At 46.4% G+C, this 71,488-nt stretch overlaps 2 protein-coding genes across 3 annotated transcripts in view; both read right to left on the bottom strand.

The window, feature by feature from the left end:
• The window catches only part of Pde4dip (phosphodiesterase 4D interacting protein), a 64,868-nt gene extending 61,339 nt beyond the window's left edge, over positions 1-3,529 (bottom strand). For both annotated transcript variants that reach the window (XM_070007534.1, XM_070007533.1), the window contains exon 1: positions 2,304-3,529. In XM_070007534.1, coding sequence (XP_069863635.1) covers positions 2,304-3,428 — 1,125 coding nt within the window. In that variant the 5' untranslated portion in view covers positions 3,429-3,529. The remainder of the gene's footprint in view (positions 1-2,303) is intronic.
• A 9,287-nt stretch (positions 3,530-12,816) lies between these two features.
• On the bottom strand, positions 12,817-67,576 carry LOC138817153 (myomegalin-like). The gene is made up of 7 exons (XM_070007535.1): positions 67,312-67,576; positions 41,231-41,286; positions 39,630-39,781; positions 31,039-31,149; positions 15,663-15,739; positions 13,671-13,794; positions 12,817-12,996 (listed from the first exon to the last, which is right to left on the bottom strand). The coding sequence occupies exons 1-7, from the start codon at positions 67,524-67,526 to the stop codon at positions 12,817-12,819; spliced, it is 915 nt and encodes a 304-aa protein (XP_069863636.1). The 5' UTR covers positions 67,527-67,576.
• Positions 67,577-71,488: the final 3,912 nt, after the last annotated feature.

Below are 71,488 nucleotides of genomic sequence, written 5' to 3'. Positions count from 1 at the left end.
TGGAGAAAAAATACTCCTCATTTTAGCCAGATTTTCTATGACTTTATCTTTCTACAATATTGTTCATATTTAAGAGAGGGAAACAACTTATTTCCCATCCTTGATGCCTAGTCTACTTTTAGATCAGAACATGAGACTACGTTTAATTTGTAGCATCTCTATCCGGTCACAGAAATATTGTTAAACCCATATTTAGCAGTGAAGTTCCACAAAAATAAAAAAAATAAAGGGCTGGGAAGGTGGCTCAGTGGTAGAGTGCTTGCCTGGCATGTATGGGGCCATGGGTTCGATTCCTCAGCACCACATAAGCAGAAAAAGCCAGAAATGGCAGTGTGGCTCAAGTGGTAGAGCGCTAGCCTTGAGCTGAAGAGCTAAGGGACAGCATCCAGGTACAGAGTTCAGGCCCCGTGACCGACCAAAAAAAAGAAAAGAAAAAATAAAGCAACAGAAAATGTACACAAGTGTTAGGCAGACAACACCTACATTTCATACAGGTGAAAACATTGGGCTTTTTACTTCTCCCTAACATATTCATACACTTGGTTCCTGGTAATTTTATGCAAGTTTAAAACTTCCATTTTCTGGTCAAGTTCTTACTGTGATACAATTTAACATGTAACAATAAACAATTTCATTTATTATCAAGCTCTAAATTTCTGGAACTATGTTGACCACTAACCAGCTTTCCAAGAATGCTTCTACACTGTCTACTTTTGCATTGGTCCCACTAAAGAATCTGTGGAGTTGAACACATTTTAGTGTTTCACAAAATTAACTAAAACTATTACTCTGTCCCTATAGAAACAAAATAGAATCTGTCAAGTCCCTGTATACAGCTGAATTCCAAAAGGTAGTATGAACTCAATTGGGTAGATAGGAATAGCTCAAATTAAGACCAGCTGCCATTGTTTAGTCATTAAAGTCAAAAGAGGACCCAATTCTTTCTGAACTTCACTTTTCTTCTAGTAGAAGTTAGTAGAAAAGCTGCAACATTTTGAGTGAAAATATGTGAATTCCCAAGTGTCATCTCTGAAAAAGTCATTGTTAATCTTCAAATGATCCCTTAATTATAACAGAGATCACCTAAATGTTATATCGTTTTTCTGGTGAATTAATAGGTTTTCCCCAAACTTTTACTATATACTATCATCATTTTTGAGGCATTTGGGGACAAAAGTCTTAATTCTCCAGAGAGAAACTGGAGCAACTGCCTCCAGTAGGAAACTGGTGGCTCATATCTGTATTCCAAGCTACTCAGGAGGCTGAGATCTGAAGATCAGGGTTCAAAGACAGACCAGGCAGGAAAGTCTGTGAGACTTTGTGTCCTGGGGCAAACTCAGGAATACTATCCCTGAGCTCTTTTGCTCAAGGCTAGCATTCTATACAGCTCTACTTCCAGCTTTTTGGTGGTTAATTGGAGACAAGTCTCAAAGACTTTCCTACCAGGACTGGTTTCAGCTATAATCCTCAGAGCTCAGCCTCCTGAATAGCTCAGATTACAGGTGTGAGCCACTGATGCCAGGTCCATGAGATTATCTCCAATTAACCACCAAAAAGATGGAAGTGGAGTGGTGGTTCAAGTGGTAGAGTACCATCCTTGAGGGAAAAAAGACAAGCAAGAGGCTCTGAGTTTAAGTCCCAATATCAACACACATGCAGCATGCACATGCATGAACACACACACAGAAAAATAAACTGACTCAGTTATAGAAAGCCAAAAGGAGAAAACTACAAATCTAAAAAGAAACTCAAGGGGAGGGGAGGATGGAAAGGACATCAGGAAAAAAATAAATAAAGGGTTCTGTTGCCAGAGTGAAATTAAATGTCTTCTATCTATAGGAGAAAAATGAATGGATTATCTTCACCTTTTTGTCCTAAAATGTAGCAACTTTGATAATTCATGGGAAGGCCGACGGGTAATGTCACGAAGAGGAAAAGCAGATTTTCTTTTCTTTTTTTAGGAAAAGCAGATTCTAGGTGTAAATCACAGTTGCTAAATGGGACAAGCAAAAGGTGATGGAACCAGGTAACTCGGAGTTGGAAGAGATGGGGGTAGAATGATGGGAGTAGTGACACTTGACCCCGATGCATTGTGCTCACAAGCTGAAATGTGGAGTTGGAACCCTTTTGTACAATTACTACAGGACATTTTTAAAAATTAACCAAAGAGCAAGAGGTGCAGCCAACGTTGAGTTCAACGATGTCGTTTTCTCGGGTTAATACTATTAACTTTCACCTAAAGAGAAATCCTGTGAAACCCGAGGCCAGCTAGCTAATCAGGCCCACGCAGCCGGGTTGTATACCTGGACCCGAAGTGGCAAATACTCCTCACAGAGATCATCCCACAGCTCCTGCAGGTCTGCAATCTCCAAGGGATAATTTACAGGTGTCCTGTAAAGGGGTTTCAAAGACCTGTTCAGGAAACCGGAACTGACTCCATCTGTCCCGCCGTGGCCGGGCTTGGTTCCAGGTGGGCTGGATTTCACGGGAATGGGAAGCTTGCTCCCGCGGGGGCTCTGAATGGGTTTGTAATCAAGCCCTTTAATCATACTGAGAGCCAGCTCCAGTCTGGGGTGACACAGATGCTGCTCCTCGCAGCAGCAGTCACACTTGGCCAGCTCCCGGACACTCTTCTCGGCCTCGTCGTCCTTGTGGCGGGGAGGGCTGGCCTGGACGCTTGCATCCAGAGATTCCACGGAGGAAGCCGGCGTCCCTTCCTCCATGCTCTCCCCGTCCGGGGGTCCTTTCGCGCTGGCGGCATCGGGGGGTCCGACCTCGGACAGGGCCGGGTCTTCCGTGCCGATGCTGGTGGACCACCGGCTCGAGGGGCCGCAGGAGATACTCCTGGCCACTTTTCGCGGCACCTTGCAAATGGCTTCGTAGTCAGCATCTGCCACTCGCAGAGCCGCACAGCCCCGGCATCTCCTGGGTCGGGCTCCGGGGCCTTCGGAAGGAGCGTGGCAGCTGTGCGGCTCCTGGAGCTGATGATCTTCATTTTCCACCCAGCACTCGAACCCGGAGTAGGCGAAGTCTTCCTGGAGCAGGGCCGAGTACCTCACGTCGGGCAAGCCGGAAATGTCCACCGTCCCGCCGCCCGCCGCCCGGGGCTCGGCGCCGGCGTCGTCGTTGTTCTTCCGATACAGACTGGCGATGCAGAACTTGAGGCGGTCCTTCTCCAGCAGCAGCTTCTGCAGGCGCTCGATGGAGAGCGCTTCGATGCGCGCGATGACCGTGTCGAACCGGTAGATCCGATCGAGCATGAAGGCGCACTTACTGCAAGCGAACTCGGCTCTGCCGTCGCGACAGACATCTTTGCCCAGGACGTGCGACAGCAGGACCTGGAGGTTGAGCTTGGACGCCGTGTGGAAGATCCAGCGCCGCTGGTTCCCGCACAGCTCCCGGCCGCAGATCCGGCACAGCTCCTTCATCGTCGCGGCCGGGCGGGGAGCGGGGAGCGCCCCCCGGGGTGGGACGACGCGGACCCGGCGGCGGCGGCTCGCTCAGGGACTCGCGCCCCGCCGGCCGTCGCAGCGGCGCTCCACAGCGGGCATGGCCCGGCGTCCCCGGGGACCGCGCGCCGGCCCCGGGTACCACAGCGCGCGGCCCCGCCCCTCGGGCAGGGGGCGGGCACGGAAGCGCCTCAGGGGGATGCTGAGTGACAGGCGCGCGCGGGGCGCGCGGGCCTACCCATGTCTCGCACAGCTGTCGCTCCGGCCAGCCTCCGCCGCCGCCGCCACCGCGTCCTCAAGGACCTCGCGAACCGAAGCAGGCCAGCTTCCCGGGACACTGGCGGCCGCCCGGGGCTGACGCAAAGCCGGCGGATTGTGAGCATCAGATTTCAAGATGGCGCCGGCGGCCTTTTCGCAAGGTTCCTCTGGGAGTTGTAGTCCAGCCCGCAAGCGCCTGAACCCCTCCCTCCCCCCAGCGCATGCGCGCTGGAGGGGGCAACCCCAGGAGCCGAGTACAGAAATCAACGCACAGCCGCGACGAAGCGTGGAAACGGTCCACCATGGGTACCGAGAGGACAGCGGGATGGCTGCTTCGTGCTGCCAGGACACCTTTTATCTGCTACGATCTCACCGGAGAGGCGCCCCGGTTCGCCTCTGCGGGATGTCTGGGGCTCCTCCCCTTCGGTCCACCCGCGGTGCCACGTCGTCGGGATGGAGCAGCTTGGCAGCGCCCCGGGGTGCCGCGGTGCGCGCGCCGCCTCCCCGCGCGGCCCCTCCTCCTCCCCACCCCGGGCCGGGGCCCAGGGCAGCGAGCTACGGGCCGGCGGGCGGGGAAGGGCCGGTTTAAGGGAGGGGTGGGAATCAGAATTCCAGCCCAGCCCCTTCCACGGATGTGTGACTGGAAAGGAGAAGATCAGGTAATCTCCGTTGAATGTTGGGGCAGGGCTGGGGGGAGAGGCGGGGCCGGGAAGTTACCATTTTAGGGGGTAAAAGAAAAAAATCAGGCAACGACACAAAGTAGTCACCTAGGAAAATGTCCACCAGATAACTCCCGGGATGCACCGGGTTCATCACTATTTAGAAGATAACGAAAGAAAAATGGGCTTTGTCCAACCACCGAGGAGGCGATTCCCTTCACGGTATTCTGTGGGGCTCGGCTAGACTACACACCCACTTAGGGAAAGAGGAGGGTAGACAGACGAGCGAAAGAGATAGGGACCCAGCTTCCTGGACCTGGGTGCTGCTCAATTCTGAATTAGGGCTGGGAACTCTGTCTTCAGAACCCCCACACAGTTGCACCTCCCCTCCATCCCCAACTTAGAATGCACCTAAAAAAGAGAGAAGCCAGAGCTGGATCTGGAATTCCACAATTCTGGTAACAGCTCTTTTTATTCAAGGATTTTCTCCATGCCTAGAGGGCAAGCAGATAACAGACAGGAGGAGTTATAACCTCAGCCACCACTCAAAGGCCACCTTTTATAATGCTAAAATCCACCAACTTTACCTTTGGAGGTAGGCCTGGAAGAGTCAGTTTCTAACCCTTAATCTGCAGCACAAAGCCCTGGTTCCTAAATTTAATGACCCACAAATGTCAAACTTTTCACTGAGGATTAAATAAGATGATCTGCTGGAAAATGTTAACGTTTAGCTTACTATTAACATTCTTATTTTAATATTATCAGAATAAGAGTATATTAAAATAATTTTTAAAACATAGTTGTACTGTGCTAATCACCAAAGCAAAATCTTGTAGCTTCACATAAAAGCTAGACTTGAGAGCCATGACAGACTTTGTCTCTATAATCTCATCTAAATATACATGTTCTGACCCTACACGCAAGACTGTAACATAGACTTCCAAATGGAAATACAGCTGCATTTTAGCAGCTAGGATGTGAGCTTACTATAGTCTTGTGAAATTAACCCATAATCTTTGGATTGATTCTGCAGTGATCTGTAGAAAGGCAAGGAGTTTTTTAACACACCTTGAAAGACAAACTGCTTATACCCAGACACACCTCTACATATCCACTTACTTGTCCCAAAGAGCAGCAAGGACTCAAAAATCCATGAAAACATTAATTTATGTGCTTTATTGAAATCTTTAGGAGCCAACCTTAAGACTTTGCATGTGACTGATGTCCTCTAAATTTGGGTGGGTTTTTTTTTTCCATTATTGTTTTTGTTTGAATTCAAAGTCTTGGTTTATCCACTCAACACTAGCATTCTACCACGTGAGCCATACCACCACTTCTGATTGGTGCTTAATTGGAGATGAGTCTCCTGGAGGGCTGGGGAGGTGGCTCAGTGGTAGAGCACTTGCCTTGCATGCATGAGGCCCTGGGTTCGATTCCTCAGCACCACATAAGCAAAAAGAAAAAAGCCGGAAGTGGCACTGTGGCTCAAGTGGTAGAGCGCTAGCCTTGAGCTAAAAGAGCTGAGGGACAGCGCCCAGGTCCAGAGTTCAGGCCCCATGACCGGACCAAAAAAAAAGTCTCCTCGATTTTTTTTTTTTTTTCTGTCTGGGCTGGCTTTAAACCTCCATCCTCAGATCTCAGCCTCCTGAATAGCTAGTACCCAGCTTCCCTCCAAACTTAATGACACAAAATAGATGATTTGCCTTAGAAGCTCAAGGCCCTACATTCAAATAATAAGAAAACAGTGGTGCCACTGAAGTATATATTTGCTGGGCTGGGAAGGTGGCTCAGTGGTAGAATGCTTTCCTTGCAAGCATTAGGCCCTAGGTTTGATTCCTCAGCACCACATAAGCAGAAAAAGCCAGAAATGAGGCGGTGGCTCAAGTAAGTAGTAGAGTGCTAGTCTTAAGCTGAAGAACTGAGGGACAGTGCCCAGGCCCAGAGTTCAGCCCCCACAACTGACCAAAAATAAAATTAAATAAAAATATGTTTGCTATAGGTAAACACTAAGAGAACTATACATATCTGGCTTCCCACAGGAATAATATTCCTTATTTAACAATCAAAGAAAATACTTAAAAATTGTATATCAGAGCTAGCAGTAAGCTATTGTACTAGACTTAATCCTAACATGATCATCTGCTATTAGAAAATAATATAATCACAAAAAGATGACCTGTATGTGGACAACAACCTTGAAACTCAAAAAACCTTATAAGAAAACATGTTACAACAGAGTTAGCACTTCCTGATCTCTATTAATACCTTTATCAGGTTTTTGTAGTTAGTTAACACTGACTGCTTATTGGCAAACAAAATTGAGGGAGAACAGCTAAATGATATTTTTCTCTTTATTCCATGTACTATGTATCATTTGAATTTTGGGCAATGAATTCAGGTAACACTTTTGATTTTCTTCTAAATTTAGAAAAGATTTCATAGTTAAAACTAAGAATTATTCCAGTTGAACACACTAATCATCTGGGTCTAAGACTAAGGAAAGTGAAACAGAAAGTGAGGATTTCCATAATATATGATAACTGTATGTATATGTACATATACATATAAATAAAATGTGGACAATTTATTAACAAAGTTTCAAGCCAGTCACTGGTAGCTTATACCTGTAATCCTAGCTACTCAGGAGGCTGAGATATGAGGATTGTGGTTCAAAGCCAGCCCCGGTAAGAAAGTCCATGAGACTTTTTATCTTCAACTAACCAGCAGAAAACTGGAAGTGGGGTTGCAGCTCAAAGTGGTAGAGTGCTAGCATTGAGTGAAAGAGCTCAGGGACAGCGCCCAGGCCCTGAGCTCAGGCCCCACAATTGACAAAAAAAAAGTTTCAAATCAAATATACAAATTATGATTAGTGGTTTTATCTGGAGAGTGGGATTATGGGTAATTATTTGTTTTGTTTCCTCATTTGTATTCTGTAGTTTTTCACAACAAATACATGTTGCATTTGTGGTAAGAAAAAAATGTGTTGCTAAAAAAGTGTAGGATAAACATATTTTGGAATGTTCATACAAGGTAATATCAACCAGCAATTGGAAAGAATGAACACTGATACAAGAAACATACATGAAGCTCAAAAACATTGTAAGTCAAATGGGTCATATGCAAGTGAGTACATCCTGTATGATTCCATTTATTTGAAGTCTAAAAATAGGAAAAGCATCTACAGGAACAGAAGTCATGGAATGGTTTCTGGGTGATGCAGATTTTATACATCTTGCTCTGGATGTTAATTACATGGGGTTGTGCAATTGTCAGATCTCATTGAGCTAAAGATTTACATCTATATAGATTCTATGCCTGTTTATATATTTCAGTAAAAAGGTGCAATTAACTTAAGAGAATTTGCCATAGTACCTGAACTTGAACTCAGCCTCATGCTCTTGGTTGGCTTGCTTGTTGTGCTGGTACCCTCTCATTTGAAGCATGCCTCCAGTCCCGTATTGTACTAGTGAATTGGAGACAGTCTCTAATTTTTCTGCCTGGGCTTTCTGTGATCCTCAGCCTTCTGAGTAGCTAAAATGACAGGTATTAGCCACTGGCTTCTGGTTTGGAAGACACTATTTTAAATGCTTAAGGACTCACTCATGATTACACTACTTGTGACTGAAAGAATGTTGTTAGCAGGGTGCTGGTGGCTCACTCCTGTCATCCTAGCTACTCAGGAGGCTGAGATCTAAGGATCACGGTTCAAAGCCAGCCCGGGCAGGAAAGTCCACGAGATTCTTATCTCCAATAAACCACCAGAAACTGGAAGTGGCACTGTGGCTCAAGTGGTAGAGCACTTGCCTAGAGCTGAAATGCTGAGGGACAGTGCCCAGGCCCAGAGTTCAAGCCCCATGACCGACAAAAACAAAAAACATTGTTTCTTTCTTTTTTTGGGGGGGGGGTATGGTAGTGGGGCAAGGGTGCTGTCCCTCAGTTCTTCAGCTCAAGGCTAGTGCTCTTACCACTTGAGCCACAGTGCCACTTCCAGCTTTATTTCCTTTTTGCTTATGTGGTGCTGAGGAATCAAACCCAGGGCCTCATGCATGCAAGGCAAGTGCTCTACCACTGAGCCACCTTCCCAGCCCACAAAAAACATTGTTAAGGTGAGACTAAGGGCTTTTGTGTGATGATTTATATAGTAAATGTGTTGTAAATATATATAATACAGCAAATGGGTAGTAAAATGTATTGAAGGCACATAACAAAGGCAAATGTGAGAACAAGCTTCACAGGATGAAAAGCTATTCTGAATTAAATAATAACGTTAAATTTATGTAGTAGCAGTTTATCCTCAAAATGAATTGATAAACCTATTCACAACATGTATTAGCAATACATTCCAGGTGAAGTCACTTGTGCCTGGCCAGTAATTTCTTAATATACACTATGAATGTTAAATTTAATCAGTGGTTTTCTATTCTAACTTTAGCATGCATCAGCATCAGCTACAAGGATAAGTTAAAATGCAGAGTGCTGGGACCTGCCACCTAGAGATGTGATTCAGTAAATAGATTTGGGGTGTGCCTCAAGAATTTGCATTCCTAACAAATTCTCAGATCTTGCTGACACTGTTGTCTGAGAACCACACTTTGAAAGCCACTGAACTAGAACTGTCCAAAGCTATATTCAGAAAAACAAACAAACTAACTAACTCACTCATAGCCAGGTAGCAGTGGCTCACTCCTATAATCCTAGCTATGCTAGGGGCAAAAATCTGGGGATCAAGGTTCAAAGCCAGCTCAGGCAAAAATGTCTGTGAAACCTTTATCTCCAATTAACCACCAAATGCTGAAAGTTAAAGGTGGGACCCAAGTGGTAGAAAGCTAGCTTTCAGGGAAAAAAAAAAACCTCAGCAAGAGCATGAACCCCACAAGCCCTAGGTTCAAGCCTCACGACTGGCGCGCGCGCACACACACACACACACACACACACACACACACACACACACACACACACACACACACACACACACACACACCTGAAGGAAAGAAGAGAAGAAGAAAGAAAGGGGGGAGGATGGGGGAATTAAAAGTTGCTCTAAACTCAAATCTCCTTATATGAAGTTTTAGCTGCCTGGTTACCAGTGCCCACAAGGCTTTCAGCCTCTGCTATGACCATTTACAACACATTCTTGCCTTTTCCCTCCAAGTCAGACCTCTCCCTGGTGATGCTGGAATGTTCGCTATTTTAGGAAATGAGACTCATTGCTCTCCATGCTGTTTACATTAGGTTCCAGACCAAGCATAAATGTGTAAGTGAGCAGGTCCTCCATACTGAAGGCAAGCCCTTCCCTGATTTTGTTCTGGGTCATTTTAAAGCAAATGCATAACTATTCAAGAGGTTGAGATCTAAGGATGGAGGTTCAAAGCCAGCTCAGGCAGAAAAGTCTGTGCGACTCTTATCACCAATTAACCACCAAAATGCAGGAAGTAGAGCTGTGGCTCAAGTGGGAGAGCTCTGGCTTTGAGCAAAAAGAGCTGAGCCAGTACCCAGGCTCTTAGTTCAAGCCCCAGTAACTGCACAAAATAAAACTGAGGTAAATAAAGCTTCTATCATTCCGTAGAAAGGAGTAAACCAATAGCTCAGCCAGCCACCAGCTGTTTCCTGCCAGGTGTGGCTACCTTCAGTGAAGAAGAGAAAAACACTGTAAACCAGTAACATTCCTGACTCCCTAGGGAAAGAGGAGAAGAAACTAGGGTGACAGCTACATCAAAAGGCTCCTGGTCTGGGACTGGTGGCTCATGCCTATAATCCTAGCTTCTCAGGAGGCTGAGATCTGAGGAGCTCAGTTCAAAGCCAGCCAGGGCAGGAAAGTCCATGAGAATATTATCTCTAATTAAAAACTGGAAGTGGAGCTGTGGCTCAAGTGGTAGAGTGCTAGCTTTGAGCAGAAAAGGCTCAGGGAAAGTGCTCCAGCCCTAAGTTCAAGCCCCATGACCAAGCAAAAACCAAAACCAAACAAACAAAAAAATGGCTCCTGAGCACTCTGAGTACAGCTTCCTGTTGAGAGGGCATCACAAAATGGGAGCAAATCTGGAGTGACATCGTTCTGTGGCTTGTCTTTGACTTTTTTTGCTTTAGGTTTTTGTTTTATGAGTGTGAGTACTGGAGTTTGGACTGGGTACTATCCTTTGTTTTACTTAAATTTTGCACTCTACCCGTCGAGCCATAGTTCCACTTTTGGCTTTTTGCTGGTTAATTGGAGAAAAGCAATGTATGGCCTTTACTGTCCTGGCTGACTTTGAACCACAATACTCAGATCTCAGCCTCCTGAGTAGCTAGGATTACAAGTAGGAGCCACCAGCACCTCGTCTCAGGTAAAGGGACTGCTTTTTTATTATTTTTTAATTAAGCAGCCTTTGCATAGCCAGAAGCCAAGGAAATGAAGGCCAGCACTAATTACAACTACCTCTTGGGTAACTTCCAAGATTAATAATACTGAAAGCAATTAATGTGATTGTTTTCACTGTAGCGAACCTTCTTTGTTTGGTAACAAAGCCATATTCTATGTTCTACATAGTTAAAAGTCATTTGAGGTCAGCAAAATTCTTAGGTGGTTCCCATAATCCCTATCCTTGGCATTCACACTTCTGTGTAATACCATTCCTTTGAAAGAATTTCAGAGCAAAGGCCTTGATTTGCTTCTGACCAAGAGGATATGTCACATCACAGTTGTGCTACTAAGTATGACAAAAACGAGATTTTTTTTTTTTTTTGTCAGTCATGGGCCTTGAACTCAGGGCCTTGGCCCTGTCCCTGAGCTCTTTTGCTCAAGGCGAGTGCTCTACCACTTTGAGCCAGAGCACTACTTCGGGGTTTCTGGTGGTTAATAGGAGATAAAAGTCTCACAGACTTTCTTTTCCCAAGCTGTCTTCAAATCACAATCCTCCAATCTCAGCCTCCTGAGTAGTTAGGAATACAGGTGGGAGCCAACAGTGCCTGGTGTGGCTTTTTTTTTTTAAAGACATAATTAACTTTGTTCATCATTGGACTTTAGTCAAAAGGAACATACATAGGTTCACCTATGTAGGTAAACCCTTGAAAGAAGGTCTGGAAGTAAGAGAAGCGACCATCTCATCTCCACTTCTGGCTGAGGAGAAATAAACCCTGAATTTTCCACAACCACCTAGAAATAAATTCGGCCAACAACTCAAGGGCTCTTAGGAGCCTCCTTTCCTAGGAGAGTGGAAACGTAAGTCAGCAAGGGAGAACCCATCTGAGCTATGCCTGAACTCCTGACTCACAGAAACTGAGATGATAAATCTGTGTTGTTTTCAGTCACCACATCTGTAGTTACGGGTTATGCAAGTCATAGGTAATCAGAAGTGGGTCTGGTGACAACACAGAGCAGCCTGGACATAGCCAAGCCTTACCTGTACTTCCATGCCGGCGGGCTGCTCCAGCACGCCTTCTAGCGGCTGTTTCCCTTGAGACAGTTGTTCTACCAGCCTCTCCTGGGCAGCCAGACTCTGGCTCAGTTCTTCAATTCTCCTGGAGTAGAGCAAAGGAAGGACAAATTGGTTACCTGACTCCACACCATCTGTTCTTCAATGGGCTCTTGATGATCAAGAAGTGAATACCAATGGGGCTGGGAAGGTGGCTCAGTGGTAGAGCGCTTGCCTTGCATGCATGAGGCCCTGGGTTCGATTCCTCAGCACCACATAAGCAGAAAATGCTGGAAGTGGTGCTATGGCTCAAGTGATAGAGCACTAGCCTTGAACTGAAGAGCTGAGGGACAGTGCCCAGGCCCAGAGTCCAGGCCCCATGACTGACCAAAAAAAAAAAAAAGTAGATACCATTGAAGATTCCATCCGAGCTGGGCACCAGTGGCTTACACCTGTCATCCTAGCTACTCAGGAGGTTCAAAGCCAGCCTGGGCAGGAAAGTCCCTGAGTCCCATCTCCAAGTAACCACCAAAAAGCTGGAAGTGGAGCTGTGGCTCAAGTGGTAAAGTGCTAGCCTTGAATGAAAAAAGCAATACCTAGTCCCAAGTTCAAGTCCCAGGACCGGCATAAAAAATTAATATATAAATAAAAGACTCGGTCCTAAAGAGAAATTCTTGCTTGTGGGGGCCACGTAGTGAAGACACCACGATCACTCCTCCAAAGTGAGCATTGTGGCTGCTGTATGTCCACAACCTAGAGAACTAACAAAAGCCCCCCCCCCCCAACAAAAAGCATGTCCAGGCCAGGAGCTGGTCGGTGGCTTATGCCTGTCATCCTAGTTACTCAGGAGGCTTAGATCTGAGGATCATGGTTCAAAGCCAACCTGGACAGGAAAGTCTATGAGACTGTCATCTCCAATGAACCACCAGAAAACTGGAAGTGGCTCAAGTGGTAGAGTGCTTGCCTTGAGCTGAAGAGCTGAGGGACAGCACCCAGGCCCAGAGTTCAAGACCCACAACCACCACCACCAATAAAACAAAACAAAAAAGTGTGCCCAGACACCTACTTGTCCCTGAGGGCCAGGGCTTCCTGGAATCCTTGGGGCTCCCTCTGCTCTCCCCACGGCTCCTCCCTGTCCTTGGTGACATCCTTCAGCTTCTCTGAGAGCTCTAGGTTACATTCCTTCTCTGCTTCCACCAGAGCGGCCATCCGTGCAGCTTCATCCTTTGCTAGTCTGGATTCCTGGATGGTGGGGGGAGGCGGGAGGGGGGGTGGGCAGAGAGGACAGAGGGATGAGGGAAAACTGAGTGTCTGCAGTGATCTAAGTTCAGGCCTCAGGAACACATGGTAGGTTTGGTAGAATGGAAAGTAGAGAGGGAAACTGGGGGCCAGTGGCTCACGCCTGTCACCCCAGCTACTCAGAGGCTTGGATCTGACACCAGCCCAGGGAAGGAAGGTCCATGAGACTCATCTTTAATTAACCACCAAACAGCCAGAAATGGAGCTGTGGTTTATGTGGTAGAGCACCAGCCCTGAGCAAAAAAAAAAAAAGTGACAGTGCCCAGGCCCTGAGTTTTAGCTCCAGTACTGGCACAAAGGAAAAAAAAGTAGCTAGAGGTCTGCGAAAGTGGCTCAGTGGTAGAGTGCTTGCCTTGCATGCATGAGGCCCTGGGTTCAATTCCTCAGCCCCACATAAGCAGAAAAAGCTGGAAGTGGCGCTGTGGCTCAAGTGGTAGAGTGCTAGCCTTGAGCTCAAGAGCTGAGGGCCAGTGCCTAGACCCAGAGTTCAGGCCCCACTACCAACCAAAAAAAAAAAAAAAAATTAGCTAGAGAAAGCTTGGGAGGGGCAAACAGAGCACAGGTCAGCATGGAAGAGGCAAAGGGGGGCCTCGGTTGTGAACCCCAGCAGGCCGCACCTCCTGCAGAAGCTGGATCTTATTCTCCAAGAGCTCATAGACATGCTCCGTCTCCTGCTGTCGCTCTTCAAATTGGCGTCGGAGCTCAGCTTCATTCTGGGTATTGAGATTCTCCACATCAGCCCTGAAACCACAGAGCATTCATCAGCCACACCCACAATTGCACAGGCCAACTGAGGTTGGTCCACTGATGAGAGAAAATGAAGTATTGAACTCAGGGCCTTGTGCTCTCCCATAGCTAGTTTACTCAAGGCTTGAGCTCTGCCACTTGAGTCATACCTCTACTTCCAGCTCTCTGCTGGTTAATTAGAAAATTTAAAAATCTCATTGGGGATAGAGGCATGGCTTAGGTGGTAGAGCACCAGTCAATGAGTGAAAGCATCAAATACTGAGTTCCAGTCCCAGTCGCAGACAAAACACTCACACACACACACACACACACACACACACACACACACACACACACACACACACACACACACACACACACACACACACACACTCAAATCTATTGAACTTTCCTGCCCAGATTGGCTTTGAATTGTGATCCTGTTATCTTAGCCTCCTGAGCAGCTAGGATTACAGATGTGAACCATCAGTGCCCAGTTTTCTGTCTGCTTTTCTCTGGTCCCATGCAGAGAACAGACATTTATTCTGTAGGGCCTGGGTTGAGCTTTGCTTCTCTAATATCTCTAAAAATGAAGTCCAGGTCTGAATTGAAGCCTGGAAAGTATTGCCAGTTTATTTAGAGTGGACAACGGCTGCCCTTAGATATCTAAGAATTAGACATTTGAGTGATCTTAATTCCAGTTGGGTTTTATTTCTGTTTAAAGCCATTTGTTGAGAGCCACAAACCATCTTCTTGCTCTCAATGTACAGAACAATATTGAACCTTTACAGGTTTATACAGTTCCATTGGTTCAGAAGGCTTAGTCCATGGAGACAAACTGGGCTCTGGGTAAGAAGACAGATCCCTTGGTTGCTGGTGGACACTCAACCCAGGTGCTGGCCTTGTCATACTCTCCCATCATTCTACAGTCTTTGAGGGAGAGTACCACTCTTGCTTGTACCAGGGACAAAAGTCAATGGAATCATCAGGTTTTACTTGGACTCTTTCTCCTGATAAACCCAACAGATGGTCAGCTGACAATAATCTCTGAAAAATGGACACTAAGCTTGGCACTGGTAGCTCACAACTATAATCCTAGCTACTGAGGAAGCTGAGCTTTGAGTGTTGAAGTGTAAAGCCAGCCTGGCCAGAAAAGTCCATGAGCTCTTGAATTAACCAGCAAAGAGCCAGAAATGGAGGTGTAGCTCAAATGGAAGAGCACCAGCTATGAGCAAAACAGCCAAGGCAGACTAAGAGTCCCAGAGTTCAAATCCCAGTATGGGCACACATGCAGAAGAAAACAAATGGGGGCCATAAATATTCTGAGCAACTCAGCCAGGTTGCCTGATTTAAGAAGCTATAGCTCCTGGACATTGATAGCTCCCACATGTAATCCTAGCTACTCAAAAGGCTGAGATCTGAGGATCAAGGTTCAAAGCCAGCCCAAGCAGAAAAGTCTGTGAGATTCTTATCTCCAATTAGCCATTAAAAACAACAACAACAACTCAGAAGTAGAGTTGTGGCTCCAGTAGTAGAACTGTAGCCTTGAGCAAAAAAGTTCAGAGACAGTGCCAGGCCCTGAGTTCAAAGTCCAGGACACACACACACACACACACACACACACACACACACACATACACACACACACACACACACACACACACACAACATTTCAGTTACCCCTGAGTTCAAAGTCCAGGACACACACACACACACACACACACAACATTTCAGTTACCAAATGGGACACCATATTCACATGAAGGGACAAGGTTAATGACTGGTTCCAAAGCTCTGACTCAGCTGACTGAGCTTTTCCTCTGGAAAAGTAACAGCGTTGCTATGGTAAGCCTCTATTCAGCAAAGAATTCAAACCAACGCACCATGTTTTATCCAGATGCTGTTTCTTGTCCTGCAGTTCTCGTTTCAGGCTCTCCACTTCAACCTTCAGCTCGATGTTCTGCAAAGTACACAAGCATTGATCATTGACTGCCAAAGGTTCTCTATCCTGACACTAGATTACTACTTGAGTCTGACTTTAGTCCAGGGTCTCAAATCTCCTCTCAGCTCTTTTTATAATGTTTGACATAATGGAAATCCAGATGGACCCGCATCTGAGTGAAGGATAGAGGAACTGCACAGCTTCAAGAATTGCCCCGTGCCCCTTCCTCATTCTCCAGCTGGTGGCCATTCCCTGGGACAATGGGCTTGAGCCAGGCCTTCCTGCTCATAAAACATTAAAGAATGTATATTAAGACAATTTTCTTGCCAGGCACTGGTGGCTCATTCCTGTAATCCTAGCTACTTGGGAAGATGAGATCAGAGATCAAGGTTCAAAGCCAGCTTGGGCAGAAAAGTCCATGAGACTCTTATCTCCAATTAACCTGTAAAATACTAAAAGTGGAGCTGTGACTCAGGGGGTAGAGCACCTTCCATACATGAACAAGCTAAAAAACAGTCAGTGCCCAGGCCCTGAGTTCAAGCCCCAATACTGGTATGAAGGAAGGAAAGAAGGAAGGAAGGAAGGAAGGAAGGAAGGAAGGAAGGAAGGAAGGAAGGAAGGAAGGAAGGAAGAAGGAAGGAAGGAAGGAAGGAAGGAAGGAAAGAAGGGAGGGAGGGAGGAGAGGAGGGAGGGAAGGAAGGATAGTCTCACTGATCAATTCTGTAAGCCAAAAAAAGTTTTTTTTTTTTTTTAAATTTAGCAGAAAGAATCAAAACTCCTTAGAAAGAGACTCTCCTATAGTTCCTAATTATTTTTTTCCCCCAAAGTGAAAAGTAACTCTTAGTGACTGAGTTTGATTTGAATAGTTTTCTTTTTTAGACTTGTATCCCTTCTGGTGTATGACCCATTTTTGTAGAAAGACTGGATTTCCTTTCCAGTGACTTCTGGGACACCATTGGGGGTCAGGTCACAGCTGTATGCAGCGTAGTGGAGTAAAGTATTTCCATAAGGAATTGGCTCTTCCTGATCAAGCAACTAAAGGAAAGTTCTTGTAGGAGCCCTAGAAATACATGCTAGTAGTATTAAAGCAGTTCCTCCATAGTGGAGGTTTTTTTCCATACACTAAGTCTTAGAGCAAAAACATAACCCTCATGAGTGTAGATATCACATTCTCTCATTAACTGTAGGGTCTGAACTAGCCACCCCCAAGCAGTATGCTTCACATCAGTCAGTCAGTGAACCTAAAATCAGAGCCTTTCCTTCTTGCCCTTAACAATTCCAACCTTACTCATCTCTTACAATCAAGTGAGAAACCTGCTGGTCAGAAGGTGTCAAGTGGGGGGCTGGGAAGGTGGCTCAGTGGTAGAGCGCTTGCCTTGCATGCATGAGGCCCTGAGTTCGATTCCTCAGCACCACATAAGCAAAAAGAAAAAAAGCTGGAAGTGGCGCTGTGGCTCAAGTGGTAGAGTGCTAGCCTTGAGCTGAAGAGCTGAGGGACAGCGCGCAGGCCCAGAGTTCAGGCTCCACAACCAGACCCAAAAAAAAAAAAAAAAAAAGAAGAAGGCGTCAAGTGGAAAATACTACATCTTAGACTTCAAGACAGAACAGATGTCAGGCTTGATCCACAATTGTAGTCCTTGGCTTGTCACAGATACGTGTGATTGCATGCAAGCTCACACACACATACATACACACACGTGCTTGCATGTGCACAATACTGGGGCTTGAACTCGGCCTCACATTCTTGCTTGGCTTCTTCACTCACAGCTGGCACTGTGCCACTTGAGCTATACTTGCACTTCTGGGGTGTTTTGTTTTTTGTTTTCTGGATTTTTTTTTCTTCCTTTGCTGGTTATTTGAATATCGAAGTCTCATGGACTTCTCTGCCTTGGCTGGGTTTGAACTGAGATTCCCCCTATCTCAGCCTCCTGAGTAGGTAGGATTACAAGTGTCAGCTACCAGCACTCAGCAACTGCCTTTTAAAAAATTAAGTAGTTTTTATTGTTATTATAAAGGTGACATATAGAGGGATTACCATTTGTAAATGAGGTACATTTCTTTTTGGACAATTTCACCCCTTCCCTCACTCTCGCTCAGCTTTTCCCTGCCATCACCATCCACAGGTTGTAGAGTTCATTTTCAACATTGTGTCTAGTGAGTGCCACTGCTACATTTGTTCAGCTAGCCACTGTCTTTTACTCATACTTCTCAGACTCAAATGAGACACAGAGGTAGATCCCACCTGGCACAAGGGTACTTCATTGCTAGCAAAAGGACATAGAGCAGTGTTCCCAGCCTCAGTCATAGTAGACCAGGCAAGGTAAGGGCTCTCTCCTTCCAGAACCTACATCAGTACCAGTTCCCTAAAGACTGCAAGAAAGCCAAATGGAAAGCTCTGAGCTCAGACAATGCAAATATCCATATCCAAATGGCAGAATAATGTTCAGGAGACTGTTTCAAACCCAACCTACGTCAGTCCTCAGTAGGTGCCGAATGCAGTGGCAGTCCCTTCCCAGTCCCTTCCCTACCGCAACAGACAAGCACAGACACCCACACCCCAGTGAGCATGGAGGCAGAACATCTAAGAACATTAGATGTTTGGGCAAATAAAATCAGAGCTGTCTCTCTATATGTGTATATGGATTGTGTGCATGAGACAGACACACACACAGACCAAGAGATAAGAAGACTGAGAGCCAAAGCCAGACGAACACAGAAATCACTGTGTGTGTGTGTGACAGAGAGAGACAGAGACAGAGACAGAGACAGAGACAGACAGACAGACAGACACAGATAGAGACAGAGACAGACAAAGGCAGAGAGACCAGCAGAACAGCAGACTGAGAAAGAGCCAAAGCCAGAGTGTTTTTTGGGCAGAAGTCAGAGCAGTTGACTTGTGAGATAGTATCATTTATTTATTCGTTTGTTGGTAGATTTAGTCATTCTTTTTTTCCCCACCAAATGATTAATGAGCACCTACTTTGTGTGCACAAGGTACTCTAATAGGTATTAGAAAAGACAGCCCCATGGTCCTGAGAGGATTTATAGCTTATGTGTCATCAATGAAGCAGTTAGAGCAGTGTGTAACAGCCACGGGAGAAGGGTCAGCTGGCTGGCTGGCACTGTGCACAGGTGGCAGACAGAAATAGCAGCTGGGACAGAGATCAGTGTTGGATAGTCATGCTCCAAAGAAACACTCCAGGCTTCACGCTCTTGTTTTTCCCATCAATGTTTGCTACTCTACCACTTGAGCCACACCTCTATTTGTGTTTTGTTTGTTTATTTGTTTGTTTTTTACTTTAATGCTGATTGTTAGATTGTCTCTAGTGTAGTCCAGGCTGGTCTGAAATCGCATTCCTCAGATCTCGGCCTCCTGGGTAGCTAGGATTACAGAGGCAAACACCTGTGCTTGCCTTGGACTTTGACAGTGTGGTGAGTGCTACATGAAGAGACCCCTTGTGGCAGGCAGGAGGAAAAGGTGGGAAAGTGCTGTTTCATCTGCCCAATGTTTGCCGTGAATCTAAAACGGCTCTAAAAGCAAGGGATTTTGAAATGGTGTGCTGCCACCAGAGGGCCGGTGATCTCACAGGTCTCAGTATCTGCCACTTTTCTTACACTCACTGCCAGTTCAGTTCTTCTCTATGGGTCATGAGCTGTTCTTTCTCACTGGGCACTGTTAAACCCTAACTGCTCTAAGACTGAGATCTGAGGATCTCAGTTAAAACCAAAAAAACAAAAACAAAAACAAAAAAACCTGTGAGATTCTTCTCTCCACTTAACCAGCAAAAAGCTAAAAGTGGAGGAGTAGCTCCAGTGGTAGAGCACCAGCCTTAAGTATATAAAGGTCAAACAAGAGCACTCTGGTCTTGAGTTCAAGCCCCAGTTTTAGCACACATGCCCATGCACGCACAAACACATGCACCCATGCTCACACACACACAAATCTTAGTTGAGGCCCAGAAGCCTTTGTTGACCTGGCCCCACTAAGCTGGCAAGAAACACACACACACACACACACACACACACACACACGTACCCCCCTCCCCCACACACAAATATCAGTGACTTCAGGGTCCCACTCCATCCCCAGAACATTCCTAGCAGGACAAAGCTCTCTCACTTGGCTGGAGTCTCTATTCACAAACAGGCTCCATGAGCTTAATTTAGCCAAATGCAAAGGCCCTGGCAGAAGCCAGGGGTGAGTCTGAAGCCCCTGAAACTCCAGGACACCTTATGTGGACACCCCCCTCCCCAAGCCTTGCTTCAGGCAGCAAGAAGAATGCCAGAAATGGTTTAGTTCTCTCAGCTATTCAAATCGGATTTCACAGGAGCCATCCTTCACGTTCTCTTGACTTGTCACACAAATGTTTGCCACAGAACTAGAACTTGTATTTATTTACTTTTGTACTGTTACCATATCTTGAATTCAGGGCCCTCATGCTTTTGCTTGGCTTTTTTTTCCCTTCTCCCTCCCCTCTGCCCCCCGCGGCTCCCCCCGCCCCCCCCCCCCAGGCTGGCTACAGCTCTACTTCCAATTTTTTGCTGGTTAATTGGAGATGAGAATCTCATGGACTTTTCTGCCCAGGCTGGCTACAAACTATGATTTCAGATCTCAGCCTCTGGAATAGCTAGGATTACAGGTGTGAGCCACCAATGAATGCCCTGCTCATTTTTGTTTTTTGAGAAAAGGGTCTCAATTTCATAGCTGGTCTCAAACTCCTGAATTCAAGTGATTCTCCTGCCTCAGTCTCAACTCCCAACTTGTAAAACGTCATTTCCTAATTTTTTTTATTTCAATAATTTATTACCTCCAGATTTCTGGGGTTCATATCAGACTCGGCACTAGTCTGATAAGACTATAAATGGGGTCAAGGACAGCTAGGGCTCTATGACATCCCACGTGGCAATTTACATCTGTGTCAGCACTAAAAAACAAGGTCACTGCCACCGTGCACTACAGACACGTCAATGAGACAATCTACCTTTTTTTTTGCCACCATCCTGGCCAAAGCCACCGAGAAAATAGGTATCACTTTACTAAAGCTCTTTATTTTCAGTTAGACCTAATACAATGCAGATTTATCTACTGAGAAACATGATTTGCATTTGAAAGAGTAGTTAACTTTAAATTCTGCAAAATGTACCAAGACGTTAAATGTAGAATTAGGCCTCTTAGCTGCTAGACTAGGTAGACTTTCTGAGGCTCTGAATGGCACATTTATTCCTGTGCAAAGACACCTCCCTTACAGGCCTATGTGGTTTAGAGAAAATATTTGTAAAATGCATAAAATAACAGCTGGCATAAATACTAAGTAGATCTCTGATGCCACCTGGGGATAGGGGTCAGTTTCTCTGCCAGGTACAGAATGAAGAGGCAGAGAAAGAGTGTAAAAGCAGCACGTTTACTGAAAGCAAAAGCAGAGTGTAGACTCTCTATAGAGAAGGCCCCCAAAGATCAGAGTCCAGTGGCATCCTCTCGCAGGGCTCCTCCTATACCTCCTGCCCTGCACTCTGTGCTGATTGCTTCATGGCTTGCATATGTGCCACGTTGGCTCTTTTTTACTGGTTGAAACCATTATGGGAAAAAGAAATGTTTTGGTGGGAACCCAGGGGCATTATGGGAAGAAGCGCCATGACAAGCTACATGTTATCTGCCATATGTTATATCTATCACTTTTTAAAAATCAGTATCTACCTAGCAGTTTTTGTTCCCTCATTTCTTTCTCCACTGAATTAAAATTAGCCAGGTGCTGATGGCTCATGCCTACAACCCTAGTTACTCAGGAAGCTGAGGTGTGAGGATTACAGTTTGAGGCCAGCTGGGGCAGGAAAGTCCTATGAGACTCTTACCTCCAATGAATCACCAAAAAAGTGAGAAGTGGTACTGTGGCTCAAGTGGTAGAGTGCTAGTCTTGAGCAAAAGAAGCTCAGGGACAGGGCCTAGGCCCTGAGTTCAAGAAGGAAGAACAAGAAGAAGAGAAAAGGGAGAAGGGAGGAAGGAGAAAGGGGGAGGAAGAGGGGAGGAGGAGAAGGAGGAAGAGGAGGAGGAGGAGGAGGAGGAGGAGGAGGAGGTGGTGGTGGTGGTAAAAGTTTGTGGTTTCCTTTCTTCCATCTTATATCAAGACCCCTAGTCATGAAAGCCCTTGCCCCTTGAGCAGGTGGAGAGAGAAAGGTCAAATTAGGAGGCAGTTGCTGGTGGCTTACACCTATCATCCTAGCTGCTGAGATGTGAGGATCATGGTTCAAAGCCAGCCCAGGTAGACACATCCAGGAGTCTCGAGTCTCCAATTAACCAGCAAAAAGCCAGAAATGGAGGTGTGGCTCACATGGAAGAGTACCAGCCTCAAGCAAAAAAAAAGGTAAAGAAGAACATGAGATCCTGAGTTCAAGCTCCAGTACTAGCATTTTTTTTTTTTTTTTGATGGGGCTTGAACTCTGGACCTGGGCGCTGTCCCTCACTCAGCTCTTCAACTCAAGGCTAGCACTCTACCACTTGAGCCACAGCGCCACTTTCAGTTTTCTGAGTGGTTTATTGGAGATAAGAGTCTCACAGACCTTCCTGCCTGGGCTGGCTCTGAACCTCGATCCTCAGATCACAGCCTCCTAAGTAGCTAGGATTATAACCGTGAGCCATGGGTGCCCTGCTAGCATAATTTTTTTTTAAGAGAAGAGCTAGGACTCTCCAAGACAAAATGACCCGGAAGGAAGGACTGACTGTAGGCTCTCCAACATGCACAGTCTCTTCCTTTTCAGCTAGAGACCACAGCCTACAGACCAAGTCTCTCCAGCACTTAGAAGCCACCCCCTCCCCCCCATCTGTCTGTGGCTACATAAGGTCCTGTGCGCATGGAGAGCCACTGCCAGTCCTGGTGGCAGCAGGAGACGGGGATGAAAGGATAGCATGACAAGAGAGCCAGTGTCCTTCATTCCCGCCCATCCTCTTCACGCCAAGTTTCCAAGGCGAGGGATGTTAACTGCCCAGCGTGGCCTCAAGTCACTTCTAGAGTTGCCTGGCAAAAAAAAATCACCAGACTATGACTTTAGCTCTCCCAGAACGGCATGTACCCAGCCTGCCTTCTGTGTGCATGAATTAGCTGCTGTTTCACATGATCGAGTGGGCCCCTTTCCAACCTGTACCCGCCCTTGCTCGGCCTTTCCGTGGCTAATGCAGCCTCAGATGTGTGTGTTTTTTTTCTGTGCAGTTAAGATGAGGTGGTGCAGGCAAAGAAGCAGGACCAAAAAGATCGGGTCCATAGTGCTTTGGAATCCTATGCTCTGCGTGTTCTGTTTCAGCTCATTCATGTCAAGGGGAAGAAAAACTCACTTCTCACAAGCACATACTTTTCGTGTGTGTGTGTGTGTGTGTGTGTGTGTGTGTGTGTGTGTGTGTGTGTGTGTGTGTGTGTGTGTGTGTGTGTGTGTGTGTGTGTGTGTTGAGACTCAGGGCCTCACATACTTGCTTAGCTTCTTCCGTTCAAGGTTGGAGCTCTACTGTCCGAGCCATACCTCCACCTCCAGCTTTTGGGTGGTTAATTGGAGACAAGAGTCTCATGGATTTTTCTTCCCAGGCTGGCTTCAACCCAGGATCCTCAGATCCCAGCCTCCTGAGCTACTAGGGAAACAGGGACGAGTCACGAGCACCCAACCTAAATTCACTTCAAAATGAGCCATTTTCTTAACAAGTAAAGGAATTACGGAAACCCTGCCAGACCCTCTCTGGGGCTAAACAGTGATTGTGTATTTTTATTTCTCGCTTTTCAGGTGAAAATGAGTCTCTTCCCAGCTATTCTGACACACCAAGTGGAAGTGTGCTCTACTTGTTCTGTCCTAGACAAGATGTTAATTAGCCAAAAACCCAGTCTCTGTTACAACCTAACCTGGAAAAAAGAAAAAAAAGTGGAATTGTCCAAAATCACATTAAAAAATATATATACCCTGCCTGTACCCTACTCTTGTGTCTGCAAACAGGCATGTGGCTCGGGGAAGCTGCCAGGCTCCGGGCCTACAGAGCCTCAGCTTTCGCCTCATGGCTGTGCTAATTATAACGTGCTACCTGCTAACAGCTGTCCTTTTCCCTGACATTGGCTGGCAGGGCTAAAACTACCTCAGCTCTGCTGGCACCTCTCATCCTGCAAAACCACCTGAAAGGGGAGAAACTAGGAGGGAGGGAGCGATGGCCCTGTCGGAGAGGCTATAAACCATCTAAAACACACTGCTGTGGGACCTGTGGACTCACTAAACTCCTCATAGCTTTGGCTAGCTGTTCTCTGCTACAGTGCCTTTGCCATCACCTTGTTCTAGAAGGAAAGCGAAGATTCAGATGGGCAGCTTGAGTGGAAGGCAAACCATCCCCACACTGACCATCTTAAAGCAAACAGCCAGCATTGCAAGAGACCCCTTGCTCTGTTCTGTCTCCAGATCCTCCAAGCCGGGCCACACTGTGACCCAGGACAGTGTGAACCCCACAGGCCTTTTTCACCCTGCCCCAACTCTCCCCATTCCACCCAAGCCCAATGTCTGTACCCGGACGACTGGCGATGCTCTAGGCACCATCCTCCCACAGCTGCTGTGGAGGAAATCTCCTTTCTCCACCTTCACTGCGTCTCTTTATGTGGCCTGTGGGGGGCCAGTGACCAGACCTTACCGGACTCTGGGCCTGGGTCTACAACAAGCCAGTTCAAGGCTACCTAGAATGACAACATCAGAGCTGGGCATGTGAGTCCGGGACTGCCCACAGCCTTTGTGATTCCTGTCCTTCCATTCTTTCATCTCAATCACTAGGTCTAGAGATAGTTTAGCTCCTACATATTTTACAGTTCCCTCCCCTTTCTTCTTATTGCCACACTCTCATGGAGACACATATCTTTGGCTCTGCAGGTCTGTCCTGAATTCTTTCCTTCTCTGCTCTAATCTATCTTCTAAAGAGCTAGGACATGCTTTTTGCGGCTTGTTATCATATTCACGATAAAGTCCACATTAAAATAGCACAGAAGACAATGCCCTTTGGCTGGTGGGTGGTGGCTCACACCTGTCATTCTAGCTGCTTTGGAGACTGAGATCTGGAGGATCAAAGTTTGAAGTCAGCCCAGGCATAAAAGTCTGTGAGACTCTCCTCTCCAGTTAACTACCAAAAAGCTGGAAGTGCAGCTGTAGCTCCAGTGGTAGAGTACAAGCCTGGAGTGAAACCATGTAAGAGTGCAAGGCCCTGAGGTCAAGCCTCAGCATTGGCACATGCATGCACACACACACACCAAGTACAACCCTCAGATTGATTAGAAAACAATCATCCATGGCTGGGAAGGTGGCTTAGTGGTAGAGTGCTCGCTTCGTATGCATGAAGCCCTGGGTTCAATTCCTCAGTATCACATACACAGAAAAACCTGGAAGCGGCGCTGTGGCTCAAATGGTAGAGTGCTAGCCTTGAGCAAAAGAAGCTCAGGGACAGTGTCCAGGCTCTGAGTTCAAGCCCCAGGAACTGGCAAAAATAAAAGTAAAAAAATAAATCATCCAATATCAAAACCAACAAAATCAACAAGTTTCACTCTCAAGTGAGTCCGGCAGTTTCAAGTTAAGCAGTTAAAGGTTTCTGAAGCAGCAGAACGCAGCCCTCTCAACTCTCCTCCAAACACCAGATGTTTAACCTTCCAACATCAGGAGCAATGAGCCACATTTATGCACTGACCTTGGTCCATTCCTTTTCCCTTGACTTTCCTGCCGTTGGATCTAGCCCTGTCACGTTTTCAATGTTGATCTTTCCAAAGTGGAACCTTAAAGCCTTTCTAAAGGAACCTTGAGTAATACCAAGCCCACACAAATTGAATTATCAGTCAATTAACACAGTGGAAGAAAAGTCAGGGCCTGGATGGCGGCTCTGGTGTCTGGGGCTTGGGTTGTGGACTGTGCAGCAGGGGATTTCATGGATTCCAGGGCCAGGCATGTTTCTAGTGGCCAAACACTCAGCTACTATGGGATTAGGTAATAACATCCTGGAAGTCAGCCAAGACACCACCCAGAAATGACTTAGCCTGCCTGCTGTTGTCCACCGAGGCAAACATACCAGCTTCCCTAGGAATGGGCCATTCTCGGCCATGGTCCCACCATGACACGGCCTCACTTTCTCATGCTCCAGAGCAGGGAGCTAGATGTCCTGCAAGGACTTCTCTCTGGCTTGCTTTCTACATTCATAATTGCCCTTCCCCAAGAACTCAAACCTACAATTATGGTATGCCACCAAGAGGGGGCAGTAGTATCTGTTCATGTAATTAAACATCTCTATCTTGCTGTGGATAAGCAGACTTCTTATCCTCCTTGCCCACCCTCCAGCCTATCCTGGAACTTGAACTCTGAGCCTGGGCACTGTCCTTGAGTTTCTTTTTGTTCAAGGCTAGCGCTCTACCGCTTTGAGCCACAGTGCCACTTCCAGTTTTCTGGTGTTTCACTGGAAAGAAGAGTCTCAAGAAGTTTCCTGCCCCAGCTGGCCTCAAACAGCGATCTTTAGATCTCAGCCTCCTGAGTAACTAGGATTTCAGGTGTGAGTCACCTCAAGCTTGTAGCTTGCTCTTTTTTCTTTTATACTGTTGTAAAGATGATTACAGAGGGGTTACAGTTACATAAATCAAGTAATGAGTACATTTTTTTATTTTTTTTGGATCCGGTCGTGGGGCCTGAACTCTGGGCCTGGGTACTGTCCCTCAGCTCTTCAGCTCAAGGCTAGCGCTCTACCACTTGAGCCACAGCGCCACTTCCGGCTTTTTTCTTTTTGCTTATGTGGTGCCGAGGAATCGAACCCAGGGCCTCAGGCATGCAAGGCAAGCGCTCTACCACTGAGCCATCTTCCCAGCCCTAGTACATTTTTTAAAACAGTATCACCTCTCCCTCATTTTCTCCCTGACCCCTTCCCAACAAGTTGTATAGCTCATTTTCAACAGTGTCCAGTGAGTATCACTGCTACATTTGTTCGCCCTTTGTTCCTCTATTTCTGTGTTTCCCTTACTCTCCTCCAAACAGATGAACTTACGTATGAAACAAAAGGTACAGAAGTCAAATACAGAGACAAGGGAGAGAAAAAAACCCACATGGGCTAGGCTTGTTCTTGATTTAAAAAATATATATTATTAACGCCAACAAATTTCAAACTTTAAAAAGTCAATAAAAAAGCAGCCAGTCTTGCAGGGCACTAGTGGCTCACACCTGTAATCTCAGCTTCTTAGGAGACTGAAATCTAAGGTTAGAGACTTGAAGTCAGTCAAAGCAGGAAAGTCCACAAGACTTCTAGAATCTCTAACTAACCAGCCTAAAGCTAGAAGTAGAGGTGTATCTCAAGTGGTAGAGCACCAGCCTTGAGTAAAAAAGCCAAGTGAAAGTATCCAGACCAACCCTGAGTTCAAGCTCCAGTACTTATACCAGAAAAAGAAAGGAAGGGAGCAAGGAAGGAAGGAAGGAAGGAAGGAGTGAAAGAAGGAAAGAAGAAAGGAAAAGAAGGAAGGAAGGAAGGAAGGAAGGCAGTGAAGGAGGAAAGGAAGAAAGGAAAGAAGGAAGGAAGGAAGGAGTGAATGAAGGAAGGGAGGAGGATTGATTGTAGGAGTAACAGTAAGATTATAATCAAACCTCTATTTTTATTTTTTTAATTTAATTAATTTATTTATTCTTTTGTGGAGCCTGAACTCTGGGCCTAGGCACTGTCCCTTAGCTCTTCAGCTCAAGGCTAGCACTCTACCACTTGAGCCACAGCGCCACTTCCGGCTTTTTTTTCTTTTTGCTTACGTGGTGCTGAGGAATTGAACCCAGGGCCTCATGCATGCAAGGCAAGCACTATACCACTGAGCACCTTCCCAGCCTTATTTGTGTGTGTGTGTGTGTGTGTGTGTGTGTGTGTGTGTGTGTGTGTGTGTGTGTGTGTGGTACCAGTTCTATGGCTTGAACTCAGGGCCTGGGCATCATCCCTAAGCTTCTGTGCTCAGAGCTAGAGCTTTACCACTTGAATTACAGCTCTACCTTTAGCTTTTTGTGATTAATTGGAGATAAAAGTCTCTTGGACTTTTCCTGCCTAGGGTGGCTTTGAACCATGATCCTCAAATCTTAGCCGCTGAGTAGCTAGGATTATGGTATGAGCCACTGGCACCTAGCTCAAACCTCTATTTTTAAAGATCACTAGCCACTAATCAGAGTATAACTATTCTCTTGGAAATATGAAACAATTAAATTTACATCTGAGTATTCTGCTATTAATTTACAAAGTGTTATGGTGCAATTCATGTTGTCTTCATGTTTATTATTCACACAACAAATAATTTTCATTGCCTGCAGCAAAGCTTCCCCCTGTCCCAGTACCAAGGCTTGAACTCAGAGCCTGGGTTGAACTCACTGGACTTGATTGCTCATAACTGACACACTATCCCTTGAGTCACACCTCTACTTCTGGCTTTTTGCTATATTAGAGATGACAGTCTCATGGTCTTTTCTGCCCAGAGCTGGCCTTGAACCTCGATCCTCAGATCTCAGCTTCCTGAGTAGCTAGGATTATAGGGAGGGACTAGGTGGAAATAGGGCCCAAACCACCTCCAGCATCCGACCTAGATTCGAGACTGGAGTTGCGCACAGTGCTCATCACCTCTACATGAGACAATGGAAATTCACTCCCCTGCCCTAGACCTGCTCCTATCATCTTCCTGGGTGAAAAATGGTGCCCCCTCCATGCTAGCTTCACTTCCCAAAGACTGGCCAGCCAGTACAGACCAGGATGAGGGAACCAAATGATTCAAACTAAAAAAGAATCCTTTTCCTCAAATTATCAAAGATATTGCCTCTTCCGCCTTGTGTTGGACACCGTTCATGGGAAAATCTCCCTCTGGATGAAGAATAAATCCCTCACTATTTCTACCCTCAGGCCAATAGTTTCATTCTTCTTCTCATCCTTTCTCTACCTCTCTGAGTTGCCAGGCCTTGGGCAGCTCCAAGAAGGGTCATCTGTGCCCACAGCCACTGAAAGATAAAAGGCGAGCCTCGTTGCTGGGAGCCAGGGGCTCACACCTGTAATCCCAGCTACTCAGGAGGCTGAGATCTAAGGATCACGGTTCAAAGCTACTCTATTCAAAAAACAGAAAGAAAGAAAGAAAGAAAGAAAGAAAGAAAGAAAGAAAGAAAGAAAGAAAGAAAGAAAGAAAGAAAGAAAGAAAGAGAAAGAAGGAAAGAAAGAAAGAAAGAAAAGGAAGGAAGGAAGGAAGGAAGGAAGGAAGGAAGGAAGGAAGGAAGGAAGGAAGGAAGGACAGACAGAAAGACTATGGTCTCCAAATAATCAGCAAAAAAAAAGCCAGAAATGGTGTGGCTCAAGTGGTAAAGTGCCAGTTTTGAACGACAAAGCTAAGGGTGAGCAACCCAGTCCTCAATTCAAGCCTCAGTACTAACACACACACACACACACACACACACACACACACACACACACACACACACACACACACACACACAAGATGAGCCTTGGCCAATCAGAAAAATTCATATGAAAACAACATATTCAGGAAAATCAGTAAGGTTTGGTCCCCCAGACTGAGCATGCTGTGTTATCTGGTTTCGCAATGATCATCTAGGCCTTAGGGTCCTCAGCTGTTCTTTGCTCCTTCAAAGATGTAACGTGGCTATAGCCAGGGCTCTCTGGGCACACATACAAAGCCACTGCGCCTATGCAGTTCCCTGGCATAAGCAGCTGGGAATTCAAAGCCTCTGATAAGGGAGAGTCGCCCAGGCTGTTAGGCCAATGTGGATGCTTTTGCCCAGAAAGCAAGAGGCCTGAAGAAACCTCGCTTTAGGAAGCCTGACCCTGGAACCCAGAGAGGACTGCAGGTTCTCCCCCAAGGCACTGCCTCATACCCACCAAGCCATTTTCCATCAGCAACACTGGCTCAGATTAGTCTGGCCCCCAAAACTGCTCTGCTTAACTCTTCAAAAACAAACACAAATCTGATGCAGCACTGTGTAAGCGCATAGACCATGACGGGGTGAAGGTGACACCCCTCCTCTTCCTGGGGGACCCTGGGGGACTGTGGAGACAGACCACCCAATCCCATGGAGCCTGCACCCCCTCCTCTTCCAAACGACCTTGGGAAAGTGGAGACCTGCCTGGTGGTGCCAGGGCCCTGCCCCTGGGCAAGTACAGAGGAGAAAGCAAATTGGTGGCTCTGCAGCAGACCCTGCAGGGGACAAGCCCCTCCCCTTGGGGGAGGTGGGCAGTAACCTGGCCAGACACCAGGGCAGCAGACTCTGGAAGGACCCCAGGAGCCCATTTCCAGGCCTCACGTCTCACCATCCCCACCCCTACCACCTCCTCTTCCCCTCCTCCTCCTCTTCACCTAGGAAGCAGGCAGACAAGACCTCATAGGGCATAAGGCACCCTTCCCATAGGGGAGTCTGGGCTGGAGGCTTATCCCAACCTTCCAATAGCTGAGAGCATTCCCACAGTTTCCCCTGGCATCTTGCGCTCACTTTCAAATACCCTTCGCCCCTACTCCCACTTTTCCTCCCTTACAATTCTTTGTCTTCTGTTTCTTTGGTCTCTCCAATCGGGGCTCCTTGCTCAACCCTCTGCATCTAACCCAATCTTCTTGGGATCTTTCCTGACATTCTTTGTAGGCTCCAGACAATGAACCCAACCCCAAAAATGGAATCAGATTTCCCCACAGGAATTATCTTCAGCCACCCCCCTCCCAGCCTCATCCAGACATCCAGGGCTGGAATGGCGACCTGTGGATGCCACCTGTCAACCAATATGTCAATCAGTCATCTCCTCCTGTCACCCAATCACCTGTGGAAGTCACCCGTCAATCAATCACCTGTGGAAGTCACCTGTCAACCAATCACCTGTAGAAGCCGCCTGTCAATCACCTCACCTGTATAAGTTACCTATCAATCATTTCACCTCGTTTGTGTCAGGTCCACGCGCCCCAGCTTCCTCCTCCATCACCACATCAGAAGCCTGGGGGGGGGGGGGAAGCTGTGCCCTGGGCATTTTTTTTAAACCAGCCCTCAAAGTGTGAGATTGCGGGGTTAACCGCTGGGGCAGCTCTGGTCTAAGTCAAACTTCCTTCACAGAGAATCAGAAGGGGCGAAACAGAGAGAGAGAGGTGACCCGGTTCGCCCAAGGTCACAGGGCAGTAAGGGCGGCAGATGGGGACTGGATCTGGGCTCAGACCCCCCAGACCCCCCGGCCCCCCAACTCCCCGCCCCCTCCCGCTCCCCAGTTCCCGGCCTCCTCCCCAGCACCCCCCCCTGCCCCCCCGTCACCGCCCAGGCACCCAGGTCCAGGACGGTGGGCGGTGGCTCACCGACTTGTACACGTCCTCGGGGCTGGCCTCGTACTTCCCTTGCATGCGCTCCTCCAGGAAGTAGATGCGCAGCTTGAGGCTGAAGTTCTCCTTCTTCAGGTCGTTGAGGTGCTGGGACAGAGTGCGGTAGCCATTAGACATGGTGGGCGCGCCCCCGGGAGGGGCCCGAGCGCGGCGCGGGCCCGCGGGGCCATGCACGGGGACCCCGGGGCCGGGGCTAGGGCCGCATGGCCGGGCAGGGCAGGCGGGCGGGCGGGCGGGCTGTCCCGGCCGGGCCGGCTCCCCTGCGCGCGGACCGGCTCTGCGCGCGGGCGCGCGGGGCGCCTTCCTTTTTTACCCCGGGCAGACATCCGTGGAATCCCTGGCCGAGTCCGCACACAGGCGCTGTAACCCGAGTCCCCGCCAGGCCCCGGCTGTCATCCCCCACCCCACCCCCCCTCCCCAGCCTCCCAGGCCCAAGTGTAGGCAAAAGGGGGCGGGGGAGGGCGAACTCCAGGCCTTCCTGGAAATGGGAAGGTGGCAGAGTATGAAAAAAAATGCTCACATTTCCCGCTCCCCCCTTCCACCCCCAATGCTGTGCCAGGACTGAGACTGGAACTCAGGGCCTAGGAGCTGACCCTTAGCTAGTTCTGCTTTTGGCTGATGCTCTACCACTTGAGTCAACAGCTTCACTTCTAGCTTTTTGATGGTGCATTGGAGGAAAGAGTGTTCCACAGACTTTTCTGCCCAGGGTGGGCTTGAAACCCCCGATCCTCAGATCTCAGCCTCCTGAGTAGCTAGGATTGCAGGTGGGAACCCCTGGCACGGGGCTCTCTGGTCCATTCTTTCCCATCCCCCTAACTTCCACCCCCACCCATACCTCTGTGCCACAGACACCCCACAGCTATCCCCCACCCCACCCCCAAAGAAAGAGGGAATTCCTGCGAGCTGATGGCTTACACCTGTCATCCCAGCTACTCAGGAAGCTGAGATCTGAGGAATCTCAGTTTGAAGCCAGCCTGTGGAGGAAGGTCTGTGAAACTCTTAGCAACAATCAACCACCCCAAAGCTAGAAGTGGAGGTCCAAGTGGTAAAATGCCAGTGTTCAGGTAAGGGACAACACCCAGGCCCTGAGTTCAAGCCCCAAGACCAGCACACACACACACACACACACACACACACACACACACACACACACACACACACACACACACACACACACACAGTGAATCTTCTAGCTGAGCGGAATGGGGTTCAAGTCTTCTCAATGGAGCACACACAAAGGGAGGCTCCAGGCTCCAGGGCAGAAGAAGGGGTGGAAAGAGTAGGAATTCCAGAGAGAGGGAGCCGGCATCCTGGAGCCCAGAGATTTCAGCTGCCCGTTGCTGCTTAATCCTGGCACCTGCCAAGTGGAGTCAGGCACTCAGCACCAGATCCTGCTCAGAAAGCAACTTAAGATCCTGAGTGACAGCTGTGACATTCGCAGGAAGTAGTATTTATAGCACAGCACGTGGGGCATGGAAGGTAACTGTGAGACGGCCCCACAGCAGTCCAGCACTTCCCACCCAGCTTCTTGGTTCAGGAATATTGGATTGGAACATATATACATACATAGGTGTGTGTGCCAATACTAGGGCTGGAACTCAGCTTCACCCTCCACATTGAGCATGAAGGGAATATTCTCAAAAGTCGAATAGGTTGTGCCGTTTCCTTGTTTAATGCCCAAACCAGCATGTCATCACTCTTAGAATAAAAGGAGCAAGGCGCTGGGCTCACACCTGTAATCCAAGCTACTTAGGAGGCTGAGATCTGGAGGATCTTGGTTCAATACCATTATGGCAAGAAAGTCTACATGAGGCTTACCCCCAGCAAAAAGCTGGAAGTGGTTTGAGTGGTAGAGCACCAGCCTTGAGCACAAAAGTCAAGTGAAAGCATGAGGCTCTAGTGCCAACACACACACACACACACACACACACACACACACACACACACACAGAGAGAGAGAGAGAGAAAGGATGAGTAATTAATTTCCTGTCTCCTTTGCTCTCATTGTATTTAATTATAATAACACTGAATTCAAGTTGAGACATAGTTGAGGAGAAAGAATCTATTTCAAAACATCACAAATTTACTTACAAATTGTATAAGTAAAATATATGATTCTAACAAACTGATTAGAGCTCATCCACTAGGCAGAACCTGGACGTTTACAAAAGTTCCAAGGGAAACAGACAAAGGACGGAATGAATGTTACATGTGGAGAAAATGACAGAAATCAGGAAGGAGGGATCATCAGGGAAGGTGCCAGGGAGAAGAGGACGGCTCCGTTTGGGGGGAGACACAGGGGAAGGAGGTGGGTGGAGATGGCACATACCATCTTGGGAGAGGAATGTGGCAGAAGTGGCCATGACAATACATGCTGGGAGATACTGGTTTGATTCTTGTCCTAGATCCTGTCTCTCTGTGGATACATGAAGAGGAGAAAGGTGGTGGGGTTGGGCCGAGCTGTGTGCTTTGAGAAGCTGCATAAAATTGCTTAGGAAATAAGTCTCCATGGCCTCTGGGGTGGCTTCTAGAATGGAAGGTGTTTCTACCTTTGTTCTTCCTTTCTCCCATACCCCAAATCTTTCCTCTTCTCTCAAAACCTTTTTTTCCTCTCAAACATGAATGGCTCTCCCCCTTGTTCCTTGACTGATTTCCTCTCTTCCACCTCCTCCATACTACACTGATCCAGACTGGAAAGAAGATGGTACTAAGGACTTCATCAGTGCCAGTAAGAATGGGAGGATTACAGTCCGGCACTTGGCTGTCATGTTGCATTAACATAACCAACCATCAAGGCAGTCCTTAAACCCTCAGCTTCACATTCGCTTAGTCATGTTCACGCCCCCCAGATAGCTCTCAGAATGGAACTGCTTGAAAACATTCTAATCTCTTAGCAAGCTCTCTCCTAAAAATAAAGATGCTCTCCACTAGCAGTGATTAATCATCTTATTTTTTTTTTTTTTTTTTTTTTTTTTTTTTTTTTTTTTGGGGTCCGGTCGTGGGGCCTGAACTCTGGGCCTGGGTGCTGTCCCTCAGCTCTTCAGCTCAAGGCTAGCGCTCTACCACTTGAGCCACAGCGCCACTTACGGCTTTTTTTCTTATGTGGTGCTGAGGAATCGAACCCAGGGCCTCAGGCATGCACTGCAAGCGCTCTACCACTGAGCCACCTTCTCAGCCCATGATTAATCATCTTAATAGACACATTCTTTCAAACACAATAACACTTCCATGATTTAAACTCTGGTAACCCGATATCCCTGACAATCTGTATCTTTACATTCCTTTAACATAAAAAAAAAATGTTTAACTGAGTTAACATAGCAGACAGAGAAGGGACAAGGAATGTAGTACCGGGGTAGAATGCCTGCCTAGTTTGCTCAAGGTCCCAAGTTTGATTCCCAGCTCTGGGCGGGGAGGCTGGAGGGTAAGGGTGGGAGCAGGAAGTAGTGTTTAAGTAAAACGTGATAATTATCTATTTACAAATAACTACAAATATGATCATATTTGTAGGAGGGGCTTGTGCTTTTTTTTTGTTTGTTTATTTGGTATTGGTCCTAGGGCTTAAACTCAGGGCCTGGGCACCGTCTTTGAGCTTTTGTGCTCAAGGCTAGTTCTCTACCACTTGAGCCACAGCTCTACTTCTAGTGCTCAATTGGAGATAAGAGTCTCTCAGACTTTCTCCTCAGGCTAGCTTTTAAGAGGCAATCCCGAGAGCTCAGCCTCCTGAGTAGCTAGAGGTACAGGTGTGAGACACCGACGCCCGTTATGTACATTTATCTAAGTGGGGTGGTATGGGATCCTCAGATCTCAGCCTTCCTGAGAATCTGAGGCACTGGCTTCTGGCCATATTTTATTCTTAATACATGTATATGTCTGGAAACCTCCACACTATCCTGACAAAACCTGAGTTGCATGAATGTCAAGGTTTAATCCTGGCTGTTTTCAATAATGTGTTATAAATAAATGGATGCAATGAGATTACCATGACTACAACAGTCACCTGCAGAGGACCTGAATATGGATAGCACTCCTCTGTGCACTTCTTCTTTGTATCTTCTCTATGACATTGGCAATACAAAACTTAGATATTCTTACCCACATTTTACTGGCTAGGAAAGAGGGACATCAAGAGATTAGCTGTCTTGCTGATCTAGAAAGAGGAGGTGTACAGACCACAACTTCTACCTTTGGACTCCATATTTCTTACTGATTGGAGCCTCCATCCTAGACTCTGAGAGCCAGGGATTCTGCCATCCTGGACCACGTGACCTCTGAGAGCTGGGGAGTGTGGCCGATAACAGCATACTGCTTCCCAGCTATCTCAGGCCTCCCAGCCTCTTTCCAAAGAGTATGCCTGTAATCCTAGCTAGTCAGGAGGCTGAAATCTGAGGATCAGAGTTCAATACCAGCCCAGGTAGCCTCTTATATCCAATTAGCCAATAAAAAGCCAGAAGTTGAAGTGTGGCTCAGGTGGGAAAACACCAGTCACACAAGAGTGTGAGACCCTGAGTTCAAGCCCCAGTACCAGCACAAAAATTAAAGATAATACAAAATAACTGCTAAGCTACCAATACCATTCAACATTCTGTGTAATTCTCAGAAGCCCTCTGGTGCATACTTGGCTTAGAGACAGGAGAGCTGGGAAGGTTGGTGACAAGTGCTGTGTCAGGAGGCTGACTGTATGCTTAAAGGATGGAGCTCTGGATGGTGTCTGTGCTGTCTCCCAGCCACACATACACACCCATCCTCCCCACACCCGGAATAACAAGATGTCATCGTCACCATCTTCACCACAGAGCCCTGTGGACTATATAAAACAAAACAAACAACAACTTCTCTGGCTACCCAAAATAGATGGTCCAGCCAGAAATAGGGCTGCCAGAGACAGTCAAATGGACTGTGTGGAGCGTGGCTGATGGGTCTCAGTGATGCTGGCCCTCCTGGGACCTGAACTTGATTGATGCCCACCAGACAATTTCAATCAGTGAACTTGATGCCCACCAGACCATTCCAATCAACACAGCTAGGTGTGGGGTTTGTCCACCTATGACTCATCTGCTGAGTGATTCCTTTGATGGGCATTACTCGATGAGCCCAGGGATCAGGGTTGATATGAGTGCTGAAAGTGGAGGATTTCCCACTCTTCATTGAACAACTTTTTGAATATCTGAAGACATTGGTGAAGCCAAGCACCGGTGGCTCATGCCTTTCATACTAGCTATGCAGGAAGCAGAGATCTGAGGATCATGGTTTGAAGCCAGCCTAGGCAGGGAAGTCCATGAGACTCTTCTCTCCAATAAACTACTCAGAAAAAGCCAGAAGTGGTTCTATGCCTCAAGTAGTAGAGTGCTAGCCTTGAGCACAAAGAGGTTCAGAGACAGTGCCCAGGCCCTGAGTCCAAACCTCAGGACCAGAAAAAAAAAGAAAGAAAAAGAAAAAAAGAGAAAAGAATGAGAGAGAGAGAGAGAGAGAGAGAGAGAGAGAGAGAGAGAGAGAGAGAGAGAGAGAGAGAGAGAGAGAGAGGTGAAACCCAAACTAGAATGCTGTAGATGCTGAAGTATAAATGCCACTTTCCAAAATAATGAAAATATAGCTCACCAGTTGCACTAATTTTCCAAGGCTATAATTATAGAGAAACACTGGGAAAACACCGAGTTGCCTTTCCTAAAGGCAGTAGCCACATGACCCAGATTCAAATTACCCAGAATCACAGAGTTCCAGAAAGGAAAATAAGTTTAAATTTCTCCCCCATTTTAGTTCTCTTCTTTTTTGACCCATACACTTTAAGGCCCACCATGGGAGGGTTGCCAACCTAGACAGGGACCTAAAAGGCTGACTTACTGTGGCTAGATCCTGTCTGCTAGGGAAAGCTGGCTTTCATGTAGTTAAAGAGCAGGAAGCTGGCTTTGCTAGTATTTTCATTTTAAACACAAAATATTTCTAGAAAATCTGTACATAAGTCAGGTGGTAGAAGCTTTTTGCAACCAACTTGTCAATAATTCCCACTATTGCTTCAACTAACCAGAAGACAAGTAATTGAGATGTAAACTAACAACCAAACAAACAAAAAAACCCTAACAATTCACTTAATATAGTACTGAAACTGTCTTTAAAAAAATCTGTGACAGGGCAGGGAATGTGGCTCAGCAGTAGAGTCCTTGCCTAGCATGCATGAAGCCCTGGGTTCCATTCCTTAGTACCACATACACAGAAAAAGCCAGAAGTAGTGCTGTGGCTCAAGTGGTAGAGTTCTAGCCTTGAGTAAAAGAAGCTCAGGCCTTGAGCTGAATTGTTCAGGGACAGCTCCCAGGCCCAGAGCTCAAGCCCCAGGACTGACAGAGAGAGAGAGAGAGAGAGAGAGAGAGAGAGAGAGAGAGAGAGAGAGAGAGAGAGAGAGAGAGAGAGAGAGAGAGAGAGATATCTTCCATGCAATTGTTTCTAACATATTTATAAGATTATGTCTTTGTTGCCTTGTATGTCCCTCCCCCATGGTACAACCCCTGTTTTCACTATATATGATGTTGGTATATGTGGAGGGGAAGGGAAAAAACAAATTGTAAAAACAGGGATACAGGAGGACCCATTGCAACAATGAGAAGTATAAGTCCTTATGTCGAAAAACGAACTTTACAACTTTGGTGGGGGAGGACGGGGTGGGGGGGATATGAAGAGATGGGAAGGGGAAACAAAGCAGGAGGCTGCAATGCTTGATAAGAAATGTGCTCATTATCTTACCCACGTAATTGTATTCCCTCTGTACAGTATTTTCACAATAAAAATATATTAAAAATAAAAAAATAAAAAAAAGAAGCTCAGGGACAGTGCCCAGGACTCAGTTCAAGCCCCAGGACTGGCCAAAAACAAAAACAAAAAACAAAAAACCCCTGTGACTTGGAGCCAGTAAGACCGAGAGTATGCTTTTCAGTTGTTACACATCAATCATTAAGATTTCCAAATTTCCTGGGGAAATTTGTAGGAACAATTGCAGAAAAACAGGTAAGACCACTGCAACACTTTTTTTCTTTTTTTCTTTTCTTTTTTTTTTTTTTTTTTTTTTTTTTTGTCATGGGGCTAGAATTCAGGACCTGGGCACCATCCCTGAACATTTTTGCTGAAGGCTAGCACTCTACCACTTTGAACCACAATGCCACTTCCATTTTTTCTGGTAGCTAAGTGGAGATAAGAGTCTCACAGACTTTCTTGCCTGAACTGGCTCTGAACCTTGAGCCTCAGATCTCAGCCTCCTAAGTAGCCACCAGCACCTGGCTTAACACAACACATTTTTTTGAAAATGGAATTTCGGTATTTTATGTCTCAAATAATCAACTCAAGAGTGAAAGAAGCTGAGCACTGATAGCTCACACCTGGAATTCTAGCTACTCAGGAGGCTGTGATCTGAAGATCAAGGTTCAAAGCCAGCCTGGGGCAGGAAAGTCCCTAAAAAGTCTTACCTCCAATTAAGCACCCAAAAATCCCAGAAGCAGATGTGGCTCAAGTGGTATAGGGAAAATGCTAAGCAGAGCATGAGGCTCTGAGTTCAAGCCCCTGTACAGGCATTAGAAACAACAACAACAACAACAACAACAACAACAACAACAACAAAAATGGCAAAAGAAACCCCACTCATCTCAGGACCTGTTTGCAACACACTCAAGTGAAGTCCATTCCCATCCCCCAGGGGGCACCAAAAAGCTGTTTCTTTTTATAGAACAAGAGTGTTAAAAGTCTGGCTTCTTTCTGGGCCATTGAAATCCCAGCAGACAAGTTCTGTGGTGCAGACTTCCTGGGGTCACCTGACTCCTAGGGAGCTGGGGGTCTATCTTCCACTATCAATCAGTTACTGCTTTTGGCCAAATCTAAGGACCCAGCAACTTTGTCCTTTCTTCCTTCCTTCCTTCCTTCCTTCCTTCCTTCCTTCCTTCCTTCCTTCCTTCCTTCCTTCCTTTCTTCCTTCCTTCCTTCCTCTCTCTCTTTCTTTTTTTCTTCCTTTTTTTGGTGCCAGCTCCTGAAACTTGAACTCAGGACCTCACACTCTTGCTTGTATTTTCTGCTCAAGGTTTGAGCCACACCTCTATTACTGGACTTTTCCTTGTAAGTGGAACTAAGAGTCTCTAGGATCTGTCTACCTGGGCTGGCTGGCTTCAAACCAAGATCCTCAGATCTCAGCTTCCTGAGTAGGTAGGATGACAGGTGTGAGCCACCATCACCCAGAAAATGAATGATTCTGGATACAGTAGACGGTACCCAGGTGTCTGTAGTAGCAACAGGGAATATGATGTTGGCTGACTGGGATGACACTCAGGATGCCATGCCATTTAGCCTTCCCGAGTTTATCTGAGAAGTGAGTCTGACAGTAAGATGGCCTCCACCCCACGCCTGCCCCCTCCCCTACAAACCACGGCTCACAGCCCCTGGCTAACAGAGCACCTGCTCCTAGACATATGCTCCTGAAGGAAACACTGTTGTGGTAGCCATGCCCATGATCCAGACAGTCTATAGGTTATCATTTCATAGGGCATCGCTGCTTCTAGTTGAGATGACTACAGTTCTCTAGCCATGTGTCTTACCTTCTCAAAGTCTCGCAGAGCCTGGGTCTGCACTTGTGGGAGCTTCTCAAACGCTCTCAAGGTGTGCGCCTGCGCAAAGCCCACCTTCTCCCCATTTCTCCAGATCTGTGGCTGTCCTGCAGGCCCGCGATCTTTGGTGTCGCTGAGAAAGGCTGAAATATAACCAGGAGAACAAATATCTGTGGAATGAAGGCACCGCGATCCTTACAACCGGCAGGACAATTATTTTTTCCAAAATAATTTGGCTTTTTGCAAAACACAAAGCCATTTCAGGCCATTGAAGAAAATTTGATCATATTAAAACAGTTTCCAAGCCAAATGCTAGTGGCTCATACTTGTAATCCTAGCTACAAGGGAGTCTGAGAGCTGAGGATCACATTGAGAAGCCAGCTTGGGCAGGGAAGTCCATGAGACTCTTACCTCCAATTAATCAGTTGTTTTTTATTTGTTTGTTTGTTTGTTTTTAAAACAAGAAGTAGAGCAATGGTGGCTAGGATTAGAAGCTTGCATCACAGATCCCCAGTCTCTAACCTAACCCCTTTATTAAGCCATTAATTTCTAGGATGGTTTGTTACATGATAAATAAATGGCCAAAATAGCCTTCAGAATAATAACAATGAAGCTTCTTAGAACTAAGAAGTGTTTCCACAAATCTCCCAACACAGGATTTTTTTTTCAGGAAAAAGAACAATCGCAGCCACCAATTTCTTTTTTTTTTTTTTTGGGTCCGGTCGTGGGGCCTGAACTCTGGGCCTGGGCGCTGTCCCTCAGCTCTTCAGCTCAAGGCTAGCACTCTACCACTTGAGCTACAGCGCCACTTCCTGCTTTTTTCGTATGTGGTGCTGAAGAATCGAACCCAGGGCCTCAGGCATGCAAGGCAAGTGCTCTACCACTGAGCCAACTTCCCAGCTGGCAGCCACCAATTTCTTGATAGGGTATTAATGGTTACAAAGCAATGTCATATGAATTCTTAAACTCACAGAATCTCTGCAATAGTGAGGAACACAGATAGGATCATGAAATCCACTTGATTAATCCATTTCAATATTAGATTATAGAGCTCACTTTAGCAGCAGGATTTATTGGAATCTTTTTACACTTGCCTTTAATCTTGCCATCATAGTCTCAGTAGGGTGTGAAGCATTCACAGGAGAATCTCAGTTAGGATTTATGACTCTGTACTGCCTCCTAACACATGTAATTATCAGTGGCATATAATTCCCCCACTGGGGAATTCCACGTGGAGAATTATATACTACATTATGAGTATGTGCAAATTTGGAAATTCACAAATGTTTTTTTTTTTTTTTTTTTGCCAGTCATGGACCTGAACTCTGGGCCTGGGCGCTGTCCCTCAGCTCTTCAGCTCAAGGTGAGCACTCTACCGCTTGAGCCATAGCACCACTTCCGGCTTTTTCTGTTTATGTGGTGCTGAGGAATCGAACCCAGGGCCTTATGCATGCAAGGCAAGCATTCTACCACTAAGCCACCTTCCCAGCCCTTCACAAATGTTTAAAAAGACTGCCACCATGACCCAAAAGGCAAGGGGAAGCCAGCCCCTGGCAGGAAGCCGAGATTCCAACAATGCTTGGCCTGCTCACCTGCAGCATTACACATTCTGGGTACCATCTCCCCCACATCCTCTGCAAAATACTCTCTGTGGAGAGAAACACATCATTAATTAACAAGATTCCATTCCCCAGGGCTCCTGTCCCTGGGAGAGAAGACACTTACTGTCATTTGTTTCTTCCCAAATACTCCGTTATAAATCGCTCCCTACATAGACAACCAACCCTTGAGCAAATACCTACAGCAGGATTAATTACTAGTGTGGTAAATGAAGGAAAGTACAGAGGAATTTAACAAGGATTTGGGAAAAGGTACATTTAAACCTCCGTGAGGAGGGCAGAAATCAGATGGAAATAGGAGTAAGAAGGTATTCTATGGGGAGGGAATAATAAGGATTTGGAGTGAGGAAGATGCTGGTCTGTTAGAGGAACAGACCATGCAGAGCCTTGTGGGTGGGCTAAGGATATTGAGTAGGGTGTAAGTAACCATTGTGTGGGTATATGAGTGTGTGTGTGTGCACACATATGTGTGCACCCCAGTCCTGAGCCTTGAGCTTGGTACCTTGTGTTCCCTCTTAGCTTTTCCTCTCTACTTCCAGCTTTTTTGGTGGCTCACTGGAGATAAGACTCTCACAGATTTTTCTGCCTGGGCTGTCTTTGAACCGTGATCTTCAGTTCTCAACCTTCTTGAGTAGCTAAGATAAAAGGCATGAGCCACAGGGCTTGCTTGAACATCTTCAACATTGTTTATGACACATAGTTTATCCAGTGACAGAAAGCTGACTAACATAATACCTAACCACAAAACCTATTTTAATATTGTCCAAGGATCCAGGGTCCTAGGCAGACATGATCTCACCTTCTTACTGGGCCTGTTCCACGGTACAGATCAGCCTACATGTATTGATCCTCCAGCTACCTCTCCTCTCCTCCCACCCACATCCACTCTGAGCTTGCTGCCTGCCTGGTATGAATCAATAACTGCCAGGATAGAGTGGTCACTTGAGATGCATGCAGAGCTAAAAGGCATACATGTCATCTCCCAGGAGATTCTTTTAAAAATCACTTTAGCTCTATTAACAGCTCAAGTTCCCTGTCGAATGGCCAGAGAGTGAAGCTCAAAAGGTTGGGCAGGAATTTGATGCTCCCAGAGGGGAGGGGCTGATGGTGGAGAGACCCAGATTATCCCAGATTGCAACACTAACAACATCCGATAAACCCAAGTGCAGAGAGACTTGGGACTCAGTCGAGACAGACTCTAAGATACACACACATACCGAGCAGAAATAAATGTCTGTATATTCTCCCTGATGACCCAGGTCTGGAAAAAAATGTGTGTATCCTTGTCTTGGTTTCCCAAATCTAAATGTTCTGTTGTTGTTGTCAGTCATGGGGCTTGAACTCTGGGCCTGGGCACAGTCTCTGAGCTCTTCAGCTTAAGGCTAGTGCTCTACCACTTGAGCCATAGCCCCACTTCTGGTTTTCCGGTGGTTCATTGGAGATAAGAGCCTTAGGACTTTCCTGCCCAAGTTAGCTTTGAGCCCTGATCCTCAGATCTCAGCCTCTTGAGTAGTTAGGATAACAGACGTGAGCCACCAGTGCCTGGCTACATTTTTAAATTCTGTTTTGAAAGTTAAGCGGTGGTGCAAAGGGGTTGGTTTCAGTTCATCATGTCAGTTTATAAGTACAACGCATCTTGATTAATGCCACCTCTTCCATTGCTCTCCCTAGTCTTTCCCAACCTCACTCACAGTGTCAAGTTCCATTTTCACTTATATACACTGAGTATAATGACTATTGCCCTTCCTCTCCCCATTTGTCTAGATTTAAAAAAAAAAAAAAAACAAGCCAGGTGCCAGTGGCTCACACCTGTAATCCTGGGTACTCAAGAGGCTGAGATTTGAAGATCCCAGTTGAAAGTCAGCCTGGACAAGAAAAGCCGATGAGACTCTTATCTATATTTAGCAAGCAAATAGCCAGAAGTGGGGGTGTGGCTCAAGTGGTAGAGTACCAGCCTTGAAGGAGAAAAAGCCAAGAAGGCCTTGAGTTCGAGCTAGCACCATAAACCAAAACCCAAAACCAGGTCTATGAGTGCCTGGTGCTCAGGCAGCTCATCCATCATGAAGGCACAGTTTCCATCAGATGTCTCTATATTATCTTTTCTCAAAATTCTTTTTTTTTTTGGTGCCAGTCCTGGGGGACTTGAACTCAGAGCCAGAGTGCTGTCCTGAGGTTCAAGGCTAGCATTCTACCACTTGAGCCACAGCTCCACTTCTGGCCTTTTCTGAATAGTTTATTGGAGATAAGAGTCTTACAGACTTTCCTGCCTGGGCTGGCTTTGAACCACGATACTCAGTTCTCAACCTCCTGAGCAGCTAGGATTACAGGCATGAGCCTATAATCTGACTCTTTTCCCCAAATTCTTGACTTTTTCTTTTCTTTTCTTGTGTAAGTGAAAAATAAGTCTTACTTTCCTCTGTCTCTCTACATCATCCAATGCCTCAACTTCGTCACATCTGCAAGTCGCTAGGTAAGCAAGCTACTGGGAATTTCCCACTCTGAACCAAATAGCTGGTCTTGAAAATAGACCACCACTAAATTCCTCTCTAACATCTCAGGTGCCATGTGGTTTCCCTAAAAGGGAAATGACTGGCATGACTACTTATATAGTTCTTTTACTGAAAAATGAATCATCGTTACTTTATACTTCCCTCTCTCCAGTTTTTACCCGATTAGTCACACCTCCCCTTCTGTGACATTGCCCTTACCGAAAGGGATGAACGGGAAGGCAGGGAAGGCAACAGGATTCTACAGACACAACTGATCTGGGAACAGCTATTCATGCACAAGCTCTGAGACTCCCTCTCCCACCTTTCTCTCACGGAGACAGACAGCGAGTGGGTCACCCCCATTCCAAATGTTGCCAAATACCAAGCCCCCCAAAATTTGGCACCCAAATTGAAAAAAAATAAAAAAACAAAGCCCACATGGATTCAAATGCAAATAGGGTAGATGTCACAGATGCAGAGCCAAGACTATTATGTAATAAAGACAGGGAGAGAATCACTTTATTCTCATCTCAAAGACTGTGATTACAACCTTTGAAAGTGAGGATTTTGCATTGACAAAGCCCACCCCTACCCCCACTCTCCAGGGAGCCCAGAGGTTATCACTGGAAGCCTCCCTTCTCCTGCTAATGGAAGACTGCCTTGGCACTGATTCAGAAACATCTACTTTCCTCCAGCACAAGCTACAATTATATCCTTCCCTCAACACTGTTTATTCACTGGGGGGAGTGGTGACCAAAGAGAATTCTGGGAGGCCATTTCCTGCAAGGCCTATTCTCAGAGCTACAACAAGCTACCGGTATTGTGTGCATCCACAACAACCCCTTGAGGATGCACAGTCCCCCCTCGGCCTGTCTTCAATCTTGCTTTCTTTATTTCTCTTACACAATAAGTATTCATCCGAAAGGGAAGTACTTTTGTATATGTGTGTGTATGTCCGTACTGGGGCTTGAACTCAGAGCTTGATCTACTTGTTGCTCTACTTCTGGCCATTTGCTGATTAATTAGAGGTAAGTGTCTCATGGACTTTTCTGCAGGCTGGCTTCAAATCATAATACTCAGATCTCAGGCTCCTGAGTAGCTGGGATTCCAAGTGTGAGTTGCTGGTGCCTTGCAAACATGAGCCCTGAGTGGAAAAGCAAAGGGATAGTACCCAAGCCCCCAGCTGTGTTGATGGAACACTGAAGTGAATTCAAGTTAAGGAACCTGAGGTCAAAATGTGGCAATGATACTCACTCATGCCTCACAAGCTTGTAGAATGAGGCATGAAAGAAGGGTTTGTATAATTACTCACTATCATGTGTCCAGCACTGTGAAGTCTATCTGCTAAAATGAATTTAATACATACTTTCGTTGTGCCAGTCCTAGGGCTTGAACTCGGGCCTGTTTACTGTCTCTGAGCTTCCTTTTGCTCAAGGCTAGCACTCTACCACTAGAGTCACAGCTCCACTTCTGTAATTTTTGTTGATTAATTTGAGATAAAAGTCTCACAGACATTCCTGCCTCATAGAGCTTCAAATCTCAGTCCTCAGATCTCAGGCTCCCGAGTAGCTGGGATTACAAATGTGAGCCACCAGTGCCCGGCAATACATACTTCTTCAACAATGATGCATATGCTTTGAATGCATAATAGCCTCACGCTTTGAGAACTGAACTCATCCCTTTCATAACAAGAACCCAACAGACATTCCTATCAGGCTTTCTGAGACTGTAACCTGTGAAATTCTTCATTGAAGATCAGCTGAGTGCTAAAAAGCAGTGTTAGTTGCTGAAAACTTAGAGCCACGGTCCATCCTTCAATACTTAAAAGAATGGAAAACACCGCAGAAACCAGCCACAGAAAATACACAGAACTAAGTACAGAAATAGTCCAACGGAGGGTATGAGGAAGGATCAACAGTCATCCTTGCAAAGGCAGGGCTAGGCATGTGGGTGGGAACAACTGCCTGAGAAAGCCCACATGCAGTAATTTTAGCTCAGGATGACTAAGGTGAATCACACTACAGTGCCCTTGGTCCACTGGAGATAATGCTCTTCTCATCGCGCCAAATGCCTGACACTCTCAAAGCAACGTGTGGGAAGATCTTGCTAAACCCACTTCATTTCCAAGTGTGACATATTGTCGTATGCTAAACACAAGTTCATTACTTCCTGTTATACTTAGTTTAAAGGTGGTTTAAAAGGGTGTTGCACATAATCCAATAAGCAAACGAGCTCCAGTGGCTCACACTTGTAGTCCTAGTTATTCAGAAGGCTAAAATCTGAAGATCACAGTTTGGAGCCAGCTCCAGGCTGAAAAGTCTGTGAAACTCTTATCTCTAATTAGCCAGCAAAAGGCCAGAAGTGGAGGTGTGCTCAAGTGTCAGAGCACCAGCCTTGAGTGAAAAAGTTAAGTGCCAGTTTGAGGCCCCCAGTTCAAGCCCTAGTACTGGTAGGCACACAGACACATACCCAGTCACACAAGAAATTTCTATAGGGACTGGGAAGGTGACTTAGTAGTAGAGTGCTTGCCTTGCATGCATGAGGCCCTGGGTTCGATTCCTCAGCACCACATAAGCAGAAAAAGCTGGAAGTGGCACTCTGGCTCAAGTGGTAGGGCACTGGCCTTGAGCAGAAGAGCTGAGGGACAGTGCTCAGGCCCAGAGCTCAGGCCCCATGACCGCCAAAAAAAAAAAAAAGAAATTTCTATAAAGCATAAGGAGCAAAGGACTAGAAATAACATGACAGGTTAAGGAAAAATTGCACCATAGTTTATTACAATACTATGAAAACACAACTATTAATATTATTATTATTGTAGTCAATGACTCCAAGTGCTTTGGCCATGATGGCTCAGCAAAACAAAATTAAGATCCTGCTCAACCTGCTGGCAACGAGATGTTCTCTGCCTGAGGAAACACATCCCTTGATGCTTCTGAGAGTTTAAAACAGAAGCCAAGAGAACCACACAAGACCAGCAGGACACCTCTCTTCTTCTGGACTTTCTTCTCACTTTAAATGCGGTTTAAATTGTTTTTGCCTGAGACAACTTGCAGAATGTTCTGAGCGCAATTTGAATTTTTATTTATAAAACAAGGCAGATCTCAATAGAAGCAATATTTGGGGGTGGAGGGTGAAGAGCCACTGGATGGACTGGGGGTCAGCAAGGCCTCACACAGCAATCCCTCAGCCACACCAGGTGAGCCTCCCAGGACTGATTGAGGGTTGGTTACTCAGGAGGCTGAGGTCTGAGAATTGCAGTTTGAAGCCAGCCTGGGCAAGAAAAATCTTAAGATTCTTATCTCCAATTAACCATCAAAAAGGTAGAAGCAGAGTTGGGGCTCAAGCAGTTGAGTACCAGCCTTGAGTGAAAAAGAGGCAAATGAGAGCATGAGGCTCTGAGTTTGAGCCCCAGAATTGGCACAAAATATAAACAAAGGAATAAAAACAAAGTAGATCGAAATTACCAAGACAGATTTTTCCTTCTCAAAACCCAGAAAATTAATTGCCAACAGCACCAACCAAGAAAAAAGGAAAGTTCATATCCAAGGATGCTTCAGTCACAGAATGATGAAAAAGAACATTTTCCTAATATAAAATGCTGCAGACAAAATACCAGCCAGATACTGGCATAAATGAATCAGACCTCTCTCCACACCAATGGCTGCTACCAGATCCTATGCCCTACCCCAGGCTCAGCCACGTTTCAGGGCAACACGCCATCTCTGGCTGTAACTGGGCCTCTGTAAACTGGACTCTATTAACCAGACCATATAAATGTCTGTCGTGCCTCTGGGCTAAGTATTAACACAGAGCAGACTAAATACACAGCAGCTATCAATGCAGACCTGTTAAGTTTCATGTTGCTATGGTAACAGGCATCTGGGCTTAGTGAAGGCTGCACTTTAGAAACATAGCAGAAAACAAACACGACTATCATCTTAAAATCTGAAACTGGACTACAGTCTTCCTAGGACGCTACTTCCCTTCCCAATTTTCATAGACACAGCAGGCAAGTTTGACTAATGCTTGCATTTTATGAAATCTAATTATAGGGCTGGGAAGGTGGCTCAGTGGTAGAGTGCTTGCCTTGCATACATGAGGCCCTGTGTTCGATTCCTCAACACCACATAAGCAGAAAAAGCCGGAAGTGGCGCTGTGGCTCAAGTGGTAGAGCACTAACCTTGAGCTGAAGAGCTCAGGGATAGTGCCCAGGCCTAGAGTTCATACCCCAAGACCAAGAAAAAAAAAGGGGAGGGCTGGGAAGGTGGTTCAGTGGTAGAGTGCTTGCCTTGCATGCATGAGGCCCTGGGTTTGTTCCTCAGCACCACATAAGCAAAAAGAAAAAAGCCGGAAGTGGCGCTAGCCTGAAGCTGAAGAGCTGAGGGACAGCGCCCAGGCCCAGAGTTCAGGCCCCATGGCCGGACACACACACACACACACACACACACACACACACACATACACACACACACACACACACACACACACACACGAATAAATCTAATTATAGGCATAACAAAACAGACCAGTTTGCTTTCCTAATCTTCAGTTTTTGTTTTTTATTTTTTTATTGGTGCTTGAACTCAGGGTTTCCTCCCCTTGCTTGGCTTTCTCATTCAAAGTGGGTGCTCTACCATTTGAGCCACGCCTCCTCTTCCAGCTTTTTGCTGGTTAAAGATAAGAGTTTCACAAACTTTCTTGCCTGGGCTGGCTTTGAACCTTAATCCTCAAATCCTCGACCTCTTGAGTCACTAGGATTACAGGTGTCAGCCACCAACACCTGGCTTGATACAGGGTTCTAATTTGCATTTTCCTTAGGACTGCACCACTAGATGCTTACTCTATGGACACTTGCCTTCGAAAATTCTCTTGTAACTACTTCAAAAAACAATTTGGCAATGTTTACGCTGAAGACACATTTCTGGTTATGCAGGGACTCTACTTCTGTACATTTACCCAACAGAAATGTGTACATATGTTCACAAAATATATGTGGTCATATAGTCACAAAAGATAATATAAGAAATATTCATAAGCCTAGTGCTGGTGCCTCATGCCTGTAATCCTATCTACTCAGGAGGCTGAGATCTGAGGATCTCAGTTCAAAGCCAGCTGAGGCAGGAAAGTCTGTGAGACTCTTATGTCCAATTAACCACCAGAAAACCTGAAGTGGAGTTGTGACTCAAAGTGGTAGAGCACTAGCCTTGAGCAAAAGAGCTCAGAAATGGTGCCCAAGCCCTGAGTTCAAGCCCTAGGATGGATATAAAAAGAAAGAGAGAGAGAGAGAGAGAGAGAGAGAGAGAGAGAGAGAGAGAGAGAGAGAGAGAGAGAGAGAGAGAGAACACCATCATAACAGCCCCAAACTGTCTATTAACATCAGAGCGGATAAATAAATCAATACATTTACATACAATACAGTCCTATTTAGAAGCAAGAATAAATAAACTACAACTACACAGTACAATGTAGAAGAATTCTAGAAGCATAAGACTGAGTAAAACAGTCAAATAAAAGTAGACAGCAAGCAATTCATTTACATACATTTCAAAACCAGGTGAAACTAATTAAGTGAGAGTAGCCACCTGGACGGCAGTGGCTCACACCTCTAATCCCAGCTACTCAGGGGCTGAGAGCTGAAGATCTGAAGGTGCTCTGTCATTCATGATAGCTATCACATAGCTACACTGAAGTTTGTGTAATTAACTGGGCTCTAAATACATGACTTGTGATTTTTCTAAATTTGACTATAACTTATATATATTTACACACACACACACATATATAAGGATAGCAGCTTTTTGTTTGTTTTAAAACAGGGACTCAATATAGAGCCTAGGCTTTTCTAGAACTTGCTCTATAGTCAAGACTGGCCTTGAACTTGATATTCTCTTGCCTGAGCTTCCGAAGTGCTGCTTACAGACATGCCCTGTCATGCCTGGCTCACTTTTTTTTCTTTTCTTTTCTTTTTTAATATATTTTTTTATTGTAAAGATGCTGTCCAGAGGGGTTACAGTTACATAAGTAAGGTAAGGAGTATGTTTCCTATCGAGCATTGTTTCCCCCTCCTTTGTTTTTCCCCTACCATCCCTTCCCTCCCCACCTCCCCAACTCTTCTCCCTACTTCCCCACCCCCAAAAGTTGTAAAGTTCATTTTCAACATAGTGTCTTGTACATCTCCTTGTTACAATGGATCAACCTGTATCCTTGTTTCAGCATTTTGTTATTTCCCTTCCCCTCCCCAAATTAGAAAAATGTATATACAAGATGCAGGGCACCAGAATCAAATACATGACAACAGGGGTTGTACCATGGGGGAAGAACATACAAAAGAAACCCAAAAAAATCACATAGTACGTTACAAACAACAGCGACAAAGATAAAACCTCTTGTGTCCTTATCTTAGGGTTCATTTCACTTAGGATCATCTTATACAGTCATATATACATAGCTTTTGACCTTTTCTGCTTGTCTGCTAAGATTATCCTAAATGTATACTAACTAGTATACATTGCAAATAAGGGAAACCATGGGACCTATGTTTCTTTGGGTCTGGATTACTTCACTTAATATAATTTTTTCAAAGTCTTTCCATTTCCTTACAAATGAGGCATTGTCCTTTCTGATGGAGGCATAGAATTCCATTGTGTATATATATCACATTTTCTTGATCCATTACCTACTGAGGGGCATCTGGGTTGGTCCCATATCTTAGCTATGGTGAATAATGCTGATTCTTTCCTTCTTAAAAAAATTAAACTGTCAAGCTTATTTATTGTCCTTAAATAGTTGTACCAGAAGGCTTCATTTAACATGTCAGCTTAGGAGTACAATGCCTCTTAGTCAATGTTTTTGTTTTAGGCTGGGCTTCAAATTTGACATCTTTCTGCCTCAGCCTTCTGAATGCAAGATTATAGACGTGTGCCCCTACACTTGCTACTTGCTGGGGATCAAACCCGGGGTGGGGGGTTGTTTTTGTTTTTGTTTTGAAAGCACTGACAGAGACGGAGCATCTGCTACTCTCCCCCATTACCACCAAAGGGTAAGGGGTCACCCAGCCTGCACCTGAGTATATCCAGGGACAGGAACCCCCTCTCTGCTCAGACCAACTTGTTAGAAGCCTTTACTGTCGCAGGAAGTAGTCACCTGCTCCCATGTGTCGATTTGGCCTCCTGAGGGATTCGAAATGGACGCATGCCTCTGCAGCCACCTGCTCTACAGAGCTTTGGAAGAGCAGCTACATCCGCCCATTACCCACCATCTCCCACCATCTCCTATCCAACAGACCCCTCAAGGGATGGCTTTGAGACTGCTCTGATTTTTTTTTCCACTTAAAAGAAAAATCCAGCAATGCCCCAAACATAGCACAGTCTCTAGGAGAGGGAAGAAGGGAAGGAGAGAGGGGGGAGAGAGAGAGAGAGAGAGGAAGAGGGAGAGGGAAAGGGAAGGAGAGGGAGGGGGGGAAGGCCTGAAAAGAGCAGAAAAGAGCCAAAAGTGGGAAGGGCACTCCCACAAAAAAAGTACAATTCACCTATCAATATATCAATATACACTCTCTGTAAATGTTCCCTCTCTGTAAAACTCACAGTAAATGGCTGGCTCACTCCTGTGGAGCCTGCCCATCAATGACTGACCCTGGTCTTTCGCAATGAGTACCGGTGAGCCTTGGGTGGACTTTCTGTGTGTGTGCAAGCCTTGCCCTCTCAGGAACCCTCCACGCCCGCACCTCCCCACCCCAAAATCCCAGGGAAATTTCCAAAGCTAAATCCAGGTACTGGAAGTGTGTCTGTGACCGAAACACCTCCTGAATACAACTAACTACCCCTCCAGCCACTGCTCCTGAGCCAGAAAGCCAGTCTCTGTGTGTGTGTGTGTGTGTGTGTGTGTGTGTGTGTGTGTCTGTGTCTGTCTCTGTCTCTGTGTGTGTCTGTGTGTCTGTGTGCGTGTCTGTGTGTGTGTCTGTTTGTCTGTGTGTGGGGGGGCGGGAGAGAAAGGGAGGACCTCCAGTTTAAGGTGTATTTGGAGGAAGGGGTGCGGGCGGAGAAACACGGAATTCCTCCAGCTTGCCCTTCCCAGGGGGATCGAATCCTTCCCGGCCCATGTGGGCCCCCCCTCGGTCTGCCCTTCGCCCTGGTGTGTCAGGGGGGAGGAAGAAGGTCAACGTGGCTGTCGGAGTGAGGGTGAATCTGACATTGTTCCAAGAGCAGGGTGCGGCGGGGGGGGGGGGGGAGGACTCCTCCTGGGAACCCCCAGAGCCGGGGAAGACAGGAAGCTTTTCTACCCAAACTTCTTCACGTGGAGAGCAGAGGGAGGGAAGCGGGGTTCTTGGAGCGGAGCAGGAGAACCCAGCTGACGATCTGGGCTGGGGACGCGCTGGGGTGGGATGGGGTGGGGTGGGTGGGGATGGGGTGCGCTGGGGTGGGCGATGCCAGGCCCGGTTGGTGAGGGGGACCTCTTTTTCCGAAGGCGCTGGGGGGCGGGGAGAGGCACCCCGAGTCTGCAGCTCCTCCTCCCCCCTCCAGTCTGCAGGGCGCTGAGCCAGCAGATGCACCTACCTGGCCCAGGTCCTCTCCATCCTCCAGTCGCTCTGCTGGCCAGGCGCCCCTCCTTGGAGCGCGCGGGTCTCCAGAGCAAAGGGCGCCCCACTTCTGATCTTCCCGCCCCCCACAACTTGTCGTCCGGCCACGGTGGTGAGGAGCTAGAGATCTGCCCCCCTGCTTTCTTTCTGGTTTGTTTGTTTGTTTGTTTGAAAGCCAGCGGGCCGTGGCCGCACCTCCGGCGGGCGGCGGGCGGCGGGCGGCGGGCGGCGGGCGGGGCGCACGGCGGAGACGCGCGGGGCTGGCACCGGGCGCCCGCCGAGCTGTCAACCGCGCGCGGGGCGGGGCTCCCAGCTGCTGGGAGGGGAGAAGGGCGGACTCGGCCCAGGGGACCCCGCCCTGACCACCCTCCGGGTCTCCAAGCCCTCACGCGGACCCGAAGGAAAGATGCAAAGGGTCCGAGGGCTTGGAGAATCTTCTAGGGCCTCTGCCCCTGGGGCTGGGAGATACGACCAAGGAGCTGAGGGGGAAATGTGGGGTGGACGGGGGAGGGGAAGAGATTCCCCCTCTCCCACCCCACCCCATCACCTGGCCCCAGGTAACCGACCAGCCAGAGATGGGGTCTGGAAGAATTTAGGGACGACCCTGGCTGAATGCAGACCTTAATACCAGACAGGGCACAGTGGGGTTCTGAGGGGTGAGCCGTTTTACCCGGATTTAGGGGACACCCCTAGATCCTTCCTGGGGAAGGACCCCCCTTTATGACCTTGCCATCCTCCGTCCCCAGCAAGCCTCCCTCCTCTGCTGTTCTAGCTCTTTTCTTTTCAGGTTTCCGCAGCAACTGGGCTCTCCCTGGAGCTCCCAGGAGGCGGAGGACTCCTGGAACCTCCCAGAAGGCTGGGAAAGCTTCAGGGACCGGGGCCAGCAGCGCCCTGAACCCCGTCCTCCCCCCACCAGTGGCTGCTGCAGACCCTGGGAAAGGCCGCCCCCACGCAGCCCTGCCTCCGCCCTGTGTGCCTCCGCGCGTGGCTCCGGGTTTGCAGAGGCAGACAGGCCGTCATTAGCGTGCTCAGCGCCTGCAGCTCCGTTTTAGCTCCCAAGACCTTTTTATGAAGTGACATAACCACTGCTATTAATAGTAGGACCACTAGCTTTTCTTTTGTGCCAGTAGTCCCGCCTGAACTACATCTCTGCTTGCTTGGTACTCTACTGCTTAAGTCAGCCCTTCATTTCCTATTTTTTTGTTTGGGAATTTTTAAAAACTATACTCTCTTTTTTGTATTGGGAATTGAATCCAGGACATTGTACTTGATAGACAAGCGCTTGGCCACTGAGATACATCTCAGACCTCTGTTCCTCACATTTTGCTGGTTAATTGGGGATAAAGGTTTCTTGGGTTTATATATCTTGGGTGGCTTTGGACTGAGATCTTCAGATCCCCACCTCCTGAGCAGCTAGGAATACAAGTACAGGTGTGAGACATCTGTACATGGTCATTTTTTTAATTAAAAAAGCAAACAAAGGTGTCTAGTACCCATAAGTAGCAACATTGATTTAGTTATACTAGTTTACAAATGACAAATTTGAGGCCAAAAAGGCCCAAAGTCTCTCCTGAGACTTTAAACTAGGGGTTCCGGAAGACCAGGTAACAAAACACTAGAAAGTTTAGAGGAGTTTTCTAAAAGATCCCTAGCCTAGAATTCCCCAATCCCTAACACTTAGTTTGTAGCTTAAAAACCACAGGGTCACCAGGACCTGGTGGCTCACACCTGTAGTCCTCACTACTCAGGAAACTGAGATCTGAGGTTGTCAGTTCAAAGCCAGCCCAGGCAGAAAACTCCAGGAGAATCTTACATGTCCAAGTAACCAGCAAAAAGTCTATAAGTTGAGCTGTGATTCAAGTGGTAGAGCTTCAGCCTTGAGCAGAGAAAGCTAAGAGATAGCACCCAGACCCTGAGATCAAACACTAATAGTACAAACAAACAGCAAATAAGAAACACACTACTCTGGACTTACAATGTTGCCAAGAAAAGTTTGTAGGATCCAATTTGACCTTAGACAAGACATGGGCCACCTGTCTTGAAAAGAATCTACTGTTGCCATTGAGGGAGGAAAAAACCCAGGCAGAGAGAGTCATATTTCCATCCTTCATACCAAAGCTGATGCTAAATTTAGTCATGTCTCCAGTCAAATTACAGGCTACTGGGCGTTGAAGAGGAACTCTGTCTACAGTCAGACGTGCATTCCTTAAAGCAGTAGCTCTAACAAGGTGAACTGTGGGGATTCAGATGTAGGCTAGAAAATAGGTTCATTTAATTCTGAATTGACACATTTCATAACACATTTATTGTAAGACCGTTGAAAAAGTACAGAGAGGTTTACAGAAAACCGAATTCTTTTTTTTTTTTCCCTGCCAGTTCTGGGGCTTGAACTCAGGGCTTGGGCACTGTTTGTGACTTTCTTTTGCTCAAGGCTAGCACTCTACCACTTGAGCTACAGTGCTATTTCTGGCTTTTTCTGTTTATGTGGTACTAAGGAATCAAACCTAGGGCTTCATGCATGCTAGGCAAACACTCTACCACTAAGACACATTTCTAGCCCTGGAATTATTCTTAATACCCACAGATAATCATTTCTAAGTTTGTTGATTTTCATATGTTTTTTTCCTTCCTTATCTTTAAGAAGTTTTACAGCTAAGCATAGTGCTTCACACTTGTAATCCTTGCTACTCTGGTGGCTGATATCTGCAGATCATGGTTCAAAGATAGCTAGGCTAGAAAGCCCATGAGACTCTTATCTCCAATTAGTCACCAACATGCTAGAAATGGAGGTGTGGCTCAAATGGTAAAGCACCAGTCTTAGGTGACAAAGCTAAGGGACAGTGCCCAGTCCCTGAGTTCAAGCCCCAACAAATTTTAAAAAGGAAAGGAAAAAGGAAGAAAGACATTTCCAGCTCTATTTCTAGCTCTGGTAAGTCACTTAAACCCTGTCAATGACCATAAATACCAGACAGCACCATTGTGAGAATAAATAAGATCACATATGAAAAGTGTTTAATTCATTGTTGAGCACATCTTAAATATTCTTGCACCACAGACATCTTTTCATTCATGTTTGCATGACACCAGGATTCCAACCTTGACTCTACTAGTACTTGGGAATGAGTGTGTATGTGTGAGTGTGTATGGGGGTAGATGAGTGGGGGCCGGTGTCAGTACTCAAGCTTGAACTCGGGGCCTCATGCTCTTGTTTGGCTTTTTTGCTCAAGACTGGTGCTCTATGAGTTTAGCCAGAGCTCTATTTCCAGCGTTTTTTGGTGATCAGTTGGAGATAAGAGTCTGTTGGACTTTCCTGCCCAGGCTGTCAGAGACACAGACTCGCGTGACTCCACCTGAGGATACCTGTGCTGTGTGAAGATGTATATGCTGACAATCGAGGAGACGCTCCTCCATCAATCTGACAACAGTTGGGGTATCCAGCTGTAACCTCCAGGCCAGAAAAGAGGAAGCTCTTTCCCTATCTGGACAAGGGTCTGGATGCCCGGCCGCGACCTTGGTGGAGGACATGGGGAAAATGCCCTTTATGCTCCTCCAATTAATTCCATAGAACAACGCCTCAAGCTTCCTTTCGTGTTTTTTAATGGAGTCCACCTGCACCTTGCTGTCTCTTTATTATTTTTGATCACATGGATCTGCTTCCCTTTTGTTGACAATTCTTCCTGCTCACTGATTAAAGGTTGTTAACTCTCATTGTCTGCATTCCCCAAAAATTGTTTAAGGTTAACTTTCTGTCCCATGACTGTCCTGTGACTGCCCCATCACTGCAGATCCACTTTCTTTGCCTGTATGTTGCACACAAGCATATGATGTTCTAATAAACCTTGGCCATACATGCACGGTGTGGTCCACTTTCTGCCTACCAGTACTGCATTCCCAGGTCTCACTGTATGAACAGCAATACCAGGCTGGTCTTTTGAAACTTGTTCCTCAGATCCCAGCCTCCTGAGTACCTAAGATTACAGGTGTGAGCCACTAGTTATAACTTTTATAGTTATAACTTTTAATTTCAGATCCGTTCCCAACTACTCTCTAGGGTAAGCTAGTGACCCAGATTTTCCATTTCTCAGCTTCCTGGGACATCATATGAGACCAAATCTCTGAAAAGGAAGTTGTTGAGCACCAGAAAAGTGTACATTTCCTCCCTTTATCTCCCAACCTTCATCTCATGTCGTTCAGAGTGTGTGTGCACATGCCCGTATGTGTGCTTGTATGTATGTACACTGACACGTGCATATTCAGATCCGCCTCCTTTGATGGAAAGGCTTGTCTGTCAGCTGTAACAAAAACCTCAAGAAATTATGACCAAGCTTCCAGACAGCTGGTGGTAATTTACTTACACATCCCCCCTCTCTCCTTTCAACACCCACAATTTATGTACATCTGATCTGGGGGAGGGGAAATCCTACGAGAAATGCAGTATGTAAATTTCCACAAGGGGTTGGAATAGAATGGAAAGACGTGTGAGAATTACAGGAATAATTCTCCCTGCTTGCAACATCACTGTTGAGTTGTCTTTAAAATTGAACAGACTGCTAATACGAACAAGAAATGAATCTCTGGACCCAGGAACAATACTGAAACCAAGCATCTATGGCTCGTGCCTGTAATCCTAGCTACTCAGGAGCCGAGATCATAGGATCATGGTTCAAAGCCAGACCAGGCAGGAAAGTCCATGAGACTCTTATCTCCAATGAACTACCATAAAAGAAGCTGGAGGGCTAGGAAGGTGGCTCAGTGGTAAAGTGCTTGTCTTGCATGCATGAGGCCCTGGGTTCGATTCCTCAGCACCACATAAGCAGAAAAAGCTGGAAGTGGTGCTCTGGCTCCAGTGGTAGAGCACTCGCCTTGAGCTGAAGAGCTGATAGACAGTGCCCAGGCCCAGAGTTCAAGCCCCACAAGCCACCAAAAAGAAGAAGAAGAAGAAGAAGAAGAAGAAGAAGAAGAAGAAGAAGAAGAAGAAGAAGAAGAAGAAGAAGAAGAAGAAGAAGAAGAAGAAGAAGAAGAAGAAGAAGAAGAAGAAGAAGAAGAAGAAGAAGAAGAAGAAAGAAGAAGAAGGAGAAGGAGAAGGAGAAGGAGAAGAAGGAGAAGGAGAAGGAGAAGGAGAAGGAGAAGGAGAAGGAGAAGGAGAAGGAGAAGGGGAGAAGAAGAAGGAGAAAAGGAGAAGGAGAAGGAGAAAAGGAGAAGGAGAAGGAGAAAAGGAGAAGGAGAAGAAGGAGAAGGAAGAAAGAAGAAGAAGAAGAAGAAGAAGAAGAAGAAGAAGAAGAAGAAGAAGAAGAAGAAGAAGAAGAAGAAGAAGAAGCAGAAGCAGCTGGAGGTAGAGCTGTAGTTCAAGTGATAGAACACCAGCTTTGGATGGAAAAGCTAAAGGGACAGTGCCCAGGCCCTGAGCCAGGCCCTGAGATCAAGACCCACAAGCAGCGCATGCGCAAGTATGCACGTGCGCACGTGCAAGCATGCGCGCACACACACACACACACACGTTTCAAAATGTAGAACAGTTGAAAAAATAGTACAGTCTTGTAAACCCTGCACTTGATAAATCAATTATTTTGCCATATTTGTCTTCTCTCTCTTACTTACACACACACACACACACACACACACACACACACACACACACACACACACACACATACTCAAGCATTGCTGATATTCTGGTGAACCATTGGAAGAACAATGACCATTCTTCCCAGGTCAGCTTGCATCACTAGTAAGCAGATTATTTCACCCCTTATAATATTATTTTATTTTATTTTTGCTAATCATGGGGCTTCAACTCAGGAACTAGGCGCTGTCCATGAGCCTTTGTGCTCAAGGTTAACACTCTACCACTTGAGCCACAGCACCACTTCCAGCTTAGTTTATTGGAAATAAGAGCCTCACGGACTTTTCTGCCTACACTGGCTTTGAATGGCGATCCTCAGATCTCAGCCTCCTGAGTACCTAGGATTACAGGTATGAGCCACAGGTGCCTGGACCTCTTAAAATCTTAAGTACTTCAGTGACTTTCTTTCAGTCTTTTCTGTGGATGTGTTAGCATACATTCTTCTACAAGAGAGGAGGTTTCATTGTACCATTTCCACACATGTATACATTGTATTCTGACCAACCCCCCATTCCTCTATGACTCAACCCATCCCACTTTCCATTCTTAAAATAATTTTAACAGGTTCCATTATTCTATGTTCATACATGCAAATTAATTAAAAGACCATATTCCTCTGTAGTAATTCTCTCTCTCTCTCTCTCTCTCTCTCTCTCTCTCTCTCTCTCTCTCTCTCTCTCTCTCTCTCTCTCTCTCTCTCTCTCTCTCTGTGTGTGTGTGTGTGTGTGTGTGTGTGTGTGTGTGTGTGTGCTGTTCCTGGGGTTTGAACTCGGGATCTGGACATGGTCTTTGAGCAGCCAGCTCGAGGCTGGCAACTCTACCACTTGAGCCATAACTCCACATTGGGCTTTTGGGCTGGTTAGTTGAAGATAAGACTCACAAACTTTCCCATCCAGATCTGATTTTGAATGTCCATCCTCAGATCTCAGACTCCTGGGTAGCTAGGATTACAGACGTGAACCACCCATGCCCAGCTGCAGTGGTGTGTGTGTGTGTGCGTGCATGTGTGTGTGTGTGTTCTTTTCTAGGTACAAGGGATCAAACCCAGGACGCTGCACTTGCTAAGCAAGTGCTTTGCCACTGAACTATATCCTAGCACTTGCAGTGATTTTTCTTAACCAGTGTCAGGAACTACCCCCATGGCTATTTGAGGCTCATATCTGCATAACCAAGATGGCTTATCAAAATAGGCATTCCCAGGTCAGACACCATGAATGAAGCCTGTAATCCTGATTACTTGGGAGGGGAGCATGGGGGAGGGTTTGAGGACCGCGTAGGAGTACAATGGAGTCCAAAGACTCCATGTCAACCAACAGTTAGGCACAATGGCAACTGCCTGTCATCCCAGTGACAAAGGGAAGCACAACTAGGAGGATCACTGTCCAGTTTTGCTTGGGCACAAAGCAAGACCCTATCTGCAAAATGACCCACAAAAGGGCACGGGCAGAAGCGTGGCTTTAGTGGTAGAGCGCCCTGCCCAAATATATGAGGCCTCAGTCCCACCACCACCACCAAAAAATAACATAAAATAAAATCCTCCCAGAGCCAAGGCAAAACAGGCAACAGACAAATCCCTCTACCATGTTTTATCTCTTAGCATTTTAAACAGCTGTGTTTCTCCTTTCTTCCAGCTAGCAAGGGTTCAAAAATATTAACATATTGCTTCAGAAAACAACACAATCAAGAAAAGTCATTAATGAGAAAATTTTCACATTGCATTTCGCTCTTGTTTTCCTTTTCACTTTAGCATATAAAAAGGCTGAATACTAAGCTGAGCGCAGTGTGAAACATCTGGCAATTTTAGACAAAGACCAGCAAGCCTCTGCAGTCCTTCCTGGGTGGAAGAATTCCCCAAGCCCAGCCCAGTTCTTCCCATTATGGTACAAAGACAAACACATCCAACATTGACCACTAGAATAATTCCTTTAAATTAAAATAAAATACTTCAACTACATCAATAAGTGACATGACAGGCACAGAAGACCTTAGGTTTACTCTAAATCACAGCTGTGGTACACAGAAAATTATTGCAAGCTGGGTACCAGTGGCTCCTGCTTGTAATCCTAGCTACTCAGGAGGCTGAGATCTGACGGTTGTGGTTCAAAGCCAGCCCACGCTGAAAAGCTGATGCTTCACATGCAGCCACGAAATAATTAGAAGGCAATTTTTCAAGAACTTGTACTTTGTGTGTGTGTGTGTTTGGTGGTGTAGGGAACTCTGAGGCTGAGCTGTGACACCAGGAAAGGGTTAAGAGGTTGGCATGCCACCTCATCACCACTCAGCAGTCTGAGAGCTGGACCTTGGGAAGGTCAAACAGTCAAGGCAAGACAAATGTGTAAACTACCACCCTATGGGTGTTTAAGTCTGGGCTGTTTGGACACTAAAGGCTTGAGACCTTGGAAATAAGGTGAATGTCTGTGTTACAGTTAAACGTGTATCACTTCCCTCTGCTCCCTAACCATAAGGAAGTCAGTTATCACTATGTGTACAAACGATACCTCATGTTGATGGCTGTAACCACAGGTAGATTGATACCTTATTTTCTGCACATACCTGTTGTCATCTACCCTGTAGTAAACTAAATAAATACGCTTGCTAATGAGAACTTGGAGTTCAGAAGCTGGAGAGCTGGGGATCCCCTGGAGCCCCCTTTCCCTCTCTCTCTCTCTCTCTCTCTCTCTCTCTCTCTCTCTCTCTCTCTCTCTCTCTCTCTCTCTCTCTCTCTCTCTCTCTCATTTCTTTTTTTTTCTTTTTGCCAGTTTTTGGTCTTGAACTTAGGCCCTGGGCACTGACCCTGAGCTTCTTTTGCTCAAGGCTAACACTCTACCACTTAAGCCACAGCACCACTTCCAGCTTTTTCTGTGTATGTGGTGCCGAGGAATTGAACCCAGGGCCTCATGCATGCAAGGCAAGCACTCTACCACTGAGCCACCTTCCCAGCCCCTCTTTCTCATTTCATTGGCCTGGTATTCCATCCCACTGTGCTGTCCCTGGTTGTGGTTAGCAACAGGTGGTATTATGATTAGAGTTCAAAAATCTCAAGCTTGTTACTACTGAGCTACATTATTCCAGTCCTTTTTCTGCTCTGGTATTCTATTTTGTTCTTGGCAGTTCAGGACTTTGAGCTTGCTAGGCTGGCACTCTACCACTTGAGTCAAGCCCCTAGCACTGTATTTTACTAGTTATTATGAAAATGAGGTGTCTTGGACTTTTCTGCCCAGACTTTTCTGCCTCAAAACACTATCCTCCAGATCTTAGCCTTCTGAGTAGCCAAGGTTATAGGCAAGAATCACCAGATGGTTACTTTTGAGACAGGCTGTCAAGTTGGCCACACCTGCCTATTTTATGCTTTTTAAAAGTTTTTATTGTTATTATAACAATATTTACAGTATTTCAGTTGCATAAGTCAAGTAAAAAGTACATTTCTTTTTAGACAATATCACCTCTTCCCTTGCTCTCTTCCAGTTTTACCCTCCTCCCATCCCACCCACACGTATAATTCAGATGTTTTGTAATCACTGAAATGACAGGTGTAGGCCAGGCTAGATCTTGGTTGAGAAAGGATTTTGCAAATTTTTCTGTCCAGACTGGCCTTGGACCATGATCCTTCCAGTCCTTTTTGTTTGTTTTTGTGGGTCATGGGCTTGAATTCAGGGCCTGGGAAATCAAAGCAGCCATGCTTCCTCCTCTGGACAGGCCATGATGAGTGAATGTAGTATAAGTGAGCTGCTTAGGAAACTTCAACCTGGAGCCTCTCCTTGGGTGACAGGCTAATTCTCAGTGCCACACCTCATGCTGGGACAATGAGAACGGCCTATATGTGCGCCCCCTGCTGGTGGGATCTGACATATACCTGGCCTCCCTTAGATTTGGTTTGGCCCTAAATCCTTCCCTCCCTCCCTTCCTTCACTTCTCTCTCCCTCTTTCCCTTCCTTCCTCCCTCCCTCCTCCTTCCCTCCCTCCTTTCCTTCCTTTCTCCCTCTCTCTCATTCTCCCTCCCTCCCTCCCTCCCTCCCTGCCTGCCTGCCTTCCTTCCTCCTTGCCTGAGCCTCTTGAGTGCTGGTACCAGGCCTGTGTCACCATACCTAGTTTATTCCCTATGTTCTCACACCTGACCTACTTCAGTTATTGATGCTACCTGCCAGGTTTGCACAGGCCTGAGGCATCTGCATCTTCCTTCTGATCACTTGGTAAGTCCCCGGTGGTGAGACACTGAGCTGCCCTTGTTGCCTCTCCGTCTGTCTCACACGGCCTGCCCTTGTGTCACCTTTTTCACCTGACCTGGAATCAGAGCTCTGAACCTCAATCTGGAGCACTGAGCCACTGGCCATAATTTCAACCATCTCTTCACCTACGGCCTGATTGCTTCCAGTTTTCTTTTGCTGAAGTATATGTAGGTCAGGACTAATCAGGGCAACAGCAGGGCCCTAAATTCAGCTTGATTTTTTTTTTTTTTGAACAGTCATGGGGCTTGAACTCAGGGTCTGGGCATGTTCCCTGAACTCTTTTGCTCAAGGCTAGAGTTCTACCACTTTGAGCCACTGCTCCACTTCTGGTTTTCTGGTGGTTAACTGGAGATAAGAGTATTGCTGGCTTTCCTGCCCTGGCTGATTTTGAACCCTAATTCTCAGATCTCAGCCTCCTAAGTAGCTAGGATTATAGGTGTGAGCCACCAGCACCCGGTTTCAGCTTGGTTTTATTTCCAATGATTGAGCATTATTTCTTGATCATCTTTGACATCCAGTTTTGCCTGACCCCTGTGGTAACTGCACTGGAGGAAAGAGTAAAGGGAAGGGCCAGCAGAGACAAGAGGGTGACAGTGAGACACATAAAAACTCTTTTAGCCAGGCACTGCTGGCTCACGCCTGCAATCCTAGCTACTCAGGAGGCTGAGATCTGAGGACTGCAGTTCAAAGCCAGCCCAGACAGGAAGGTCTGTGAGACTCTTATTTCCAATAAACCAGCAGAAAACAAAATGGTCCTGTGGCTCAAGTGATAGAGCACTTGCCTTGAGCTGAAGAGCTGAGGGACAGTGCCCAGGCCCAGAGTTCAAGCCCCACAATTGACCAAAAAAAAATTCTTTTAATAATATCTTCCAAGGATGTTTGGAAGAAAGATTGAGCAAGTAGAGCCTGAGGCTGTTACCGTTCTGAGAAGGCAGGTCAAAATCTTTAAGGAGGCTTATATAGCTTATCATAGTCTTCAGCCTCAGTTCTGGTTATATTCCCTTTTCTTTCCTCTCCTTTTCTTTTGCTATTTATTTATTATTTCTTTTGATGTGGGTTCTGGGGCTTGAATTCAGAGCCTTGTGCTCTTCGGTGGCTTTTGCACTGAAGGCTGGGACTCTACCACTTGAGTTATACCACTATTTATAACTTTTTCTGGCTAATTGGAAATAAGAGTTTCTCATTTGTCTGCTCGGGCTGGTTTTGAACCATGATCCTCAGATCTCAGCCTTCTGAGTAGCCACAGTTATAGGTGTGAGCCCCCAGCCCATCTTCAGAATGTAATTTTACTTTTTACTAAGAATATTTCCCCTCCTTAGGTGATAGATGCAATTCATAAAGTTGCTTCTTGTTGAAATTATAAGGCTGTGCATTTTCATACCAATATTGGAGATTTCAAAGTCAAGATTGATGGAACTAAAAGATGCAATGGAGACAAAAAGCATGGTAAGACATGGGATCATTTCTGTTTGTGCACTAGGTCATTCATCCATGCTTGCATTTCTTGCATTGACTCCACTTTCTCTGAGCTCATATATAAGGTTGGATGGGGGAGTGGGTGAGCACACCACCCAATGGAGAAAATGCTGTGAGTGTCTGAACCTTGTATTCTGGGCCCTGTGCCGGCTGGCTTCCTTGCGGTCTTTGTTCTTTGAAGAGTGTCCCAGATTCTCCTTTGAAATGTGCAGCTCCCCCATCTTTATTAAACTGAATATGAAGCTGATGGCTTTTGGATAGAGTCTGTGGTTCCATTCTGGTACTCTTCCTTTTGTTTTCAACAGGTCATCCATTTCTCTGCTGACCCGCAAGGCATTTGCCATTTCAAATCAGAAAGCATATCCTTAAAAAGTCAGGAATCTAACAATGTAACATTTTCATATGTATGTTCATTTGGACACCAGAGTATTTTTTAATCCAAATGGTCACAAATAATTTTGTTTTGCTTTGATTTGCTTATAATTCTGTTTTTATTTGATTTATAAGGTTCAGCTAGGACTGCGGATTCTAAACTTCTTGAGAGCAGTTTTACATCAGTTTTAGTGTTCTCCCATCAAGGCTCAATAAATACCACAGATTGAATTTGGATTATGCAGAGATGCTTTCATATATTTTCTAAATAATTCATATTTTTTTACAAAAAAACCCACAACTTATGCCCCAAACACCACTTCCTCATTAAATCTGGGATACTGTAGCTGCTACAGTTACGTTTTGAAACTGTTCTCTACCTGTTCCTGAAGAACTGAGTGTGTATGTGTGTGTGCATGTATGTCTGTGTATGTTTATGTGTATTTCTATTGGAACTGAGGCTTGAACTTGGGGCCTGGGTGCTGTCCCTGAGATTTTGTGCTCAAGGCTAGCACTCTACCACTTGAGCCACAGCAACACTTCCAGCTTTTTAGTCGTTAATCTCCTGCTTTGGTTGGCTTTGAACTCAGTCTCCTGAGTAGCATGAGCTACTGATACCTGGCTGAGAACTGATTTTTAAATAAAGATCAGAATAAAATAACTTCAGTGAAGTTTCTGAAACTACTTCATTTGCAAACATGAAATTTCAAAATCAATTCAAGATAAATGTAGAAGTAGTTTGTCAGATGGATAACTCCTTAGGAAACAGTGAACATTTGCTATCTATTTTCACAATTAACCTACAGGGATCGGATGCAGCTCAGTGATAGAATACTTGCCAAGAATGTGTGAGGCTCTGTGGTTCAGGAACACCCCCCTTCTCCTGCCCCCCCCCCCACAGAGTGAAATGTAATCTCACTGTGGAAGCTAAGGCAGGAGGCTTATGACAAGGAGTTTTGATCCATGTTGCATTTTGTTTCTTTCCAGATTAAAAACAAAACAAAACAATTAAAGCTAGAAACTGCTGGAGGCCAGAGGCTCATGCGTGTAATCCACTCTGGAGTCTGAGATCTGAGATTCGATGTTCAAAGCCAACCAGGGGCAGGAAAGTCCCTGAGATTCTTTTTTTTGGGGGGGGAGGGGGGGTCCGGTCATGGGGCCTGAACTCTGGGCCTGGGTGCTGTCCCTCAACTTTTCAGCTCAAGGCTAGAGCTCTACTACTTGAGCCATAGCACCACTTCCACTTTTTTCTTTTTGCTTATGTGGTGCTGAGGAATCAAACCCAGGGCCTCAGGCATGCAAGGCAAGAGCTCTACCACTGAGCCACCTTCCCAGCCCCTCCCTGAGATTCTTATCGCCAATTAACCACCAGAAAACTGGAAGTGGGAAGTGGCGCTGTGGCTCAAGTGGTAGAGCTGAAGAATTCAGGGACAGCGCCCAGGCACAGAGTTCAAGCCCCACCACCGACAAAAAAGAAAAAAAATAGAAAATGAAAATATCAAAGAATAGATACTTCTTGTTTCATTTCTCCTTAAAAGCAATAATTTTTAATGACTTCCTTAATAGAAATCTGATTCCTTTAAGAACTGTTATTTGACTGTCTTTGACTCTGTGAATAGCATAAGGAATTAAAACAATTAAGTTTTAAGCCGGTTGCCCCATGGATCACACCAGAAATCTGGTGTGATCCGAAAGCCAAGGCTGGAGGGATCATGGTTCAAGGCCAGCTCAGGCAGAAAAGTTCTCAAGGCTCCATCTCCAAAATAGCCAGCAAAAAGCAGGGCTGAGGTGTGGGCCAAGTGGTAGAGCACTAGATCAGCAAGCACTGGACCCTGAATTCAAACTCAAAGACTGCCAAAAAAAATTTATTTTCATAGACTGTCTCCTAGTTCACCAATATAGTGGAATCCTGAATACAAATCTAATAAGTATATACTTAGTATTTTTTAATCCAATTCCCAATTTTATACCTAGGGACTGAGGCCTAGAGAAAGGAAGCAATTAAAAAAAAAATCGAGGGGCTGGGAAGATGGCTCAGTGGTAGAGCGCTTGCCTTGCATGCCTGAGGCCCTGGGTTCGATTCCTCAGCACCACATAAGCAAAAAGAAAAAAGCCGGAAGTGGCACTGTGGCTCAAGTGGTAGAGCGCTAGTTTTGAGCTGAAGAGCTGAGGCACAGCGCCCAGGCCCAGAGTTCAAGTCCCACGACCAGACCCCCCCCCAAAAAAATAATCGGGCTGGGAAGGTGGCTCAATGGTAGACTGCTTGCCTTGCATGCATGAGGCCCTGGGTTCAATTCCTCAGCACCACATAAGCAGAAAAATGTGGAAATGGTGCTGTGGCTCAAGTGGTAGAGCACTAGCCTTGAGCTGAAGAGTTGAGGGACAGCTCCCAGGCCCAGAGTTAAGGCCCCACGACCAGCCAAAAATAAATAAATAAATAAAACTCCCAGTTAGTTCAGGACAGCTTGGAGACTGAAGCCCTAACTGCTTTGTAGTTTCATTTGTAAGTTACTGGCCTCTCCTAAAAGACAAAGCTAATGTTTTGTGACAAGGACACACTTATTATATCTATCTATCTATCTATCTATCTATCTATCTATCTATCTATCTATCTATCTATCTATCTATCTATACATACATACATACATACATACATTCTATCTCCAAAATAACCAGCAAAAAGAAGGAAGAGACTAGGAAAGAAAAAGGAGCAGCACAACCTCTCTTCTCCCGGAAATCTCACGCATGACAGATTGTCATGGGACTACATGGAGAAGGCCTCATCTGCGCAGTTTTCCAGGCCAGCGTAGGGGAGCAGACTGGCTTTGGATGGAGCTCATCCTCCGACCCAGTGGGTCGGGGCTGCGGCTCTGCAGGGTTGAGCTGGTCTGGAAGGAAGGCTCGTGGCCAACCCCCCTGCTGTCCGCATCGCACAGACAGATCCCCAAAGAAGAGGCCGAGGAAGCAGATCTCACCAGCCGGCCCTGTGGTGCAGAGCTTAGGCGTGGCTCCCTGGGCCAACCTCACCTCCACCAACATGTCCCAAGATCTTGGGGTGCGGGGCGTGAGAGCCAAGGCGCCCCACACCTTTTCCAGGACAATCTGGCGCCACACCTTATTTCCACGCTCCCCATCGCAGTCCTCCTCCTCCTCCACCTCCTCCTCCTCTTCGCATCCCTGCCCCCCGCTCCCGTCTCCCCATCTAGAAGTCCGGATCTCCAGCGCCAGGACTCCGTCCCGGCCTCCCCTCGCCCACCCCCTGCTTCCCGGGGCGCGGGGGGCCGTGCGCTCACCTCCTCCAGGGCGCAGCCGCCGCCGAGGCCGCCTCCTCCTCCTCGGCCGCCACTGCCCAGCTCCTGGCGGGCTCCCCACGTCGTCCTTCCCGGCTCGGGGGCGGCTGCGGGGACGGCGGGGCGCGCGCTGCACCCCCGAATCGGAGGGGCGCGCGGCGGGGCGCGCGGCAGCGGCAGGCACAGGGGCCTCGCGGGCCGCTGTCCGTCCTCGGCATGGGGTCCCCGGCCTGGCCACCGCGAGCCCGGCGCCCGGGGCCTTCCCAGTTCCCTGGGACTCGTCGGCGCGGTCCTCCGGGCTGGGATGTGCAGCTGCCTCCCGTTGCTAGGGTCCCGTTGCTAGGGTTCCACCGGAGATGCTCTGGGACCCGCCTCCTCCCAGGCTGCCGACGGCTCCGCCCCGATTACTCGGGTCCCCCTCCTCCAAGCACCCCGCCGCCCCGCAGCGGCCGTCGCCGTCCCTTCCCTCCCCAGCCCTGCGCTCAACCTGGAGGTCTTTTGACTCTCAGATGCCACTCCAATATCACCTTGCTCTCTCTCTTTTTTTTCCTTTTTCTCTTTTTGTGCCCATACTGGGGCTTGAACTCAAGGATTTCTGCTCTTCCCCGGCTTTTTTTTTTTCTGCTCCATGCTGGTTGTCTAACACTTGAGCCATACCTTCCCTTCCAGAATTTTGCTGGTAAAATTGGAGAAACAGGTCTCATAGAGTTTTCAGCACAAGCTGGCTGCTTTCTGCGATCCTCACATCTCAGCCTCCTGAGTAGCTAGAATTACAGGAGCGGGCTACCCGCACCTGGGTAAAAACACCTTGGAGTATTCTAGAGGCTCAGTTGGGTCTTGTTCTATCAATATCAGTATTTTAACTTTTCTCAACAGCGATTCATAGAGCATATTGAAAAAAGTTTTGCAATGATGTTTGTTTTTTGTTTTTGTGGGTCTGTCCTGGGGCTTGAACTCTGGGCCTGGGTGCTGTCCCCTCAGCTCTTCAGCTCAAGGCTAGTACTCTACCACTTGAGCCACAGCACCACTTCCGGCCTTTTCTAAAGTTTATGTGGTGCTGAGGAATCAAACCCAGGGCCTTATGCATGCAAGGCAAGTGCTCTACCACTGAGCCACTTTCCCAGCCCAAGTTTTGCAATGATGTAAGACTCGCCAAGAACCCAATTCACAATTTCAGTAATTTTAGACAGGATCTTATCATTAATGGCAACAAAAAACGGTAGCTACCAAGAAAAACCTGTACCATACCCACCACAGAACATTAAAATACCAAAATAACTTTTGTTTGTTATAAAATTCAAGTTGAATGCCATATGAAATGCATAATAGTCAGCTCCAAACTGGGCACAGATGGTCAGGCCTGTAATCCTAGCTACTCAAGAGGCTGAGATCTGAGGATCAAGGTTCAAAGCCACTCTAGGCGGGATAGTCCATCAGACTCTGATCTCTTATCAACCAGCAAAAAGCTGGAAGTAGAGGTGTGGTTCAAATGGTAGAGTGCCAGCTCTGAGTGTCCAGAACCTGAGCTCAAGCCCCAGTAATGTAGCATGCTCAAACCTCTTCCCCTGTAAAGGCTGGCAGGGAAAGAACAGCTGGATTTTGAGGTCCCTACAACAATTGGCAACATCCCAGGAGGAAAAGCAGTTAACATGGCTTCTGTCTCCTGATAGGACTTAGGTTGTCTTCTGTACTCAGCTGTTCTGTTTCCTTCCTCATTGAAATCTTAAGTCTCCCAGTATTTACACACAGTGAGACCAAAGGAGGATACGAGTAGGAGAGGAACACAAAGTGCAATGCCTATGTGCCTTTGATCATATAAAATAATATTTATTGAAATGAACTCCAGGAAACAAGAGGGTTTTTACTGTTTTCTGTTCTTTGTGTCTTGTTTGTTCATTTATCTGTCTTTGGGAGGGTAAAAGGGGCATAGAAGAGGAGAGAAAAAGGGTGAACAAATGCAGCAGTGGCATCTACTAGACACTATGTTGAAAATACAACTTGTGGGCAGGGTCAGGAGGGAAAAATTGGGAGACAGCAAAGGAAGGGGTGACATTGTCCAAGAAGAAATGTACTCATCACCTGACTTATATAAACTGTAACCCTTCTGTATATCATCTTTATAATAACAATAAAATTTAATGAGATAAAAGTAATCACAAATAGATAAATTATTCATAAATGATCTAAAACTATCATTTGTAAATAACATTCCTTATATATGATATTAATGCATGATATAATTTATATGGTATATTAGTCATTTAAATGGCATTCATAATGTGTTTTTTGTTTTTGCTTTTGTTTTCATAATGTGTTTTAATACTATCATATGCTCTTAATTCTAATAATTTAAATGGTATTTGCTTATAAACTTCTATTTATTTAAATACTAAAAGGAAAGAAGAAGTCTGCCAGTGATGGTTGACCATTTTGAGAAGATGCTAGGCTCAGAGCAGGTGCCTTCTGGTTTGCTGTCTGCCTTGCAGTAAAGAGCCTGCCTGCTCACTTGGAGAAGGCCTCCTGCTTTCACCTAAATGGATGAAGTCTGCTCTGTTCCAGAATGAAACATTAGCAAGGTATTTGGGTGGGCTCAGATGGAAATTCACATTCTTTGATCATACTTTTCTTTTAAAAAAAAAAAAAAAAACAACTCTTCCTGGGACTTGAACTCTAGACCTGGGCTCTGTCTCTGAGCTTCTTTTGCTCAAGTCTAGAGTTCTACCACTCTGAGCCACTGCACCACATCCAGCTTTTTCTGAGTAGTTTATTAGAGATAAGAGCCTCACAGACTTTCCTGCCGGGGCTGGTTCAAAGAAACCATGAATCTCAGATCTCAGCCTCCTGAGCAGCTAGGATTACAGGCGTTAACCACTTGACACCGGGTTGAAGAGTATAAAAAGTAGTATCAGGCTGAGCGTGGTGGTGTCCATCTGTAATCCCAGCATTTCTGAGGCTGAGATGGGAGGAATCAGAAATTAAGAAGCCTGTTCTCTTCTATTTTGCCCTCTTCCAACTCTTCCATTTCAGCTACGAGGATCAAATTACAGGCTGCGAAAAACAAAATCGAAGACACCACACACACACACACACACACACACACACACACACAGGCTGCGAAAAACAAAATCGAAGACACCACACACACACACACACACACACACACACACACAGGCTGCGAAAAACAAAATCGAAGACACCACACACACACACACACACACACACACACACAGGCTGCAAAAAACAAAATCGAAGACACCACACACACACACACACAGGCTGCGAAAAACAAAATCGAAGACACCACACACACACACACACACACACACACACACAGGCTGCGAAAAACAAAATCGAAGACACCACACACACACACACACACACACACACACACACAGGCTGCGAAAAACAAAATCGAAGACACCACACACACACACACACACACACACACACAGGCTGCGAAAAACAAAATCGAAGACACCACACACACACACACACACACACACACACACACACACACACACACACACACACACACACACACACACACACACACACACACACACACACACACACACACACACACACCACTCCTGATTTCACTAAATTGGCACTGCGAGGAGCTTTTAACCAGCAGTAGAGTCTGGCTGCGGGGGCGGGGGGGGGGGGGGGGGAGGAGAGGGGAGGAGAGCGAGGGCGGCGTAGTGGGCGGAGCTTATGCAGCGTGGCTGGGGGGCTCTGGGGCTCTGTTGAATAATCTGTAATCCGGTGGTTCCATTTAAAGCTATCGCTAGGATATTGATCTAGGGGTAGTTTAGTATGTCCACCACCAGCAGCACTCTTCAGACAGGAGTGGCCACTATCTTTTTTCTAAAATGTCTAAGTTATTTTTACCTACTTGAGCAGAGAGGTTTCAATTCAACCCATCAGCCATAAACAGAGCTCAGTTCTAAGTGCTGTGCTTGGTCTGGGGATGGATAGGGCCACAGGATGTTGGGACTACCATTTTTCAATATTTATTACTGTCTCAGGGTCTGGCATACAAGTAGGCACTTGAGGGTTGTTTGAATGGATACAAGCGTCTGTTACCTCCTCTGATGCTACCTGTAAAAAAATGTCTTTACATCCATCTGACAGCTGTCATCAACTCCGACCCTGTGTTTAACAGTTTAATGTAAGTTGA

Source organism: Dipodomys merriami, unplaced genomic scaffold (assembly GCF_024711535.1).
Source record: "Dipodomys merriami isolate MVZ:Mamm:240054 unplaced genomic scaffold, mDipMer1.0.p SCAF_7, whole genome shotgun sequence".
NCBI lineage: Eukaryota > Metazoa > Chordata > Mammalia > Rodentia > Heteromyidae > Dipodomys > Dipodomys merriami.
The sequence above is the reverse complement of the archived record's forward strand: the minus strand, read 5'-3'. Positions and strand labels throughout refer to the sequence as shown.

What these genes read in the sequence shown, in the direction of transcription:
- LOC138817153 (XM_070007535.1), bottom strand. Translation starts at nt 67,526, where the DNA reads ATGCCGAGGACGGACAGCGGCCCGCGAGGCCCCTGTGCCTGCCGCTGC. An exon ending in GCGGCTGCGCCCTGGAGGAG is followed by an intron (nt 41,287 to 67,311) that starts GTGAGCGCACGG and finishes TTCTCTCCACAG; the next exon opens with AGAGTATTTTGCAGAGGATG. An exon ending in CAGAATGTGTAATGCTGCAG is followed by an intron (nt 39,782 to 41,230) that starts GTGAGCAGGCCA and finishes GTTATATTTCAG; the next exon opens with CCTTTCTCAGCGACACCAAA.